Here is a 72089-nt window from a genome sequence, read left to right on the forward strand (position 1 = left end):
TTCTGATTCTAAACGTGGGAGGTCTGGCCGATGGAAATTAAATGCTTGGTTCTGTTAAGGGGTTATGGATGAGCTGGTGTTTTTATGGACCTGGTGTGCTGAGCACAGAGGAGCTTTCTGAGGAGGTTAAAGCAGTTGCCCTAATGGTCATAAATACTGTGCTGAGGGAATTCACATTTTTTTAACGTTTCCCTCTCCAGCACTACCGTGTGCTGTAGTTGAACAGCGAACTCGTGGGTGATGAGCAGCTCTGTGAAAAGGCTGCAGTCTCCAGAAATAAGGGTTTCTTGATTTGTCCTTTGAAAGCAGCTATAGTGTTGTAGCAATAATCTCAGAAGAGTTTGTCATCTTCTGCCATTGCCGCTGCCTCCTTGTGATGTCAAAATCAGGGAGGCAGAATCAACAGGAGCAGGAGCTGTGGGTACTGGCTCTGCTCTCTGTGCTGTGATAGCCAGTTGGAGAGTCCACTGAACTTTAGTCAACTGTTAATTGTCCAGAGGCTCCTTTTCTGGATTAAATTGAACTGTGCCATTGATAAAGAGACACCTGAATGTCTCTAAGCCTCTAAGGCCTTGTTAGCGGCTTAATAAGTGATTTGAAAATACATCTGTTCTGGGCAAAACTTGGCCCAAAAGGTGGATTTCAGCTGCTTTAGAGTATTAGGAGGAATGAATTAGTGAGTGCTGTGCACTTGAACTAGCTGTGGAAGGTAGCTGCTACACTCTGCAGTGACAAATCCAGCAGAGAGCATTCCCTCCCACTCCGAGCTGGCTCTGCCACATTCAGCCTGGCTCTTGGAAATCACACCTCTGCCCAGGCCTGGAGCCTCAGGACTTTCTGCATGGGTTGTGTCCTCTCTTTCTTTAATTTGTAAGCCATTACCTAAGTTTAACTTTAAAATTTGTAAGGTGATATGTTTCCTGAAGTAATGCTGGAATATTATGTTTTCAATGTTGATAGAGAGCTGACAAGAACCATCAGAGGTTTTTGATCTTGTGCTGGAAAAAATCACATTTTGTGTTTATGTATTTCAGGCCATAAGATACACTTAATAATATTCTAGGCAGTCAAACTGGGTTCTTCACAGTTAATCTTTATAGGGATCAGATATACCCCCAAAAGAAAGAAAATACCAAGTTAGATATTACTTGCTGCTTTTGCTTTGCATACTCATTGTCTGCACTTGCTTTCCAGCTCTTTCTTGTTCCTTGTAAGTGACATTTATACTTACTGAAGTGAGAATGATGTACATGAAATCAGTACCCAGGGCCTTTCCTGCAGAGACAGGACCTGGTGAAGAGGAGTTCTCAGAACAGGCACATTCATCCTGTCTTGCCATTTACAAAGAAACTCAGGTTTGGGGTTCTCCAATGCTTTTCGTGCCCAGGTTTTTTAATTTCAGAAGAAATATGCTCCATGACTTGTAGAACGTGGCTGTAAAAGCAACTGAGCTCTGACATCTGAATGTCATTGACACACATCCCTGTGAGCAGACTAAGCAGGCATCAGATGTCTTTCCAAGTGTGAAGTTGAAGAAAGTTTAATCACCTGTCTAATTACCTGACAGTTCAGTTTTAAACTTGAAGCTGCAGTTTAATTAGAGTTTATTTTATGTGAAGATTTTTCTTCCCTTCCAGCTTGTATCTTATTGGAAGAGTTTAATTGATGTGGCACGATGGTTTCAGCAGGGAAAACTTCTTTTGTGGCCCTTTTTAGTGTTTTATGCTTATATTAATGGCAGCATCTAGTGGCAGGAACAAAAAAGCAGATTTAGATAGATGTTGTGTGCTGTCCTACATCTCAGTGAAGAAGGGGAAGACCAACAGCACATTTGTGTTCAGTGTGCTGCTGCAAGGTGACTTGGTGCAGATGACAGCAACCCAAAATATCTGATGAGCCTGAGGTTCATGTGGTTCACTTTTGCCAACAGTGAAACAGTAAAATTAGCTCTGATTTAATGGTTTGTTCTACAGACTGCTGCTGGATTTTTGGCTGGTGTTTTTTCTTTATTTTTCTTAATTTGGAGTGGGTTGATGCACTCAGAGCATTTCTTGTCTTCCTTCACGGACTACAATGTTGTTAATGTGAAAAGAGGCAGGAAAATGCAGTCAGGTAATCTGAGTTCATACAGCAGAATGAGCATGGCCTTCATTCCCTCCCAGCATCTTTAATATCTGACCTCTCCCAACCTGAGACATTGTCTGGAATGTCCAGCCTGATTTGTCACCTGGTGGGGATTTAGTTCAACTTTGCCTGCCAAGGAGAGAGGTTTGGGGTGAAACGATGTCAGAAATGTCCAGAACAAACCAAGGTGAGAGGTTTGGGGTGAAACGATGTCAGAAATGTCCAGAACAAACCAAGGTGAGAGGTTTGGGGTGAAACGATGTCAGAAATGTCCAGAACAAACCAAGGTGAGAGGTTTGGGGTGAAACGATGTCAGAAATGTCCAGAACAAACCAAGGTGAGAGGTTTGGGGTGAAACGATGTCAGAAATGTCCAGAACCAACCAAGGTGAGAGGTTTGGGGTGAAATGATGTCAGAAATGTCCAGAACCAACCAAGTTGAAAGGTTTGGGGTGAAATGATGTCAGAAATGTCCAGAACCAACCAAGGAGAGAGGTTTGGGGTGAAATGATGTCAGAAATGTCCAGAACCAACCAAGGAGAGAGGTTTGGGGTGAAATGATGTCAGAAATGTCCAGAACCAACCAAGTGCCCTCTGAAGGCTGATGGCAGCTGTGACATCATTGATGGCCATGTTCAAAAGGGTTTTCTTCCTCTTGCTTTTCCTGACTACAGTCCTTTGGTGTTATTTGTTTCTCTAGTACTGGAAATTGTTGCATTTTTTAAGCTTTGCACTTACTAGCAATAGCTAAGCATTTATTGCAAAACACTGAGAAAGATGAGCATAACAAAATAAAATAAACAAAAAAAAAAAATCTACCCTAAGAAATATTGGTGAATCTTTACAAATTCACATCTGATACGGGACTGAAACAAGGAGGGAAAAAAAAAATAACTGTAAGGTTATAGTAGTTAGAAAACTGTGAGAAATTTATATGTAAACCTTTAAAATTAATAGACTGTGCTAATTAAAATTAGAAATAGGCTATTGAAAATGATTTGTCTTCTCTTATTTTAGTTCCCTCAGAAAAACATAAAGTTCAGTGTGGTAGATGCATCATAAGGACGAGATGCCAATAAACTGTCACACTAAGTAAATAGTAATATAAAAATTCATGTAGGTTTGTAGAGAACCTCATCCTTAAGTAACAGCATTCTTCTACGTGGCACTCAGATATTTTCTCCTCGTGAGTTGCTCAAATAAGGATGCTCAAATAACTCCCTATACTGAGGATTTTAACCAAACCATCTTTTCCCCCTCTGTTTAAATACAAAACACACTTCAAACATAGACAAAGACCAACAAATTCTCTGTGTCTGGACTTCCCTGGCAAATTCTCTCTCAGTGGCTGTAAGCAGTGATGTTGATCAAAAGGGTTGAAAGGTACACGTAAAACTCAGTTCTGTTGGGTTGTTTAATACATGTGTAAGATATTAATGACAAATTTTCATGCTTCATCTGTTTTTATAGCCCTATCGAATCTGTTTTCTTTCCTCTAGACAATAAAACTGTTTTACTTTTGTTTGGAGGAAAAAATAGAAAATGACTAGTTCAGCCAAGAAATTGGGCAGAGCAAGAGGAATGATTGCAGCTTGGGGACAGGGAGTGTGGAGGGGAAGCCAGAAAACCTGAAAGTAATCTGCAATTAAATAATAGCAATCATTTTGTATAAAGAAAATGGAAGTATAAACAAAGCTAGCTGAAAATTAAAGTTAATGAGGCAAATCACACTGAGATTTCAGGGTTTCAAATAGGAGGAAACTGGTGTATTAAGGAAAGGGGGTCTCCATGAAGAATATTTAACATGAATTAGTGACTAATAAGCCAAGAAAGTTGCATTGAAAATCAGCAAGTGTAGAGCTAAAGGCGAACCAGTAGACACCAGGAGTTTGTGGCCATGTCAAGCTGGTGTTGCCAGAAGTGTCTGGCTGCTTATTTTTTCTCCCAGTCACACTTTCACAGGGTTGAAGAGCAGTTTGTGTGGGCCTGGATTGAGGAATTCCTGTGGGTGCAGCCCCTGGGGAGGGGGAAAGGTAAATTTTAAATAGATGGATTCCCCAGTTCCCTTTGTTCCACAAGGCACAACTTTTGCACAGCAAAGGAGTAAATGAGTGGCTGGGGCAAAGCTTTGCTGGCTTTAAGTGATCATCAGAGTGAGAGAATCAGTCTTAGGAAGAATTAAGGCTGCAATCTGTGGTATTTAACCACAGAAGAGGGAGGTTTGCAGCAAGGAAGACATCTGTTGATGATTAAAGACAACGTGTATTCCTTCCTCAAAATTAAAAGAACACTTTCACCTTGACTTAATTTTTGATAGGGATGATGTTGATGAGCACAAAGGCAGGCTGATGGAGAATGATGATAACAGCACTGAAAGTCAGAGCAGGTTCAGTGCATTCATGGGGAGGAGAGGAGATAATCTTCCTCCCAGGATATCAAAACTTATGGTGTTTGCCTTATTTTTCTGTAATTCTGACACACCAGGTGTCAAGAAAAAATAAAGCTCTGGTCAAGCTCCACCACTGGAAAGCATTTACAAAGAAGAAACAGAGATATGTATGAATATAATGTAATAAATGGTACCCTGGGTTTTGCAAGAGTAGGATGAGATTAGATCCATTATCTCACTTCTGTGATATGTATTTTTAACATTGGGAAACACATGTACAGTTAATCTATATATATATATTTAAGGACTAATAACTGTTATTATGACATTAGGGTGGAGCATAAGTAATTAAGAATGAAAAGACGTAAAATAATACAAGAATGGAAAAAAAAATCTCCATAATTATCTTCATTAATGAGTCTGGCATTAAAAAGCAGGAGCATGTCAATGAAATATTCTAGTAGCTCAAAGCCAAGCATCACTGACAATAGAGGAGGAGGTGTGCATGACACGAGAATTGGATTTTGCTAAGGATTTGAAGTAATAGCAGTGGGATGAAATCTAATAGTTGAGAGTCATTCTCATAGGAGCTGCTGCATGTAACTAGTATATAAATCACCAGCTGAAAATGACATAAAGAAAAAAAACCAACTGAGTATTACAAAGATAAACTATAAATCACCAATACCTAATGTGACTGTGAAAAAAATCATGAGTTACTCCTAGCAGAAGGGAAAAAGAAAAAGAAAAGAGAGAACCCCAGGGGGTTTCTGACACCATAACAGGCCTGTTATGAATAGTGTTGGCTTCCCACATTAAAGAAAGGTGAATTCGCATGAGAAACAGGCATAAAGAAATATCATTAATAAGAGGGGAATGGGATGGCCATGTATAGAGAAAGGAATTAATATTGGCTCATTTAAACTGCAAGGTAAAGGCTGGCTGGGGCCTGGGGCTGCTCTCAGGGAGTGGAAACCAAAATACAGGGAAATGGGCTGGTGCTGCCTTTAAAGCAGCCAGGGCTGGAGATTTGGGGGCTGCAGACGACATCAGTGAGGAAGGATAGGAGCAGGGCCTGAGAATGCAACCTGCCTTTCAAAAGGAGCTGGATAAATTCGTGAGAGGGCAAGGAAATTCTGTCTGTAAGAGCAGCAGATCCAGTGTGTCATGCAGGAGGTGGCTCTGCAGTTTTCTGGGAATGTGAAATTCCAGGCTGAACGTGTTTGCTGAGCCTCAGCTCTGATCTGCGCTCCAGCCCCAGCTGGACACAGGGCTGGTCATCTCCAGGGATGTCCACTGCTGTCCCCAGCCCTGCCAGCAGCTCGGTGACAGCCTGGCTGAGGGTTCTGAAGTGGGGAAGGAAGGGTCAGCACGGAGCAGCAGACAGGGAGCTCATTCTCCCTGGGAAAAACGCCTGCATTTGCTGCCATGCTGGCTTGTCTGATAATCAGAAACCCTGCAGTTGCTGAAATATACTCTTTAGACATCATCAATAAGATGCTCTGGCAGCTGGATTTCAGACCTCATGCTGGGTCACAAGAAAAAAATACATCTACAAAGTCTTAAGTTTCTTGTTCCCTGTCCAAATACTGGACTGCCGAGAGATGGATTTTTTTTTTTTTTTTTTTTAATGATGCTTTCAGTTGTTTGTTTTTTTTTTTCCTTCCCATCTTCTGTACTTTTTATTTTCACACAAAGGTTGAAATGTAACAGCAATATTTTAGTTTGGCTGCTGCTGAGTTATAAACACACTTAGGCCTAGTTTGGATAAAAAAGAAAGAAGCTGTCATTAGTTAAAGATAACAAATCTCAGGCTAAAACACGTCCCAGTCTCCCACATCTGCCCATTGGGCCCTTGAACTTCTGCTGTATTGGGCTTTTCTAACCCCATGGCTGAACACTAATAATTAAGTCAGAAAGTGCTGAGGTAATTAATCTTTCTGAGGCAATACAATTTGATTGATCTTCTCCCTTTAATCAAATTAGCTTGCACGTAGGTGGGGGAATGCAGTGGCTGCGCAGGGCTCTGTGGAGCTTTGAGATGTGATGACCCTGCCAGGGCACCCCTGAATCACAACCTGGGAGCTCTGCAGCGATCACAGTGGGTCTGAAAAATGGGGGATCTGGCAGGGATCAGCAGCAGGATGTGCTCAGCACTCCCATTTTCGGGTGTGTCTCTCTTTGGGGTGCAGTTTCTCTCTGCCTGGCACAGGTTTGGGGGCACTGAGTGTCACAGGGCTTCAAACTGCCTGGGATTTCCAGATGTTCTAGCTCTTTGTTTCTAAAATCCTATGAAGCAAAACGTGATGGTGTTCTGGATTTGTTCTTGACTGGAGAGGGGGGAAAAGGTCAATTTGCAATGATACAGATGAGTGGCTTTTGCAAGCAGATTTCCACCAGTACCTGAGAGGGTACAGATTGCATATTCAGAAATAATTCAGTGATTTGGTAATTTGATCCCTGGGTGCCTGATTTAAGAGTTATTAAAGCAGCTGACACAAGGAGGGGAAAGTGGACAAAGCAAATTAAATTAAAAAAATGCAAAAGCATAAAGACTGTCCCACTCAGCCTCTCAAACACGGCACTATAAGCACAGACACTGAATTTTAAAATGTTACACTTTCTGTGTATAAGGGGAACTCTCTATAAATTCTTTTTAAAGTAAATATTAGATATTTTATTGCTGATATCAGAATATAAAACCTTGATCTACCTTTTCTTCTCTCTGAAGAAAAGGAAGATAAAAGCAAGTTTTCTGAGATGCACCATATTCTTTCATGCAAAATCAATGGGGATTGATGAGTAAAATCAATGGGGAAAACATGCTGGATTCTCTAGACTGCATAGTGGGGAGAAGTAACTCAGGCAATACTAAAATGTTTGTGAATACAACTTAATGTAATTCTTGACTGAGGTTTATAATAGGAGTTACTCTGTCTAAAGTGATTAGAAAGAATAGCTCCACCTCACAGCCGAGCAATCAGTCACTTCTCCTGGAATAATAAGGGAGGCTTTAAAGCATTTGTTTTGGTGGGTTTTTTTTAATAATAAATGAGATCTGACATCTATAAACAGTGATTTAGTGGCAGATGTTCTGTGATATATATTTATGTTATCACTTAAGCTGACATGGTAATGGATAATCCTATTTGTTCTGTTTATGAAAGTTTCAGAATTCATTGCTATGGCGAGCAGGCTGCTGGGGCAGAGGTGGAGGGAGAACAAATTCCTTCCCTCTGCTTTTTCAAACTCCTTTTAGCTCTGACTGGCTGTCTCTCCACTTTCTCTCAAACTTTCTCTTCTTTCTTTTTCTGAGAGTAGAAAAACACAGATGATGCAATTTGTCTTTTTTTACCAAATCAAGCTAATCAGTCATTGCAAGAGGAGCTTTTAGCAAAATGAAATATTAAGGTATTTGTTACCGTTGAGTTCCTGTTTTAAAAATGGAAATATGGAGGGGGGGGAGAGGAAATTTATCTCTTTTATATAATTTAAACCATGTGAAAAAATTCATGATTATAATTTGATTTGAAGCATCATAATTTATTACTTGATTTCCACTCTGATTAATGAAAAATATATCACGAAATATATTTAAAGGCTGTCTGCAGCTACCAGTCTGTCTTAGAAATTAAATGGAAAAATTGTATTTATTGAACAAAGCAGATTCCCAACTGATGGTGCATTTCAAGTCACGCCATTTGCTGACTCAAATCTGATCAACTCAGTGAATCCAGTCACTGTTGTTCTTGTTTGTGTAGAGACGTGGTCATCCTTTAAAATGATGCTTTCCTTCTAACTGGATTTTGGTAGGGAAATAGGATTGATTCAGTCTTGAGGCATGCATTAGGAACCTCTAGAATTGTTCCAAAAAGTCATCTGTATCCATATATTCCTGAATAGGGGAGATATTTTTGCCTTTACTCTTCAAATGACTTTTATCCTTCTGGAAAAGCAGCATAGTGTTAATAAACCGCTGTTTCTGTCTTTTTTGGAGGTTGTAGGATTGACATTGTGATCTTTTTGTTTTCTGGGTACTGTTCAAACCTTGGCTTTGCTGTAGCTCAGGAAGGAGAGGCCCCAGACCCCTTGTGCAGGCTCCTCATCAGGGGAAGGCAGGGTTGGTGTCCCTGTGGGTGCTGCTGACCCAGGCACTGGAACTTTCCATCAGCCCTGCTGGGCACTGATGTGATGTGCTCATCCTAAAAAATAAAATATATCTGTCTGGGTTCAGCTGGAGAGACCTGGGCAAAATATTTATGATTATACTTTTGGATTTATATTACACCAGAGGTTGAGATTCTCACCTTTGTGTTTAATACCCATAAATAATGTTGCTGCCTCCTAGTTAGCAGCAGGATTTTGCAGGGATTCTGCTTTATTCGCAGTGCTGTGTGATTCAGTGGTGCTCTGATTAATTCAAGTGACATTCTAATTGTTGTTAAATTTTTTCAGAGTTAACTCTGCGTGCTGCTGAAGTCAGCAGTTCCAGAAGCTCCAGTCTCGTGTATCCATTTCAAAATTCTCAGCCTGGCCTGGTGCTGTCTCGGTTGTTTGTACACATCCATTCCCACGTTTCAGTTGGAATTAGACAGTAAAATCCCTGGATTACAGAAAGAAGTTTTGCTCTGTGTGTGTGGTGCTCTGAGCACGTTGTGCCTGTTACGCTGATTTTCTGCTCCCGGTGCAATTGCAGTAAAAACCATCACATTGTAGAGTAGAAGTGGAGCAGATTTGTACAGCAAACATATGCTGTGCTAGCAATGCTTCTCAGTGCAAATCAGGTCTTGTTTTCATTTCACCTGTACAAAACTGTTAGCTCAGGGGTTTTTGATTGCCCAGGTTCAACTCCACTGCTGATGCAGTGCATGGGGTGGGCAGCCAGGAGGAGGAGCTGGCAGTGCTGTGCTGGGCCAGCATCACCCTGGGGTCATTCAGAGTCACTTTCCTGCCAGACCAGCTGGGACAGGGAGGTTGCTGTGATCAGAGGTTTGTTTAAGCATCCTGTGTAAATGCAGATGTTCCCCTGCATCCCTGAGGCCAGTCACTGTGAGCACTGTGTGCTGCAAATGCTTGGGTGTCCCTCAGGTCTGTGTCACCTCAGCCATGGGGAGCAGCACTGGTGCATCTGGAATATCTTGGCTATTCCACAGGCTGGGACAGTGAGGTGGAGCAGGACTTCCCAGCACCTGCAGCTTTCCCTGCTCCGTGCTTTGGGGTCATCTCTGCTTCCTGCCATGCCCTGATCCCAAACAGCTCCCTTGTGGTACTTGTGGGCTCTGCTTAAAGCTCTGCTTAAACCCCTGGTGCATCAAATTAAAGTTCTCCCTCTAAAATAATAGCAAGAATAATAAAATAATAGAAGGAAGCAACAACTGATCCATCTAAAACTCTATTTGCAGGAAAAGGCCATGGTTGCATGCTCTGCTGAACTTCAGTTCCTGCCATTCAAGCTAACCCTGTGCCTGTGCAGCACCAGCAAGAGCAATCAGGCTATTTCAACAGCTGCTCTTTTATCTGGTTGTCCTGACTGATGTTCCAAACCCAGTGTCCCAGAAGATGTGCTCTCTATAGGGGGAGATATTATAAAGTCTGGCCCTCATCTAATGCTTTAAAAGAAAGCAAACCTTTCTCTACCAAGAAAGGCTTTATTCATGTCCCACAGTAATCATACACCAAAGAACTATTTAGAAATAGAAAGACAACCTTTGCCTCTCCTCCTTAGTTGTAGTACATATAAAGAAAAACAGTGGCAATAAAAGGAAATAGGAGTGGTGAGAGAAAGCACTTTGAAAACTATAAAAGCAAAAATTATTTTTATCTCATTAGAACTGATATTAAAGCTTTTCTTTATACACTTTCTCTTTTTTTTTTTTTACTGAGGGTCAAATATCACCGATTACAGATCCTATTGGGGTGGACCTCTCATCCCTCTGTCTCTAAAATTAGCTCCTTATTTCTCTTTTTTTGTGAAGATCACAAGGATCTTTCTCCATCAGCCCCCTGATTGCCCTGACCTGGAATGTATTCACAGTATTGTGAAAAAAGGGTGCATCTGTAAATGAAGCAGGTCCTTTACCTGTGAATGGAATAACATTTGTTGCATCTGTACAAAAGGTCAGATGAGAATTAGGAGTTTAGATTATTACAGTGTGATTTGCATGTTTTAAAGCATATAAACAGTTAAATAATCTGCTTGGATCTTGAATTATCCAGTTTTCCATTAAAATATTCATAATTAAAAGATGTTAACTTTTGGAAAAAGGATGAGGTACATCCCCCTACATTTTTTTTTTTTTTTTTTCTTTCACACCTGCTAAGCTACAGAAAGATTTAAGAAATGCAATACTGTGATTTACTCTGGAGTTAGACAAGGAGAATTTTCTTGTTTGCTGAAATCAGATTTTTGATACAGCTGGGGCTATTTCTGCGGGAGGAGTTCGTGCCTGGATCATTGCCTGACTCCTGGCTCTTAATCTGTGCCAGAAAGCAGCAGATTGCCAAATCCTTGTCCCAGCTCAGGGATGTTGTCCCTGTCCTGCTGGAGCTGGTGAGGGGCGAGGGGAGGTTTGTAGGGCTGATGACAGCAGGGCTCCAGCAGCAGCATCAGCAGCAGCATCAGCAGCAGCATCATCACTCCACTGCTGGATAAACCCAAGGAGAGCTCCCTGCGCTCAGCTGGAGCTGCTGTGCCTCTGACAAGAGCCTGCCTCGCTGTGCCTTAATGCAGGGGGAGGTTTTGTGTCTTTGAGCTGAGGCAAGGGCCATGGAGGGAGGCTTTGAGGAGCTTTTCCGTGGTGTTTGTCTCCAGCAGAGCCACAGCTCCTCACTCACCCCCCAAAGCAGGGGAGGTTTCACATTGCAGGACTGAAATTGCCAAGGAGGGCACTGTCCACACCCTGATAATCCAGTGAAATGACGGAAAAAATTAAAGATTGCCCATGCAGCCACAAAGTCCAAGAGAGTTAAGATATTTTGGAGCGTGGAAAAGAAGAAAATGCCCTGAGCTGATTCTAATGCCTGTGTTAGGAATGAATCACGATCAGGATTACAAAACTTAAGATAGAATAATTTAGCCACTAAAGATGTCTTAATAAAAAGCTCCCTCATAATTCTTTCTTTATGCCTTCTATAACACTGAATTTTAGGATTTGTTTTCCCTTTGGAACACAGATACAAAGAAACACGGTTCTGCTTTGTACATTCATCTCTAACCTCTGCTGTCAACTTTGTATCTCCAATCTAAAGAGTTCAAGAGAAATCATAATACAAGGAAGCAGATGTTTTCTGCTTTGTACAACACCTATTCTTGCTGAATAGGGATAAAATATGGCAAATGTGGGGGGACATTAATATTTCTTGTTAAAACGTGCTTCGCAGGCTGAAGAATCTCATATACATAATGATAGTCAAATGTCGGCGAGTAAAAATAGGGATTTGTGAAAAACAGCTGTGCTGCACAACTCTTTGACAGGAATAGAGGAATGCTTTACCCAGTAAAATTCACAGAATTTATTTAGAGGAAACTGTAGCTGTTCATTTTCATCAAGACAGAAGGTTAACAAGTCTGAAATGGAGGGGCTGGTTCAGCCTCGTTTCATGACCATGGAAAAAGAAATTTTTAACTCTGGCGGAGCCCTCACTTCCCTCACAGCAGATTTCTCTGTGCTGCAGTTTCAGTGCATTTTTTAGTGCATCCTGGTGTTCCCTGAGGATCTTTTGGGGCCAGCTCAGTGCTCAGTGCTCAGTGCTCCTGCTCCAGGGATTTGTTTAGGGTGTTTTCCAGGGGTGATGTTGCAGCCACTGCCCCGTTTGAGGTGCTGGGCTCAGAGCCTGTGTGCCTGGGCTGTCTCCGTGGGTGCTCCCTGCATCCCTGCTGGAATGGCACTGGAGAAACTCTCGTGAGCTTTGGGTGGGACAGACTCCTCTGCAGGAAAGATTTTGGCTTTTGAGGCAAAGGATGGGCAGCTTTGTGTCAGATCAGCCACCCTGGGAGCTCAGAACCAGCCCTGGGAGCTCAGAACCAACTCTGGGAGCTCAGAACCAGCCCTGGGAGCTCAGAACCAGCCCTGGGAGATCAGAACCAACCCTGGGAGCTCAGAACCAGCCCTGGGAGCTCAGAACCAACTCTGGGAGATCAGAACCAGCTTTGAGAGCTCAGAACCAGCCCTGAGAACTCAGAACCAGCCCTGGGAGCTCAGAACCAGCCCTGGGAGCTCAGAACCAGCCCTGGGAGCTCAGAACCAGCCCTGGGAGCTCAGAACCAACTCTGGGAGCTCAGAACCAGCCCTGGGAGCTCAGAACCAACTCTGGGAGCTCAGAACCAGCCCTGGGAGCTCAGAACCAACTCTGGGAGCTCAGAACCAGCCCTGGGAGATCAGAACCTGCCCTGGGAGCTCAGAACCAGTCCTGGGAGCTCAGAACCAACTCTGGGAGATCAGAACCAGCCCAGGACAGCTGTGGGTCAGATCAGCCACCCTGGGAGATCAGAACCAGCCCTGGGAGCTCAGAACCAGCCCTGGGAGCTCAGAACCAGCCCTGGGCAGCTGCCTGGGCTGGAGTGCAGGAGGTTTTCTCAGCTGCAACTTTGGAACACGCTCTGGAACATACAGAGCAGAATTGTGCTGCAGTTATGCTTTAAAATTGCTTACCCTTTAAACTGTGGCTGCACCCTTGTGTTTGCAGTCACTGGGAGAAGCTGGCTCTGATGTTCTGCACCCAGCAGTCTCTGACCTGTAATGCACAATTTGTGAATAAACACAGAGGAGTAAACAGGGGGGTCACAGAGATATTTTATTTCTGTGAGGCTGGCACAGCCAGGCAGCTGCATTTCTAATTCACAGTCACTCCATCCTCTACCCCCCCAGGAAATATTCTCTAATCCATAAGCACTTTGCATGCTGAGGTGAGATGTTAAATAGCAAGATTTGCTTCTAAATAATAAGATTATGACACAACCCAACAAGAACAGGCATCTCAAGGTTAAAGATAGCATTTCTCATTCAATCTGAGCCGGTAGAAAGGAAGAAAGAGATTAAAGGAAAAAGAAAGGAACCAAAAAAATGAAAACAAACCCTGCCAAACTGAAGCTGTGACTATATCAAGATATTCAAGATATACCATCAAAAGGTTTGTAAATCTGATGTCAGTGTATATATATATATATATAATTAAATTATATTTGTTTTCCATTAATAAAATATTTATGAGACAAGATCTTTCTCAGGTATTTGCTCCAAATGCACCTGATTCAAATCATCATGGTCTTTGTGGCATGTGTAGCTTCTTGCTAGAGGAGGGACATACTTTAAGGCAGATGGCAACTTTTTTTTTTTCCCCACAGCAGTAGAAGATGGTTCCAGTAAAAATATCCTATCTTTATTCAGCTGTCCATGGTAACAAATAGAGAAAAGTAAGCCAGTTTTTTCTCTCAGCAGAAACCCTATTGAAGACAAATGTGGTTTTTTCTTGTTTTTTTGGTTTTTTTTTTTTACTCAAGCACTGGTGATATTTCTGAAACATATTTGAATGTTAAGTGTTTTCTCTGAGCTTCTGTTAAGATTCTGCTCTGGAAGAGAAAACTGTAAAATCAGTAAGATAAACCCCAATGTTTAGTTCTACCCCAAAAATGTTCATTTTTCAGAAGAGAAGTTCAGCTGAAAAGTGAGATTCTGCTTTCTTTTTGTGTTTTGTAGGAATAATACATCTTTCTCTGGAGTCCCTGATGGATTTTGCCTTTTTCCTCCCATTATGTCAGTAATTCAGGTAACTTCTGCTCATGCCAGAAGTTATAAAATGTATTTGTAAATTACTGTTTGAGAACATTGAGCTAGAAGACCTGGTTTATTTGATGTGAAAATAATTCTGGCTTCATGTGTAAGATATATAAACTACACCAGTTATGTTGCATTGATTGTACTGCTTTGTTTGGAAAAAAATACAAGCAACCCTGAGTGAACAAGGCAATTTGCAGCCTTGATTAAATAGAGAGACAGAGGAATGGCTGAGGAGGAAAAAAAAAGAGCTCTGAAGTTATGGACAGAGCAGTTCACTCAGGCAGCACAGATTTTCTCCCAGTTTTCCTTTCATGTGTTTCAGCTTGGTCACATATTCAGCAGCAGAATGATGAGTTTGTCATATTCTTTTCCCAAAACAAATCAAACTTAGCTCTACCTTTGAGCAGGGCCCTTGTTGCCACCCAGGATCTCATCTAAAATTCTATATACCACTGAGTGGGCCCCTGGTGTTAGAGGGATTTTGGTTAGTCCTGCTCAGAGGTTTGGTTAGTCCTGCTCAGAGGATTTTGGTTAGTCCTGCTCAGAGGATTTTGGTTAGTCCTGCTCAGAGGGATTTTGGTTAGTCCTGCTCAGAGGTTTGGTTAGTCCTGCTCAGATGATTTTGGTTAGTCCTGCTCAGAGGATTTTGGTTAGTCCTGTTCAGAGGATTTTGGTTAGTCCTGCTCAGAGGATTGTGGTTAGTCCTGTTCAGAGGATTGTGGTTAGTCCTACTCAGAGGATTGGTTAGTCCTGCTCAGAGGGATTTTGGTTAGTCCTGCTCAGATGGAGGTTGGTTATTCCTGCTCAGAAGGATTTTGGTTAGTCCTGTTCAGAGGATTTTGGTTAGTCCTGCTCAGAGGGATTTTGGTTAGTCCTGCTCAGAGGATTTTGGTTAGTCCTGCTCAGAGGATTTTGGTTAGTCCTGCTCAGAGGATTTTGGTTAGTCCTGCTGATAGGGATTTTGGTTAGTCCTGCTCAGATGGAGGTTGGTTATTCCTGCTCAGAGGGATTTTGGTTAGTCCTGTTCAGAGGATTTTGGTTAGTCCTGCTCAGAGGTTTGCTTAGTCCTGCTCAGAGGGGATTTTGGTTAGTCCTGCTCAGAGGATTTTGGTTAGTCCTGCTCAGGGGATTTTGGTTAGTCCTGCTCAGAGGATTTTGGTTAGTCCTGCTCAGAGGTTTGGTTAGTCCTGCTCAGAGGATTTTGGTCAGTCCTGCTCAGAGGGGATTTTGGTTAGTCCTGTTCAGAGGATTTTGGTTAGTCCTGTTCAGTGGGATTTGGTTAGTCCTGTTCAGAGGGATTTTGGTTAGTCCTGCTCAGGGGATTTTGGTTAGTCCTGTTCAGAGGTTTGGTTAGTCCTGCTCAGAGGATTTTGGTTAGTCCTGCTCAGAGGTTTGGTTAGTCCTGCTCAGAGGGGATTTTGGTTAGTCCTGTTCAGAGGATTTTGGTTAGTCCTGCTCAGAGGATTTTGGTTAGTCCTGCTCAGAGGATTTTGGTTAGTCCTGCTCAGATGGAGGTTGGTTATTCCTGCTCAGAGGGATTTTGGTTAGTCCTGTTCAGAGGATTTTGGTTAGTCCTGCTCAGAGGGATTTTGGTTAGTCCTGCTCAGAGGATTTTGGTTAGTCCTGCTCAGAGGATTTTGGTTAGTCCTGCTCAGAGGATTTTGGTTAGTCCTGCTCAGAGGATTTTGGTTAGTCCTGCTCAGAGGTTTGGTTAGTCCTGCTCAGGGGATTTTGGTTAGTCCTGCTCAGAGGATTTTGGTTAGTCCTGCTCAGAGGATTTTGGTTAGTCCTGCTCAGAGGATTTTGGTTAGTCCTGCTCAGAGGTTTGGTTAGTCCTGTTCAGAGGTTTGGTTAGTCCTGCTCAGAGGTTTGGTTAGTCCTCTTTGCTCTGCCTATTGACAGATAGATTTTTTTAGTCTAACTTTGGTGGCACTGGGGTAGAAGTTACACGTGACACAGGCTCTGTCTCACCAAAGGGGGGATCATTCCCCAAAATGATATTTCACCAAATGTGGTGCAAGTGTGAAGGGGTTAATAGCAAGAATTATCAACCTATAAATCATTACAATTGCTGTTTGCAATTATAAATACCAAGGTATAAATTAGGAAACCCTGGGCATCACTGTAATAGGCACAGCCATGCCCAAATTTCACTATGAAGTGCAATAAATAAAGTGATAGATCTTTAGAAATTACATCCTCTCTGAATAAATGCAAATAAATTGGACATGAAGGCATTTTGGGTGGTTGAAGAGAGTACTTGGATCTTCAGCAGTGGCAGAACTAGATAAAAGTCCATTTTTAATGTACAACCATCCCCATAGCTTTAATGTGCAACAGAAAAGAAGTAATTTGTTTCAAATCTAAGTTTGAAATAATCTTTTACATTGAGATTCTGCCAGTGGCTGAGTACTACAGAGACTGATTTTCCCCAGTCAGCAGGAAAACAAACTACCTGTATGCAAATTCAGCACCTTGGATCAGGGGGAAAAAAAAAAAAAAAAAAGTTTTGAATTATATTATATTTCCATTTTACCATTGAAGCTTGCATGTGCTTGGAAAGCTGAACAGCACGTCTGGCTTTAGCCTGTGCTCATTTATAATGAGTAATTATCTAATGATGATGGTGTTCAGCATGCATGAGAGCTCCTGTAGCAAGATTTGGAATTTTAAGGAAATGCTGTAGATCAAATGATAATGTCTCATTTGTATTCTCTTAGTTCCCCAGTCACTGCTGCATTTTGTAAAGCAGCTACAGAAATGGACTGCAAATATGCATCATTTTTGTGTGAGATGAGAAAAGGCTCAATGGCCCTCAAATAGTGCAAACAATTCCTTTCCCACACCTCGCAGCATCAGGTGCTCCAAGGAAATCACACCTTGCATGAAATGAGTTTTCAATCCTGTCAGGAAGTGCAGCAATCCTGAGCTCTTTAGGGATAAATAAATGGATAAATGAAGGCAGAATTAGCTCTGAGTGATTCCTGCCACCCTTCTCTACCTGGAGGATCTGATGATGCCTGTGCTGTGCTGGGGTGTAGGGCCATGGGATTTGTGGGGTGTGTTTAGGAACAGTGACCTGAACAAAAACCTCTATTCCCACCTAGAAATGGGAAGTTTGGTGATCCAGTTAAAACTTTTTTTTTTTTCTAATTTAATTTAATTTAATTTAATTTAATTTTATTTTATTTTATTTTATTTTATTTTATTTTATTTTATTTTATTTTATTTTATTTTATTTTATTTTATTTTATTTTATTTTATTTTATTTTATTTCTGTTTGCAGCTGTTAATTAAACAGACAGGAATCTGTTTGACAAAATAAAAATGGTTTATAATGTTAAAGGCAAAGAATTAGAAATGTGAGTATTCTGTTTGAAAGAGATTTAGGAGTTTCCCATTGACAGGAACAGTAATTTGGCTTTTTTTCTAATGCCAGTATTTTCCACTGTGGAGATCTACTTGCTTAGATGCACATCTCTGCAGATTTATCTGCCTTCATAATGTGAACAAATTCCTTTTGCATCTCAACATATGTATCTGCAGATGCAGGCACCTCATCTCCCACTGGCTCCCTTTTGCTTCATCCAACATTTTCTCCAGGACTCCACCAGGGAGCTCTGCTGGGGCAGGACAGCTCTGCCCCTGGAATTTGTAATTGGCACCATCAGAGGGCAAAATGCTGGAAATCCCATCCTGCAAACCCTGCAAAGCTGGGTTCAGCTTTAAACCTGTGCATCCTCTGCTTAAACTGCCTCTCTGAGCACTTCCAGTGAATTCAGTGGGTCTACCCTGAATGAGCACAGTTAAGTAGGTGCATAAGTGTTTTCAGGCTTTAGGCTTTACAAGCTTTCCTAATTAGTGCTCTAGACAACATTAATTAAAGAGTACTTTAGAAAGAATATAGCTGTTTAAACCTCTCCAGTGGTTTGCATCTTATTCAGGGATCCCAATCAATGCAGCACATGGGGAATCCACTCAGAAAGGCAGGCATGATTATAGTTTAATATAATCTGTATATACATCTTTGAAATCGTATATGGCAAATAGAACCCTGCACAAAGTCACTTCAGTTCAAGGACAATTAAATAAAAGGCAGCAATAATGAAAGAAACATATGTTTTCATTTTCATTATAAATTCTTCAAGGATTGTGATCTGTGGTAATCAAATATGATGATGAGGGAGCTTTTCCTGAGGTTAGCAATATTTCTCTTATTTCCTTGGAAATAAGAGCTTTGGGACACGTAGAATTTGTATCTTACTCATCCTCCTGTTATTATACATTTGAGGAAGAATTAAAAGTAAAGCACTGACTGATAGCTTTTTATGGAAAAAAAACCAAAAAACTCATTGAAATGTTAAACATGATGTTTTATCTGATTTATTGTGCAAAGCTGGTTTGAATTTTGTTGTCCCACTGCACTTGGGATATGACGCAGTCATCTGTCTCCACAAAACCATCGGAGTGTCATGTGGCAAATCTTCTGATGTATGATTGAGGATTGTGTTTGGCAATATAGGATCCCCTGCAGCAGCTCTGCTTAAGGCTTAAAACCAGTTTTAATTCTTGACATTACTTGTCTTTTATGCTCTTTTCCTCCCATATTGAGATAATTTCCAAATGCTGATGAAGAAAATTACTGCATCTTGTACTGATACAGTTGTAAAGGCACAATAAAATTTGACATCTCCCATTTAGTGTGTCTTGATCAGAAATAGGTCCATCACTCAGAACAAATTATTTTGAAGCCTAAAGCAGGAAGGATATAATAGTTAAGCACAAAATTACCTGATGAGTTTTTAATCACCCTGACAATTATAAAATAAAAGATCTCTGTCCATTATTGAAAGAGGAACAAAGACCAAGAATAGAAAAAGAGACAATGACAAAGTAAATGATTGAGAGGGTGGGAGCCTCCTGTACTATCTGAAAGCTTTAAAGATGCTCAACAGTGGCTCAGATATTTCCTTGAGCACGCTGAGCTGCTTTTCATCTTGCTCTGAGTGTTAATTACTCCAGCAGAAAGAAAATACTGAAAAGCACCTGGACAATTTGCTTCTCTGCTTGTTTTCCTGTCATGTTTCCCTGGGAAAAAAGTGGTGGACCCAGAATGCCTGCAGGGTTTGAGGTGTGGAAACACATCCAAGGCACTGGCAAGGCTCCAGGCAGAGAGCAGGGCTGCAGCAATTCTTTAGGGATGGAGGAACCTGAACCCACAGAAACTCCCATCTTCACAGGAGAGACAGGGTTCCTTTTCAAAGGGGCCAAAGATGAAAAAATCTGCAGGTCTATAAAGAATATTTCTGTTTCCTTTGAATTTTTTGAATTTTTTTCTTTTGATTTTCTTTTTTTTTTTTTTTTGGATGTACTTTCCACTCCCTCTCAGCATTGCTCCCAAAAATTCCGTTTAGTGAAATTAGGTAATGATAATATAATGATTATTAACCAGCTAAGTTTGATTCCTCTTTTTCTCCTCTGCCAGTGACTGCTGATTATAAACACCATCAGTGAAACAGAAATCAGCACAGTCTACTCAAGTTTCTCTTTTTTCAAACAAGGGGATATTTTTCAGCATCCAGGTTCCCCATAGGCTTTTAATCAAGGTTATGGGAAAGTCCATAAACTTTCTGCTGAATATTTAACAAGCTGGAGGTCGTGGCAGACATGAGATGCCAAGGACAGGGGAAATGAGATTGCAATCAGAAGGGCAGAGGAGAGCTGGAGATAAGCAGAGCTTTGGCTGCAGATGATATCGAGCAAACACCAGAGTCACGTTTGCCACCTTCTTTGGTGAGGTTTCATTTTCCCACTATAAACAGCCACAAAAGGGGGTAAACACAAATGGGTGCTGTTTACAGCAATGTTAGTCACTGAACTACTTTGAAATGATGATTGAAATCCAGTCAGAAAAGCAGTTTAAAAATGGAAAATGTTTCAGTGTAGTTATATACTTCTCTTTTTTACTGACCTGAAATCCTAATTCCGTAACATTTTTTAATAAATTCTCTAAACAGCCTCTATTATACTGAAGTGTAATGCCTGTTTATATATTCAGCCAACAATTTTTCTTTGCTAGATCTTTTTAATTGAACAATTTTTAACAGTCTAGTTGTGACAATATTTTCCTGTGTACAAATGGAAAAGCAACCTTGCAGAAACTCTTACCCATGCCGATCCAGCAGCTATAAAAATATAATTATAACACTCTGCATAATGCATGGAGTGAATATTCAGAAAAGTTATCTGAAATGTCAGCCTGTAGAGGCTCCACTGGGTGTCCCCTGTGCTGTGGCTTTGCACATCTGTGTCCACAGCAGCTCCGTGGTGCCACAGGATGCTCTGGGTGTCTTTGGGATGGCATCACTCTGCAGCCTCTGCCTGTCTGGGCATCCTCAGAACTGCCTGCAAGTTCTCTCCCCACTAATTAGTGCACTTTGAGCTGTGTGTTTCCTGAAGCTGATGCGCTGCTTATCCCATATTTGTAGTGAAAAACTCCATGAAATATTTAATACTTGCTTTCATAGCCTGTTCTGATTAGTACAGATATAAATTCCTTTTGTAAAACTAAGTTGTCCTGTAAGTTTGTATCTGCTGATAAAAGGGTGGATCCCTGGAGGTGCCCAAGGCCAGGTTGGATGGGGCTTGGAGCAGCCTGGGACTGTGGAAGGTGTCCCTGATCATTGCAGGGGAGTGAAGTCAATGATCCCTAAGGTCCCTTCAAACCCAAACCATTCTATAATTCTGTTATTTATTTCCCTGCTTTGTGTAAGGACCATTAAAATATTTACTGTGAAAAATTCTGTTGAACTTGGAGGTGGAGATGTAGCTCCAAAGCTGAGCACATCTCATTTCTGTTAATAGAATAGCACACTGTTTTGCAGTAAATCTGGTTAAAATAGGTAGAATATACTCATAGTATTGTCTCTGCTTTAGTTATTGTGACAGGAAGAAACCATTTTAAAAGTTTTCCCTCCTTTTAATATACCAGATAATGTTAGGGATGCCAAGTGTTGGCAGCTCTGACCCTTCTAGATCATCTGGGATGATTTCCAACAGTCCTTATCAATCAAATTGCTGATTTGGGGGTTAATTTCTAAGAACTGGATTATTTTTTTCTACAGATTATTCCTTTTATACTTTCCATTCAATTTTGTTGAAAGAAAGGAGAGCCCAGAAGAGAGCTGTAAGCAAGCTGCTCTTTTTTCTATGACAAAACATTTGGGACTTCTCTGTTACAAAGGCTCTGGTTTCTACAGCACAGCCACAACCTCCATCACCTGGGGAATGGATTCTTTAGTTCTTGTCAAGCACTGCCAACAAGGAAGGCTAAAAGTGACCCATGACTCTTTCATGAGAAGGTTGGAATCCTTTTTCTGTCCCTGGTGCACGAGGACTGCTCTCTGTCCCACGGGGGGGCTGATCCTGGCACCCCTGCTCACACTCTGGAGTGATGAAACATTCATGCAGCTCAGGAGTTTTCTTTGCCTTCTTGCAGGAGAGGGAAGAAAACATCTGGCTGGATATTCTATCCCTTGCCAGACCTCAAACCCCAAATCTCACCTCATTGTGTGGGGTGAAGATAATTTTCCCTGTGTGGGGCTGACAGGGCAGGATCCATCACCCCTTGGTTTTGATCATGCTGTCAAACCACTTCTTCCACCATATAAATAATTTCATCTGGAAAGAACCTCGCTCTTGCTGCTGTATTTAAAAATACAAGACAAAAAAAAAAATCTGAATCGTGCCATTTTTAAGTCTGGCCATAAAATAACAATCAAGCATTGCAACAATGAAACTTGTCTGATAAAAGGATTGAAAAGCTGAAGCAGGGGTTGCTTAATAATAAATGGAATCTCAGTACTTCACTTTTAAGACGCTCGTGTTTCACTCGAGACTGTGCTGCTCTCGAGACAGAGGAGCTGAAAAGAAGGATATTGTAAACATCCATTATATATAGTTCATGCATATATCTTGTTCCTCTGCCCCTCTGATCATGCACAGTTACACTTTCAGCATAACACAAACAAGTTCAGCAGCTGATGAAAAAATTAGAAAGCTCGTGTTGAAGATAAATCTTTTAACCCCACTGTGTTTAATTTGTCCAGTGAACTTGCACAGAATGGAAACATCACAAAGCAGCAAGGGTAAAACCAAGGAAACCAAGTTTCTTTTGCTGGTTTAAATGGAGAATGTTGTTAAAAATGTAACAGCTCTCTAATATTGATACCAGGAACAAAATTAAGATTAAAATATCAAGTTAAAATTTAACTTTTGGCATTTTGTAAAATTTTTCTCTAATTTATAAACTCAGTTGCTGTCTTGCCAGCTCAGTGTAGGACACTTGAGAGTGGACCAATTGAGTTTAGTTTTTCCCTGTAAGAAATCTTAATACTCTTATTATTCTTGATGAAATATCCTTGATCAAGTATGCTTGTCTGCCAGAGAACAGCAGGCATATTACAGATAAGAAAACCAAAACCTTTTCCTTCTCTTCTAACTGACCTTTATTCAACTTACTAACATACAATAGCTTCTCAAAATGTGTCACAAATTTAAACTTAATGGATTAACCCAAAATCTTCTTCTCTAGACACACTTAAGTTTATGAATACATATTTTAAGGAGCATACAGAGGCTGAGTTGTCCTGAAAAATAATTATTTCGCAGAGCTGCATTATCTATCAGGACTTTTAAAATGTTTCATAGTAGATGTGTTTTCAGAGCCCTTTTCAGCAGCCAGGCTGGTTGCAGATGATGGATCAGCTCTTGCCCCTGGTCCAGCAGCACGGGGACAATCTCAGCTCTCTGCTGCTTTTGGCAAACACAAAAAGAGGGATAATTTCCCAAACCACCCCTCCTGCTTCTGGGAGAGCCACGGAATTAGAGGAAAAAGGGGAGATTAAATTAGAGACCCTCAATGGGAAAAAACTTCCACAGCACCTCTGCAGAATATTCTAAATTATGTGCCTATGAGCAGCCCATCATCATTGCAGATATTCCCTTTATTCCTCTGCATTGTGTAGCCAGTGAGTAGATCCCATATGGATGTCTCATATGTGCAGGTGAAAGGGTTTTTTTTCTATTCTTTGTGCTTTCTGCATTTTCATTTGTTACCTCTGAAAATATAAAAATTTTAGGAAATTTATTTTTTAGTTTTAGGAAACAAACTACTGGAGGGGTTTTTTTTTGTTTTTTTTTTTTCCTTAGAGATTAAGAAATAATTGTAAGCCAAATGAGGGAAGGGATTAAAAAGCAGAGATAAAACTATTTCAGGATGACACTGGTTGAATAACTATTGATCTTGAGAGAATTGGAAATTTAACCCTGTCTCTGCATGGACTACAAGATGGTTATTAGATGCAGAGAATAATCTATATTAAAGGGACTATTAAGGTGTCAATAGATATGAGAAGTATTGATAAAATGAGATATTTCTGTGTTCAAAATAGTAAAAGGAAACATATATTATCTGATAATTGACTGACCTAATAGAGAAACAGCAATATTGGTGCTAAGAAATGTTAAATGATAAATGGGCCACTCATGCTGATTGAAGAACAGTACCTGAAAAGCTGGCAAGACTGTGACAGGCCTTCCAAATAGGTAAAAAGCAGTAATGAAGGAATGTGTACTCTTGTCATATTGGAAATATTCATAAATCCTGCATAATTTGACAATGAAATGGTTTGCAGACAGATTAGGCAAGGAAGCACAAAATTATTTATTCTTTTCAGGAAATAAACCAGACTACAGAAATGAGCTTGGTGACATGGTGCCAGCATCTCTGAGGGCTTTATTTAGCCCATGTCCTTCATATCTGATCCATAGCTACAAAGAAGGATATGATGGGAATTTCCCCCATTTTGTGAAATTCAATACTGGTTTTTTTTTTATTTATTTTATCATAAATTTAATTTAATTTATTGTAATAATTCAGCCACGTGTCTTCCTGTAATACAGAGACATGTGTTGGCTTTCATACTGGAAAATTGTACTGGAAAATTGTACTGGAAAATGCTCTTTTTCAACATGGGTAAGGTGAGAAAAAATCATGTTGTTGCTCTGTCCTTGGTGCTGTTTGAGGAAGCTTCACTCAGGAAGTTGGAAAGAGTTTAATACGTTTTCATTTGGGTTTATGAGACACTCATAAAATATCATAAAATATAATCAGATCTGATAATGCCAAGTCCAAGTCTGATAAAACTAAAGTACAAACGTGCTGTGGCATCCAGGGAAAATTGTCAGGTAGTTATTTATTGGAGGGTTGTCAAGATGTGGGAATGACAGGGATTTTCAGAAATTAATTTGAGAGGTCAGGATGGATATTTTTCTCAAATCTTGTTTTCCTGTTCATGTTTTTAAGTGTTCATCATAAATGTTAATTTAAATAATATCATTTCCTTACTGGCCACCTTTGAATGATGCTTATATCAAGATAATATAAGAAAAAGTTATTGAATTTTAAGGAGCTTTATTAAATTTCTGTTGTTGACATATTTAAGAGGTGGAATTTTCATAGCAGCTATCAAAAGCAATTTTTTTTTTAAGGGAAATTTTATTTAGAAGAAAATATTAATTTATTAGTAAAAACTACTCCTTTCTGCCAGTGTGCACTCAATAACTGCATTTTCAAATGAAATGATGAAAAAGATAGAGATTTGAAATAAGATTGAACTTGAAGCTCTAAGAGTGGAACATAAGAAAAAGCGAAGAATAGTCCTAAAACCAGAAAAGAATGTAGAAATAATTCTCCACATGTATTTTTCAAAGCTATGCTGACATTTTTCATTTTGCCAATCTGTTGTTTGGCATCACTTATTGTCATTATTCTGAAACATTAATCCAGCAATGGCATCTCTGCCTTCATAAACTTCCTGGTGTGATTGCTATGTGCTGTCACCCACATCTGGGACTAAAATAATTGCAAGAAAAAGTTATATATGTAAGACTTATAGGTGGAAAAGATGCTTTTCATGAGAAGTCAGTAAAAGCAATCAAGCCCACTCAGCTGGAATTATTTGGAAAGGCTCTGGGAAAAGGCATGGAGAACATTTCCCTGGGGTTTGGCAGCAGTGATGGGCTGGAGCTCGTGTCCAACAGCAAACGTTGGATGGACACAGCCCCAGTTCCAGCAGGGTGGAATCATCTGGGAAATGTGAGCAGTGAAAGTGATGGTGGGAATTGGAGCTGAGATCTTGGCTTGCCAAGAACCCACAGCCACTGCTGTCCTGTAAATCTCAATTTGCTTTTGGTGAGGTTTTATGGCAGCATTGAGAGCTCTCCTGCTTGTGAAGGCTCCGTGAGGTTTTCTCCAGGAGTCTCAGAGATGGGCGCGTGATGCTGCACCCTCTCTCCTTCTCCTTGCATTAAAATGCTCCAGAAATTATGCAGGAATCACAGATATTTGTTCATGTCACTTGAGGAAATCCATTCTGTCATTCAGCATTGGTAATTTTAGCTGTGAGAAGTTCTAGGTAAGGCCCTGAATGAAAGTGAAGATGCAAACCTGTTCTCTCTTCTCATGGGTTTTGTGTCCATGCAACAGTTGATGTTCTGGGTACAAACATGAGGATTTAAATTAATCTGTGGTCATTACTTTGTGATTCAAGATGAAAAACATGTAACCTGTTCTTTTTAAGTCTGACTGCTGGAATTGATAAACTGCTATCTGTAATTTCAAGTCAGTCTTGCAAACTTTCTGTAATATTTGGGCTGCATGCCTGTTTTGTCAGAAAGAAAAAGGAATCTCTGCATGCACACCTTGAAAAGGAGGAGTTCCTGACTTGGTTAACAGTTTTTGGACAAGCCATTGTCTTTCTCCCACAATAATAATTTCTTACATAACTTCTGTTTTTCACCTGAATGCTGTGAAATCCACAGTGAGACGTGTGTCCTGTGCCTTTGCTAATGTCAGGAAATCATACCCTCACACTGCAATTCCCCACAAGAAATCTCTCTGTGAAAAACGGATAATTGGGGTGTTTGGTTATGTTTTAGCTCTCTGGACTTGTTAAGTGAGGCTTCCTTCAGAGTTCAGGGCTGGTCTGTGAGCGCAGCTTTCACAGCACAGACTATTATTTCATCAGCAGAACACAAACCTCGCTAATTTGTTTTATGATGACAGTGCCTGGTAACTGGCACTTAGACTTGTTTAAGCTGTTGTATTACCATTTTCTTTGGTGTAGCTTTCTGCAGTAAATGTCATCTGCAGACAAATTAATAATTTGTTATCATTTGCTGGAGCAAGAAATAGGAGAGGTGGAAATCAGCTAAACAGGCAGGGCTGCCGTGGTGGCAGAAACCAAGGAAGCAGCACTTGGAGTCTGCCCTCAAAATGTGCTGGAAGATTGAAGTAAAGCTGAAAGAGACTCTCAGTTGTTTTCCACATTCAGTGCATTATGAGGAGATAAACACTGAGAGGAGTTATCAAGTTCTGTCACATCGCTGTTCTGGGCTGGAGCACACTGCAGTGTGGGGAACCAAGCCTCATCCTGCAGCAGGACCTCCATCATCTCCTCGTGAGCAAGCCTCTGTAGCCAGCCAGGTAATTAAACACAGGCATAAATGATCTTTTACCACGTGCCTGGGAGCTTCAGAGGACTCTGCAAGCATGAGGTGACTCGTGCCCGTTGAATTCTGGAGTGGTTTCTCTCAGGGTTGTTGTGCAGTGCATCATCCCTGGGAGATGCCAGGCGTCTCTTGAGGATGCTGAGTCCCTCTGGAGAGCTCCAGCCCAGCCCTTTGTGCCTGCCCTCCACAGGACTCTGATCTGCCAGGCATTAGTGAGAGCTGCAGGCTGCACTCCTCAGGAAACCCTTTCTGTCTGGCAGCTTTGGACCTTGCCCTGCAGAAGGGTAGAGGACACGGGGAGTTTTTGAGCTGCTGCTTTTAATTAAATCCACCACCAGCCAAACAACTTGGCTGGATTCCATGGCCTCCTTTCTTACAGGATCCCCCAGTTTGTCCAAGGATAATCCGAATGCTACAGCTTATTTGTGATGTTGACTAAATAGCACATTGCTTTTCTCTTGGTAGTTTGATTAATCTTTATTAAGCTCACGGCCAACCTGGACATAGTCCCTTGATTTGGATTCTATTTTTAGTATAGTCCTTAATAAACAAAATCACCTTCATCATTCTCAAAGGAGTAATCTCCAAGTACCTCAAAGGGGTAAAAATTGCCTCACAGACAGGATCTTTCTACTAAACGGGTCTGTTTGTTATAAAGAGTTGAAACATATCTGGAAAAAAACATAATTTAACCTTTTTGAGTATGTGGTGATTTTCTGGTGCCTTGATGGAGCAGCTTATAAATCATGGCAGTCAGACATATCCTATTATTTATACAATGGCGTTTTTAAGAAAGTTCATTTTTAAGGTAAGCAATCAAGTAATTCCTTATATGGAGATGGGGGAATACTTAACCTTGAGTACAACAACATTAACTCCGGTGAGCTTAATGAATTATTCATGCTATTATCCACCTTGAGAGACATCAAATTGCTCTGCACTGTCTGCAAAGTGCAGTTAACAAAAAAATGATGGCTTGGTGAATTATATTTGTATATCTGAAGGTGGAAGTGAAGGCAGTGCTGTGGAAAGGTGGATGTACCTGTACAAGCCCTGCAGAGCATTTCCTGCATGGCATTTCCTGATCCACTGGCAGTCATAACTCATTAATAACCTGTTTGCAAGGAATGGCCCAACAGACAAAAATCACTGAATATTCAAAGGTGCCTATATCAGCACTAGGGGATGTAATCACTGCAGGCACTAACCTTTTTACAGAGGAGCTGTTCATTAGAGTCCCTGGAGGCTGCTACAACATCCTCAAGTACACGAAGTTGCCTTTTACTCTATTGTATTTTGGTTTTTACAGACAGAAACAAAACTGCTATTTGCCTTTCAGTATGCAGTGACAATTTTAAATGCTTGGCTGAGACTGGTGCTGGTGTTTTCCTCGAGCAAAGCAAAATTTTGTCTCTTCAGACTCTTTTTTCTGAGGTCTTCAGACACGTGCTCTCCACAAATATTTCCTGTTCCCCCCACCCCTCATTCTAAACTCCTGGTTTAGCAGCTTAGTTAGGTAAATATACATAATTAAGAAGTATACAGAGAATTATCAGTATTTGGGTTCTTCTACATGCTGTGCTTGCTGCTGCCCAGTAGTTTTGGAAAAGCTTCCCCCAGGGAAGTCATACAAGAGTTTGGGCCTTGTGGATTCATTTCCTGAATTTATTTCTTAATAGGAAGACACAGAGGATTCTTCAGGCTCTCGTTGTTTCATCACTTCCAGGGCAGTTTGAGAGACAAGACACACAAACCCACACGAGTTCTTCATATACAAGGGGTGGTGGACGGAGTTCCTGCTTTTTCTGGGGACTTGCATTTATTGAATTTTACTCCCCTCACCTTGTGATTTAATAAATCAATTACCTCCATATTTTAATAATAAATAGCCATCTTGCTGGAACTGCTGATTTCAGGAGGTTGGTTGTAACAACAGCTTTGCTGGCTCCCAAAATAGAAAAATAGCTCTAAACCCCTTTCCCTTGCTAATTTAATGTTTTAAGAGAAAGCAATTTTGAATGTAAAAATACATTCTGCACGCACACATTTATACATTTCTATTTTTAAAATACAATTAAGAATGTCTTCAATTTCCAGGGAATATGGGAAAGTACAAGGAGTGATATTACACTGTTTGTCTTCTGTTCAATAGAACTAACTGTTTTTTATAATCTAATCAGGCTACCTAAGCTTAACCTATGATGAGACAAGTTTTTAGCACAAAATTGCATTCCAAGACTTCTTCTCAATAGCTTAAATAGATCTCCATGGACAAATATTTACAGTTTTCTAAGGCTGGTCATTCTCTGGACTTTAATACAGTGTTAATTAATTTAATTTTCTGTCATATTTATTATTACCATTTTAAAAATGATCTTTCTTTTTGAGCATCTCTCCATAATGCTTAGCACCAAGGGGTGGGGGATGTTTGGAGAGGACAGGATTTTGCTGTCTGAGTACAGCGAGATGCAGAACTCCCACAGAAAGGGATTTATCATCAACTAAAATTCAGAACATCAAAAAGATTCAAATTGAACCCCCTGGCATCTTCAGCTCCATATCAAGATGGTATTACCAGTTCCTGAATTTAGTCACTAATTGCTTTTGTCTGTGAGATGTCTTTTAACCCATTAAAACCGCTCAGGGCAAAACCCATGTGTTTTATGGATTTAGTCCCTAATACTTTGTAACTCACAAGATCTGATAACTCTGATAAATCTCTAAAGACTCCCATCCTCTGAGTCTCATCTTTTCCTTGTGTACTATGCTGGTAGCATTAATTATGATTTTTGCAGATGGATAAGAACACATTCACCCATTTTTAAAAATTCAAGTTAATTTCGAAGCATGATGCTTGGGAAAACTGTTTTATCATCCAAACATCCACACACACAGAACCTTTCCTGGCTCTGGGAGTATCAAAATGAGTAGGACAGAGATCAGTTTGCAACTTTTGCCAAGAGATTTTTAATCAAAATATTTAGAAGTTCTCCAGTCATTGTTTAGACTAGAAAGAATGTTGGGACGAGTGAAAATCCTGATTTCTCAACTTAATAGGCATAATAATGAGTAATTCTGAGTGATTTCAGAGCTTAATTGAATTCAACATTCTATTTTCTGGACTATGGAAGGCTTGATGTGATATTATGGATTAAGGTCAAAAGCAGACTCAGCAGGTGGATGTACTCAGTCATGTTCTGATATTTGGTTGTCAGAGACCTTGGGCAGTGCTGGAAGCAGAGATATTTACCTCTCCCATTTACAGACAGGTCAGGACTCAGGTCACAAACAGCACAGGAGAGGAAATCTCAGAGTTTGCCTGCTAGAACTGGATCGTGGGATGCAGCTCTGTTCCACAGGAGTTCAATTTCTAATGCTCCCTGACCCTTGCTCTGCTATAAATAATCAGAAATATTCATTACAGAAATGGCAATAGCTTTGGAGAAGTGATGGAGTGTATATTACAAAAGGAAAAATACATCCAATTCTCATAACTCCTTGCAAATTGTATTGGAAAGCCTTCAGCTGAATATATTCATATCCTGCTTTAAGAAATGCTACAAATAATGTGATGAGTTGAATTATCCTCAAATAATTCAGCTCATGTAGATGTGTGTGTACCTATTTCACTGTGCAGAGGCTTATCATTTTCTGTTTTCAGCCTGATACAGCGCCCTGAAATATTGAAAAAAGTCCTTTAATTTAAGGTGGAGTGTCACTATTGAAGTCATAAAGTCCATAAATATGGATCGAGTAGGCCTAACATGGTACTGCTTTGGTTTTGGGTTTTTATTCCATTTCTGTGCATTTAATTTTGCTCTATAAGCTTGAATCCTTAACATTAACAGCCTGGAAAATTCTACTTTTCTAGGCATTAATGTAAAAATGATTCCTGGCTCTGATTCCACAACTTGGTCACTTGCAGTGGATGTAGAGGAGGAATGTGCTGTCAGCACTGTCATTCTTGTGTGCTCAAGTTTAGTGAAGGGCACTCTAGAAAGAATCATGAGGCTTTTTTTGTATTAATATTGTATTTTGAGGATGGATGTCTTTGGAAAAAATTCCATTTGGTCATGTGAATCTTGCTATCTTTTCTGGGGTTTTTTTTGTTTGTTTTTGTTGTTGTTGTTTTATTTTGTGGGGGTTTTTTTGTGTTTTTTTTCTCTCCAACCATAAATGACAGAAGTTTGTCCTGGTATTCTTGCTGCTCTTTGTTTGTTTTTTTTTTCCCCTCTTCAGAGAAAATGGAATTTCATAATGCATTTGCAAGCTGATGCTTTAATACAAGAAATTGTAGAAGAGCAAGGAATGCAAAATTCAAAAACTTATCCAGGCTGTTATGGTCTATAAAATGCCATACCTGAGGAAGTTCTGATAGGAACACTAAGAAAAAAATTAAATATTTTCTGTTCAGTGCAACAGAAGAAAAGCAGATATTAGTTTTTTGAGAATTGATTTTAATTTTTAACCAGTTTAATTAACTTTATTAAATGTCATCTTTGAGTTTGTAGCTTGAGCTTTTGCTTTTAGACAAGACCACGGAAGTCTTCTAAGGTGTAACATTTGCAAATGTCCAACTTGGAAATTGAAAAGAAATAAAATATTTTGCTGAAGGCTTCAAGCAGCACTGGAACTTCCGGAGTTTAGCAAAGGCAGCTGTGTGGTTGGCTTTGATTAGAGGAAAGGAAGATGTTTTTTATAGTGATGGTGGTAAATCACTGGCACAGATTGCCCAGAGAGGTGATGGATGCCCCAGCCCTGAAAATGTTCAAGGCCAGGCTGGATGGACTCTGGCAGCTCGGCCTGGTGGGAGATGTCCCTGGTGGGAGATGTCCCTGGTGGGAGATGTCCCTGCTGGGAGATGTCCCTGGTGGGAGATGAGATGTCCCTGGTGGGAGATGTCCCTGGTGGGAGATGTCCCTGGTGGGAGATGAGATGTCCCTGGTGGGAGATGAGATGTCCCTGGTGGGAGATGTCCCTGGTGGGAGATGTCCCTGGTGGGAGATGACCCTGGTGGGAGATGAGATGTCCCTGGTGGGAGATGAGATGTCCCTGGTGGGAGATGTCCCTGGTGGGAGATGAGATGTCCCTGGTGGGAGATGAGATGTCCCTGGTGGGAGATGTCCCTGGTGGGAGATGTCCCTGGCCATTGCAGGTGATCTTTGAAGGCCCCTTCCGACCCAAACCATTCTGTGATTCCATGACTTTGAAGTCACAGAACCTCGGAATCCTTAATGTGGGAAAAGACCTCCGAGATCTTGGAGTCTCAGCTGTGACCAATCCCCACCCTGCCAAATGAACGAGAGAATGAGATGCAAATCCAGGGAGTGCTTGAGCAGCTCCAGGGATGGGAACTCCACCAGCAGCTCCAGCCCCTTCAGTGCTGCCAACCCTTTCCATGAGGAGATTGCTCTTCACGTCCAAAGTGAAACTCCCTTGGCACACATGGGAGCAGTTTCCATGGGACGTTTTCCAGCAGAACTTTCCCTTCCATGCTTTGCCTCTTGGACCATCTGTGCATTTCTCAGTCTTGCTATCCATTCCCAGCTCAGATGCCGTGCAGGGTTACTGGGAGTGGTGCTGCAGTTGGTACCGAGCCTTTCTGAGCCAGGGAGAGCAGGGTTTAACACAGCTCTGAGGGCAGGGGTTTCTGTTTTGTGGCTGTTCCTGTGATTTATGGTTCCATTGGCTTCTTTTACTGGTTTGGTTCTCTAACAAGGAGGGAGAGCTGTGATGTCTGCAGGAAAGTGAGGGCTCACCATGGTGCTGAAGCGGTGCTGGAGGAGGATCCAGGCACAGGAGAGCTGGGAGTGGGTGAGCAGTGACTTCCCGGAGCTCAGGCACGCCGCGGTGCCGCTCTGCTCCTGCTGCTCCACACGTTTGTGTTTGCAGATGGGAAATTCCATTTCCTTCAGCGATCCATCCTGATTCCTCACGGGGCTCCTCTGTGCTCAGCCCCGTTCGCTTTTGAAAAAGGAGAGTGAACTTTGCAGAGGCTTCTTACGGCACATTAACAGTGTCCACAAGTGCAGCGAGTGCACAGGGCCCTGCAAATTTACAGCTTTATTTACTGCATAATAAGATCCCGAGGGAGACACGGGCTCAGGTGCACTGATCCGTAGAGGCTGAGAAGAAATTGGAGACAAGCAGAACTCACCGACATCCTTCAACTGATTACTCATAAACCTTGGAAAAATACCATTTGCAACTCTCAGGCAGCCTGGTTTTATCCACACAGTGCACTATTTTAACTTCATGTTAGCCTAGAAATCTTCCCATGTTGCCCTGGTAATTTATGGGATGTTCCTCTGCAGGAACAAAAATCTATCTTACACTTAACTCCTTTTGATAATTAATTCTCTCCCATCTGCTTACAGCTGGTATGGTAGGAATGTGCTGGAGTTTCCTTATTTGTTCATGCCTTAGAGTCATCTTTTAATATAAATAGCTGTGAATCTACCAATAATTTTGAAATGAGCCTTTCTCAGTTTCCACCAAATCCAAATCGTATTCCTTGATGCAGTTTTTAGTGTGTTTTTAGGGGAATGCCGACTGATCTTTTTTACACTATTTAATAGCAAGGTAGGAACTTCATATGGGATCCATCCTGCACTCGAAATAAATTTTTAAGAGCAGTGTGATCAGCTTCACACAAACAGAAGCTTCGTATCTTTGGCTGTTTTCTTCCTTCTGACAAACCTCACAACATTTAAAGTACATTCTTTTTGCAACCAGGCAATGTTTTTCACCTAATAAATAATTGCAGGGTTGCTGCTCTACCAGTTCTGTTTATTTAACACAAAATAAAGCACTCTGTGTTTCCCCTTGCCCCGGTTAACACATTGTGCTTTTATGTAGGGTCTTAACAATAAAAAAAGAAAAGAAAAATCTTAAGAGAATTATCTTTTGACCCAGTTTTTAGGGTAAACGTATCCAACTTTTGTCTTGCATATCTTATTTATTTTAAAAGCCTGCAAGAAGCCAGGAGAGAATTCCTCCAAAACAAAAATAATACAGGAACAAAGCAGCTGGCCACAAAGTAGAATATTCCTAAGACCTGGGCAAATGAGCTCTGTTTACTTTGGATTCCTTGCAGCTTTCCTGACGTGTGATAATCTGCAGTGTTGCTTTGCACTGAAATAAACACCGGATTTGCAGTGGCAGAAGAGCTCTAAATGTGGCTTTAAATGAACCAAATGTGTTCTTGCACCATGTGGGTGCACGTGGATGTCTGGAAAGATTCATTTGGCTTTTGCAATCAGAGCTTCCACTCACCAAGGTTTTACTTGGATTTTGTAGAAGACAAATAAGGCGATTTTTTGCAACTTGGCTGCGTTCAAGGAAGTTTAATTTACAAATTGGCTCTTGTTCTAAGGTATTTCATTGCTTTTTATTACTCTGAACTGATGGCAGACAAGTACTGAAGTGGTTTTTTTCTATTTTTTTACGTGTTTGATACCTTTTAATATATTAAGCATCCATTTAAAATTATCCTCACCAAACCCAGTAATGAAACCTCCTGGAAGTTCTACTTTTCAATTAAAAATACAAACTGAAACATGCATCACTCCTTATTCATGTGCTGTCAGCTACTTTGAGGAGCTGTTCATTTGCCAGATTAACTCTTATTTTTTTCTATTTCAGTTAAGACTTGCCAAAAAAAAAAAAAAATCTGAGGTGTTCAAATATCTAATAATGAATAAAAATTCAAAAAGATGCTTCAAAAAAGATGGGATTTTTTTTTTCTCTGTAAAGTTAAATCAAAACACTACTTTCTGATAAAATCACATATTTTGCTGTACCATTTTCAGATTAAAATTTTGAATCAAAAAACGTAATGAAGATAAATTCAGAAATTATTTGGGGTAAGAGTTTTTTTGTTTCTTTAAATGTCAAGTATTCAATCTTTTCAGGGTACTTTGGTTTTCACAAACAACTGTGTGCAATCAATGAAATGGCTGTCATTTTTCATAATTTGAGTAAATACAGTTCCAGCTAAAAAATACCAAAGTTCTTCTAAAACCAGTGGAAAAGACCAAGGATGATTTTTGTTTGGAACAAATTGTCTGTTTTCAGAGAGGCCACACAGCAGGGACCCAGCCCCGTGCTTGGCAGTGCCTGTGAGTGCAGGAGAAAGCAGAAATTAAAAAGCAGAAATTAAACTTTGTTTCTGGTTGTTTTGTCTGGTTCTGCTCACTCTTGAGGAAGGAGCTGGGCAATTCCTGCTGTGGCCATGTAAACGTGGACTAAAGCCATCGATGATTACTTTTAAAGTACAAAATTCTCTTGACTATTTCATATTTCGTTGTCCTCCATGCACAAACATCTCAACCAGTCCTTTTTCTGTCAATATGACAGATAAATCAATCATATTCTTTGAGAGTATTTTAAATTTCCTTTCTGCTGCAGAATAGAAGCCACATATGAATGAAAGAATCATTGTGAATTTTGGCATATTTTGCTGTTAATACATGGTATTTTAGCACTGGGTTCCCTCCCGTGTTCCTTGGGAAATCTCCTCACTCTCAGGGATTTGGATGAACAGGATTGACAGTCTGAGAGCAGCTCTTGAGATTTGGGGTCTGACTTCCAGCAGCTACGGGTCAGAACCCACTCTTTCTCTGGAAAAAACCTCAATTGCTTTGAGGATTTTCTGTGGTCACTGCTGTAGGCCAAGGAACAACAAGTGTTAAAATATCATCATCATCATCAACAACAAGTGTTAAAATATCATCATCATCATTTCCTGAATTTGCTGCTCCATGTCCTGTCCACTGGTAACAAGGGCTGGGAAATCCTCTGCTCTTTGTTAATACAATTTGAATTTTAGGTACACTTTTCCACTATTTCTAGACAGATATATTTAATTTCTACCTCTCTAAAGACAAATTTCAGGCCACAGAGCTGGTGAATTTTAGGAAGGCAGAAATATTTGTTATGTCATATTGGTGTGTTTTCCTCTAATAGTGCAGTGGTTTGATTGTTAAAAAATTCTTATCCAACAAAAGGCTTGGGGAGTTTTCTTCTCAGCCCATGTTACCCAAGTACTTCATCACCATTATTCAATTTATCTACACAAAGCTTTTTGTCTGGGTTGTGATCATATTCAGATTTAAAACAGGAAACATAAGCAGAAGAGAACTCAGCAGAGAAGTTTTGTCATGCAGCAGGAAATGTTGGACAGCACTTGTCTTTAACTGAATTCTCATTTTTTAATCAGCAGAGTGCTCACACTGCTGGGACTGAAACAACTGAAATGACTCTGGAGACTCCAGAGTCACACAAACAATTGAAATAATCTGATAATGGGCACTTTCCACCTCATTTAACATCCCTTCTTTTGCTTTGGATCATATTTCTTCTTTAAACAAAAGCTCTTTTATTTACTTATATCAGTTTCATTCTGTTTATTTCTTTTGCCAGCTCGTGTTTATTGCTGGTGCTCCAGCCACAGACCATTGCCACGAGTGGTGACTCTCAACATGAAATTGGGATGAACTGCAAATATTATTGTCTGGTTTCAGACTCTGATTTAATTGCTTTCTTTCCATATGAATTACTGATATGGTTTTAGAAATTATTACCTCTTTCTTTGGGATTTTTTTTTTTTTTTAAGGTAGACTGCAAAATCTAACAAACCAAGAATTTGGGGAAAAAAAAACCCTCTTCCTTTTTTTAGGCAATAAGTGAACATCAGAGTGATCATGTTTTAGGAGCACTTTACAGGACACAGAATAAATTCTAAAACAAAGCGCATGGACAAAAACTGGAAAAACACTTCTCTAACCCTTTATACTTTTTGTTTTGTGATCCATTATTGAATAATATTTTAGATAAACAAACTACAAAAATGTCAATATTCCATTTGTGACATTAAAATATTTATAGGACCTAAACTATTATTTTATAACTTTTGCTTGTTTACACACAAAATGCAGTAGCAAGAAACGGAGGTAAATTAGGAAAATACCTGATAGTAACGGATAAACAGAAAACTGTGATAAACTACCAAAAAATACAACGTTATTAATTAAGCTTTTTAATTAGCATTGTAGATTTCTTGGGAAAACACACCTGGTGAATTTGATCTTGTACTTCATTAATTTGTATTACCAGGTTCCACTTTCTTTTTGAAGTCAGTGCAGAGGTAGCCTAAGGAGGACTAGAGAGGACTTGGATTTTGCTGCTTGCTCAGTCAAAGGGCAGGGAAGGGGAAATTAAAGGTTTTATTTGCACAGCTCTCTGCTCTCTCTGTTAATTTTTCTGAGCTGTAAATTGTCCTGCAGTCCATAAATAATTTGTCTCCTGACGTTCCCACGTACGGAAATCTCTCCAAGTACAAGTTTTCCTCTGCTGCTGGTGGTGATCCTGTCCAATGCTTTGAGTCAACATCCCTCAGGTTTCAAGTGTCGTTCTAATTAAAACCTAGAATTTGGATAAATTGCCAATTAGTTCATAATTCCCACATAGCACGTGGAAAATCCAGTTCTCCTCCCTGTTTCTGATCCCTTTAGATGGCAGCATAGCAGATGTAAAGCTTTGTGCTGCTGAAGCACCAGCTGCAAAGAATTCCTTCAGTGGGACATAAACTACCAATAAATCTATGGGGTTTTTTGGGTTTTTTTGTGGTTTTTTTTTTAATAAACTTTCTTTCTAAAATGCTACAGAGAGGTTACACCATCTTTATCTGTGCAATAGTGTAGGCAGCCAACAGAATTTGTGTGTGTGGAAAGTCAGCTCCAAGTGTTCTCCTGGTCACAATTCTTTCTGGAACTAGCAAAGCAAAAGTTGTTGGTAATTATAATGAGGCTATTAAGCCTAGTCATGAGTTTAGTGCCATCAGGAAAAGTTTTAGATTATTTTCTCATCTCTTCTGTTCCTCTGGGAATAATTAGCAGCATAATAATCTGCTTACTTTAAAAGAGGAATAATAATTATTTTCTAATCCCAGAGCAGTGTGTGATATAAAACAAGGCCATTACACCTTTGAGTTTTTTGTTTCTTATTAAATTAGAATTAGGATAGCCATAAGTGTAGAATGTGTGACACGGTCAGTTAAGTTGTTTGGGGCTGCTTTTCATGAGCACAGTGCCACTGGGCTGGCTGGGCCCTCTCACATCTAATAAGGCTACAAAAAGTTCCAGAGGCTTCCAGATGTGACAGATTTGCAGCTGCAATTACAGAGATAAGTCCCCAGCAAGATGAGTATTCAGGTGTGTGCTTAACATGGCATTACATCGTAATTAGTGGTGGTGGCCTTGCCCTTCTGGCTGTCATTGGGGCTGAGCTGCAGAGAGGAAAGCATCAAGGACACCTCCAGGGTTCCAAAGTGAATAATCTGCTGCATTAACAGCACTCTTCTGGGCTTGCTGAAGGTACAGAGAAACCTTGGAATGTTTATGGCAAGGAATGGCTGCTGTCTAATTCTTCAGCTGCTTCATGCACAGTAAAATCAATAATGGTCTTAGACAGATTTATAGTTTTAAATATTTCAGCTTCCCGTGTTGGTGCAGGAGCTGATTTTTGTTCTATTTTCTTGAGGGAAGGAGGTGTGCATTTGGGGTCCTGAAAAGCTGCACACACCACAAGCTCTTATTTCCCTTAGAAGTAAAAAAAAATATATACATGCTGAAAAATGATATCACTGTGTTTCCATGACTAAAAAAGAGAAACCAAATGGCCAGTTCCTGAATTTGTCCTTACTGGTTTTTAAGGCAGGAACAGTGACAGCTCCTGGGGATTTGGAGGACAGTAATTTCTGCATTTCTGTGTCTCTCCAAAGGTGTTTGTGTTGGTTTGAATTACTCTTTGTGGCTGAGATAATTACAGGCAGCAAAAATACCACGATCACTTCAAGACAGGGAAGCTCTTATGGCAATTTCTACTGTTACTATTAAAACAAAGGTTTTGAGGCAGCTCTGGCTGCAGAGTTGGTGTGCACATGGAAGGTATCAGAAAAAAGGCAGCTCAGTCCCCAGACTCTGCCTGACATCCTTGTGCCATTTAAGTCCCACTTAATTCTGATGGAATCATGAGACAAGACTCTTATCTTTTCTGGGGCTCTAAGCAGTAGCTGTCTTAATTTTTTACATTCTCTGGCAGGAATTTGCTATTGATAATAACAAGTTGGAGTTTGAAGGGCACCAAGGGGGAAATTCTCAGTGTACTAAAATCAAGCTCCCCATTAGAACAAAGACTATGTTTTCATGTAGATCATCAAGCAGAGAACTGGCACCACCCTGGTGATGTCTAAAGGAAATGTCAATTTCTTGCTCTAAATGCACCAAAAATAAAAGAGCTATGACTGGGTGATGTAGATTAGGAAAATAAAGCAGAAATTTAAAATGGGTTATACATATAGCAATCAGCATTAATTGAGCACAAAGATGCTGACAAAATTCCATGTAATATTTAACACTTTATTTCTCCTGAAGAAGTAAATGCCAATGCTGTGAATAGCAAATATAATTTTTCTGATAATGTTAGAATGATGTTTCTTGTTCTGGTTTAATGCCTCGTTTCTGCCTGACTGGGGAAGCTACAAAATATGTGCAGAACAGCAGCAAAATTGTTAATAGAGGAGAAGCAGCTCCTAGTGTTCTGCTCAAACAAGTCCCATGGACAGAGCAAACAGCGACCTGCTCTTGTAAAGCACCAGCTCCTCACTGCAGCAGCTCGCTGGCTTCAGGTGAATCTTCACAGAGAAGCAGACCATGAAATAAGTTCTCTGTAGAATACTTGTGCAGAGGCTGGAGGATGTGTTTGCTGAGGAATGGATGTCTGAGGCTGCATTGGAGGGTCCTGGTGCAGTCCTTGGTAGAGAACTTTGAAAAAGAGCATTTTGTGTCACCCAGCTGACACCTCAGGCTGCTCTCCAAGTGCTGTGTGTGTAGCAGTTTTAGGTTTTAGTGTGTTGACAAGTCAGACAATAAAACCATTTCTTTAGTGTAGACTGTTGTTTTGTATTCACTAACTTGTGTATCATATTTATGTCCTTGTTATTTTAACATCCCTACATGACTCACGGAGATCAGGGGTTGTATTAAGGCAGTTTGTCTCCTGCAAAAGTTACAAAGCAAAAATGATTACATACTGAAAAAACAGTTGTATCTAATTGCAAGAATAGTGTACTCTCAAAATCAATACCCTTGAAAGAAAAAAGAATTAAAAGCAATAATAAAATCTATTTGAAGTTAAATTGCTATGATATATTAGGGTGTGTTGGTAAAATGGTTTCCTATCTTTTCAATGGTGCATTGAGAAGTAAGGCAGGACGGATGGATGAGTCATAATATCCATTATTAAGAAATGGTTGGGGCTCACCAATATCCCAGGGTCATTAGGCAGCTTAATGGGAAATAATTCTGGTTCCAGCAAAGGCCAGTGCTGCCCCACACCTTCTCAGAACTGGGTGGGGTCTCTGCAGCCATCCCTGCTCGGGGCCCCAAGGCTCAGGGTGTGCATCTCCCCTCTGAACAGACCCACTGCAATTCTTTCCTGAAGGGAGGAAAATAGAAATGAGGCTTTTGAGATATGAGCAGAATGTCTGCCACGCATGAGGACATGCAAAAGTGATGTGATGGGAAAGGCAAAACTGATAGAAAAAGCCTGGCATCTTTTGTGGTGAACCTAAATCTTGCTTGGCTGTAACCCTGCCCTTCCACACCTTTTCTTTTCAGAGCTCAAGTGGGGAAGACATTGTGCAAGGCAGATAACAGGAATGCACACTGATCACAATTGTCTTTTCCTTATTCTAATAATATTTGATTACCCATTCTGCACTTTTCTTTTTGCTTAGCAAAGCATTGGGTTTATTTACAGGTTTCTTGATTGCTGAGTTTCTATTTTAACAATGTGGAGATTTTTCTAATGGACAGACTTTGACTGCAGTGTTGTGTTAGCAACTGTGGAGCATCAGTGGAAGGAAGGTGAGACTGAACACTTCTCCAGTAGGATTTATAGCATTTGGGTATAAAGATGATTTAAGTCATCTTTTATAAGGGTGGATAGATAGCAGGTTGCAATTTTATTTTCCATTATTTCTTTAATTAAACATGACACCCAGACCAGGTCTAATTACATCAGTGAAATGGTGTATTTCACAGTATGTTCCAATTTCTGTTAAATCAATACCTTCCAAACTAGAACTTTCCTGCACAATTTTTCTGACAAGCTTTGTTGGCAAATGCTTTCAACTGCTCTGAACTGCTGGCTCCTAATTGCCCAGACTGCTCATCAGACATTTGTGAGAACCCTCAAGCTTAATTTCTCTCCACCTTAATTATTTTAGTTCTTGTCCATCACAAACTTCTCCTCAAAAGACTTGGTGAAAGCAGATTTGTTATTATCAGTGAAGAGTCAGATGTCCCAGTGAGGAATTTACAAAGTGGTGATAAAGAGATGAATAATTCTCCCATGAAGAGGTGAACAGGCCTGTCCTGATAGCTGAGCTGGAAACACACAGTAAAAATTAAACAACTCACACACTAATGAAGACCCACCAACCAAAATTCACTGTGTGTTAAATAAAAAACTCTGCATCCAAGCTTCTTTTTTAATGAAAAACTGTATCAAACTGCACACCTGCAGAGGCCTCAGGCTGCAAAATACTCGACTTTTTCAGTCTTAACAGTGTTTTGTCAGAAATCAGTGTGTGAGGGAATGGATTTATTCACAGGGGATTGCTCAGGCCTGGTCAAACTTGAATTTTTCTACCAGAACCTCTGCATGCCATAATTCATCATTTTAAAGTATTTTTCTTTTTTAAATTCACAATAAATAAGATAATAATCAAAGTGACTACAGTAGCAGTTAAAATCTGTTCTGCCAGCATCATACTCTGTTGCAGGGTGTATTAACAACTCCAGATCTTTGTTTCCTGGGTTCATGAGAGCGACTGATGTCTCTACAGCTGGCTAGAGCATGGTGTTAATAACACTAAAAAGTTGGGTTTTATAGTCCTTGTGGATCCCTTCCAACTCTGAATATTCTGTGGGAGCTTGAAAGCTGAATAAGAACCTGGAGAAAGCCCCAACAATGTCCCACTCTGGCAGTTTTAGGTACAAACAAGCAGAAAATGCCACTCTGGGCAGGGATGACAAAACCACCGAGCGCTTCTCCTCTCCCAGCAATCACCTTGGGCTGAGGCTGTTTTCTTTTTGCACCACAATAAATAAAACTGCATTTAAATAAGGAAGCAGAAATGAGATGAGAATGCATAAGAGAGTAAATTGTGTATGACCTGAGCAAGGAAGAGTGCAGACAGGACATGTTGTGAATAAAGCCTGGTGGAAGCTGCTGAGGCGCTCAGGGACAGCCCTGGAATGAGCAATGGCACACCCAGGGCTGCTTCTGACATTGCAGGTCAGGTTCTCAGCCTGCAGAAAAAGGAAGACAAATTGCATTCAGGATTTTTAAAAGCCTTGATGGAATTATCCTCATGTTTCCCTTACTTTTCCTTGAGGTAATCATCAAAATACTCATTTTTAAATAGGCAAAAATCTCTGCTCTTTTTAGAAAGAGTGTCAGTGCGAGATATAGAAACCAAATACTTGGAAGAACTATTCTTTCCTTTTCTTTCTCTACTGAATTAGAGCTGAGTGTATTTAAAATGTTCCTCTTCTTCTGCACACCATGGTATCAAAAAGTTTGGGTCTGGTGGGGTGTGAGGGCCATCAGAGTGATGTAATTTACAGGATCGATGTGGAGCTGTAATTTGCATTCCTGGACCAGCAGTTCAGAGCCAGGAACAACAAATAAGAAGTTCAACTCATGTCTGAGTATTCCACTAAGTGGAAAGGACTGAAAGAAAGAATTGAGATTTAGTTACCCTGGAAGAATTTTCTCTTCTTGTATTGCTCCAAACTCAGCTTGTTGAATTACAGAGCTGCAGCTCAGGTTTGGTTTTTGGTTCTTGCTCAGTGGAATCTGAGTTCCTTGCACTGCTCTGTGTGCATGCAGGACAGAACCAGCAGTGTGGAATTAGTGCTGAGTAATAGAATTCTCAGTGAGTTTTGGGCTAATCTTGCTGTGAATAAAGTTTGGAGAAAAATGAAAGGTAGGTTTCAGTCAGAATTCTCATCCAGCACGGAATTTATCTCCGTGCATGGTGACAGAGCTCTCTCAGCTCTGGAGTGAGCAGATTACACCAATAATTACAAACTGAATTTATAAATTGTAGATTACACCACCTCCTCAGTGGAGTCCCTGCTGGCTCACAATCAGTGAACAGTTTGTCCAGAACTGAAGTTACCTCTTAAATAAAGGAAATAATTGGAAATCCACGTGACTTTCAAGAAATACTTTCTACATTTCTAATAAATCTAAGGATATAAAATTTTATAACTTCTAGTAAATGCAATTCAAAATGTTTTCCTTTTTTTATTTATTATTTTTTCAGTGTTTGCATATATCTAGTGCATATGGAAAATACCTTTCTGGGGAAGTCAGGATCAGTCACTTCAGAAAGCTCTAAACTCAAAGAGGCTGTTTGTTGTCTATTGAAAATTTTCAGAGAGACTCTTGTTATTGCCTTCAGTGGAAGATAAAAGGTTCTTACTACAAATACGTTATTTAATGAGTTGACTTTTCCAGTTTTTAAATAAGTTCACTTTAAAATATTTTAAGAAGTGTCAAAGAATTCACATTGGATAGTGTGGAACAGGCAGGGTGAGGACATGAAAGGGAATTGTGTTTGCACACAAAGGATGAGTGTCAGTTCAAAGCTACCTGTGACCTTCCTGTTTAACCAGCACAAACCAGGCTCAGCTCTGGTTTATAATTGCAGTCAGGCCAGCAGCAAGCTGGACTAATGCTGGATTTTATTCTCTGATTATGGGGAAAAAGCAGAAAATGCTGGGCCAGAGCAGTGGGCTGAGAGGAGGAAGGAGAATGGTGGTTCAAAATCAGAGTACAAATCGTGTGTGGCTGAAACATTTGAGACACAGCAGAAAGAGCATCGAGTCTGAGGAAGGGCTAAAGGAAAACTTCATATTCTGAGTCTTTTTACAACTGTTTTAATCCAGGGTCAGCTACCTCCAGTGTTTTTTACAAGCTCATTCTTCAGAAAGAAAACTGCTTTTCAGGTATTCTTCCTTTTTTCTTTTTGAGAGCAAATGAGTGCTATGATAAGCAGAGAAGCTTTCAAAATATTTGTTCTAACTAGCCTAGTAATAATAAAATACTTATTTAGCTGAATTATATATTCTTGCATCTCCTTTAGGTTTATGTATCATAAAAATATAGAAGCAAGTTGAAATCTGGAGAAACTGAAACTGTTTAGACACCTGAGGTCACACAAAATACAAGTTTCAGATTCAGAAAGAGAAAATGCCTCTCCTGATTCCTGCTGTATGCCTCTTCTCTATCATTACAGTATTTTATATCCCTTCTTTATAATAAGATTCAGGAAATTTTGTCCTTGCATAGGATGATAAGAATAAGAATTCCATTCTGAAAGAACATATTTTAAAACACATTTGGCCTAACTTCTCCACAGGAAAAATTAGTACAGCAAAAGCTTTATATTTAAAAAATATGATTTTTTTCTTTTTTAAATCAGTCTAACAGTCCTACTAAATAAACAACTCATCTCTGTCAATTTATGTATCTGTAATTAGTAAGATTCAGCCACTAGGCAGATAAAATGCAATTTGTAATTATTTTGTTGGTGAAAAGCCTCCTAATTATTGCACAGTGGTTCTGGGCACTCAGGGCACTGCTCCTTTCCTGCTGTTATTCACTAAGCAAGATTTAATTTATCTATCGGATCATTAGGAACTCTTGTTGTTTTCACTGGAATATTTTGTCACACAACAAACATTCCAGGCATTTTCTCATGTGAAAACATTTTTGCTGCATTTCTCAGTTTTGGTGCAGAACAGTAACAAATTTTCACTGCAAACAATCTCTTTACAAGTATTACTTACAGCTCTCTTTATTGCAGCTCTTAGGCAATTGTGCTTTTTTGCCAATCATATGAAAGAAGCCAGCCATGACACGGGCTGCAGACTTGTTTATTTGTTTATTTTATTTAGAGTTACACCTTTGGGTTTCATTAGAACTCCTTTCTCATCATCCATTTGCTGAATAACCTCAATGAACAGCCTTCATCCAGGCTTTGGATGATGAAAATTCCTTTGATTTGTTTTGTGTTACAGGCTTGAAGGTTTTGGTGCTCGTTGGCCTTTACAGGAGCATCATAATCCCATCAAATATTGGGGCTGGTGAAGGATTTTGCAAATTTCTCCTGGTTTTTGGGTGCTGTTATTTCAAAGATGAAATATGTGTGAACCAGGATGTTTATGTAACTTTCCATTTACTCTGACCCGCTTCCTGATACAGTTGCATAAAGGGGTTTTCCTGCTGGAGGAAATTCTGTTTCTGAAGGATCTGAAAGCAAAGCTGGTAGATTTCTTCTCTCTGTGATTTTGGGTATTGTCATCACCCCAAGTGGTGTCATCATGAAGAGCCGTGTCTGGAATCCAGTCTTACAGCTCTGATGCATTATTGATAACCTTAATGAAACTCAATGAGGTTTTAAGTTTTAGGATCTCGGTGCTTGTTTACACACATGTACACAGGAAAATTAATGCAAATGAGTTCTGAAATTATCTTAATTCATTTTATCGTTCATTTAGGAGCGAAATAACATAAACTACATTAAGATAATTTTAATTTTAAATAAGAATAGCTACACAAGGACTCAGGATAATGTAATTAATCCACTTCAAAGTTCATACATTTTAGTTAATTCCAATTAACCTTCTTGAGTATCGTCATGCTGGTAAATTCCTGCGAGCAGCCTGTCTCTAATGCAGTCATGGAGAGGACCAGAAGTGCTTCTGGCATCTCTCTCCAGAACTGGAGCAGGGAACAACTTCCTTGAAGATGCTTCTTTCTCCTGGGAAATGTTCCTCTGCTTTGTCTGGCCAGACACGCTTTCTGAGGAGTATTACAGAATTCTCTTTACTTTCCTCAGGAAGAAGAAAATGCCCCAATCGTTCCTATTTTCACATGGGCAGTACAAAAAACTGTAAGCATTATCCCAGAGATCAACAATCTTACTTTTTTTAGACTTCTAAGCATTTTTTATTCATACAAATGTATTTTTTAATGTATATGTTATTACATATATTATATATGTATATATCCTTTATGCTGTCTATGTCACAGCATCATCCCTGGAGTCACACTCCTTATCACAGGTTCAGACATATCCCACTGGGGGCCTTGGGGGGTTCATTTTAAAAACAGTGAGTTTAAAAACTGTCTCTTCCTTTTCTAGATAGTTCTGTCCTTTGGGTGAGGCCTCCTGACTTTCAGCCCTCCTGACTCCCCTAATCCTCCCTGCGAGGGCAGTGGGTTCTGGTGGAAATGAGAGCCTGTGCTGTAAATTGTCCAGGATTTACATCCTTCCAGCTGGGGATGGGTGACTTGGGATGCAAATCCCAGGTCATTCCACAGTACTGGCATCATCTAAAAGAGTTCAGGAAAACGCAGGGAGAAGCCCTCACACACTCCTGGCTTCGGGCTCAGCTTCTGGATCAGAGTTGTTTGGGTTTTTCCCCAGCAGGTTTGCTCTCTTTGCAGTTTCCCTTCCCCAGAGTGGGACTGCAGACAGCTTCTCTGCCCCTTCTTGCTCCAACTTCCTGACATTTACTCCTCATTTTCCACATGGTTCTTTGTTTTCCTCCTTGCCATGTCCTGCACTCATTCTGGATACTGCAGCTCACAGGCTCATGACCAATTTCTTCTGAGATGTTTATTTCCTTGTCCTCATTTTCATTTAATCTACAGCCCTACTACAAAACTTCTCTGCACCAAAATAGCTTTTCTTTGCTATTTTATTGAGCACTTTCCTTCTTTTAAGACATGCTGTTGTTTCTTCTCTTCCACAGATCTCTTATTCAACGCTGCCATCAGCTCTTTCCTGCATGTAGCACCCAACATTTTTTGGATTTGTTTTAAAATTCTCTCAAATCTGTGCTTCCTTCTAATTCTTCCCTTGCTTCCATTTATTTTCATATCACTGCATAATATCTTGTCGCTTTCTTCTGGGAAAAACCCTGACAAAATGAGGTGTTTATCTGTGCCTTCCTGTTGGCTTGACGTTCTTTCTCCATCACAAAGATCCTTCACTACTAAAGTTTCTCATTTTCTTCCTCATCTGCCTGTTCTGCCTGTCCCATCACATTTCCTTACATGCCTTGCCCTGTTTTTATCTTTCATTTCCCTTGACAATAAAAACATGATTAAGCCTTAAGCCTCCCAACCTTTAAAATCACCAAACTCCTGAAAACTCTGCTTCTGTTCTTTGTTTTCTGTTGGTTTATGCAATATTCTAATTAAGGTTGTCTGGAGTTCTCTTTTTCTCAATCTTGGCATGCTCCAGCTTCTGAGCTCAGCTAAAACTATTGTTACCAAACTTTTAATCACACATTTTTAGTTTGAAGCCATTCTCACCTGAGCCATCAGAGGCTTTAAAATTCAGCCATGCTGGGTTTTTCTTTTGAGATCTTGTAATTTCTTGCATCTCATTTCATCCTACTATGGAATGAATCTGTCTTCCATTTGCTTTTTATTCCTTATGAGCATTTTTATTTCGTAATTAGGGCTCTTATTTTTGTAATCACACAAATAATAGAATGTTATTGCTTCATCCAAAGAAGCCAGTAAAATTCAGGTGAGAAAGGAAATTTGAGAACATCAACCAAATATTTTCTAGAACTGAAGTGGTTAAAATTAAGCATAGTATTAGCATCAATAACTTTAGGACATTATCTAAAAGCGTAAAGCTAAGTAACATTTCCAAGTAGTAAGGAACCTATGTAGTATTGTAAATTAGGGATAGGTGTAGGGTAATAATTACACCTACCTGGAAACCCTTGGAGTATTTTATCCAGTACTTACAGTGCTACCTTATATCTTCTTGTATTACCAATGGTGTTTCACAAGCAAAAATGGGAGAGAATTTTTTTTACATCTTTCACTGGAAGTGATTCCAAGTAATTATATTGCATTTTTCAGTGATTCTTAAAAAAACAAAAAACAAAACCAAACATTCACTTATGTCAAAGCCAATAAGAGGAAATCCAAGCTGTTTGAAACTGTGTGGGGTCTGTGGATATTTTCCAACAATACCTTTGGGAATTGTTCACTGAAATCCAGAGTACATCTTTACAAAGCCTCCTTGGAACACCAGACAATCCGTACACAGCAGCATCTCCCTGGGCAAGCAAAGTGTTCCTGCACCACTCCACGGCATGAGAGGGACAAAATTGCTCCTAAACCCTCATCTGTGGAGGAGTTTAATTTGTTTTAATGCGAGCAGCACGCTGCAATTCCGTGGATTCCAGTGGAACAGCCACAGGGCAGAGCTGCAGTGTGCAGAAACTGCTGGCACTGCAGCCCATGGAGGATCTGTCTCATCCTGCGAGCTGTCACATGGAGATTTGGGCTTCAAAATGTTCAGGTTCAGGAGTTTGAAAGCAGAATTTCCTGAACATCCAGCTGGAAGTTTGATCTAGTCTAAAATTTTAGTTAAAGCTACCACCGTGAGTAGAAGAAGCTGTTGCAAGGGAGTTTTGTAAGCAGAATGACCCAGAATAGAGATCAAGAAAGACTGACTAATTTTGCACCAGATATTAGTGTGAAAATATTATTAAAATTAATGTTGTTTACAGGAAAAACAGATACTGGATCGTTAAGCCATTGCATATTCTGAATACTCTGGGTTTTTGGGGACCTTTTCACATCATTTGGCCTTTGAGTACAGTAAACTTTGTTCCTGAACATTGAGAAAAAATGTTCTGATGTTAGTCTGTAATAAATGAGAATAAAACTTAGAAGTAAATTCAGGGCTCATCAGAGATTCTCTGCAGTGGGAATTAGCATATGAGACTTTTTATATAAAGAAAAAGAAAAACAGCCATGCAATGCATATTCATAAAGCTATACCCATAAAGCTCACTCTAAAGTGTAGGATTATTGCATTACAGTAGTCAACTTTTCAATGAACATGCCCTTAAACATAAAATAATAATGTCTGCAATCTTGATTATTGTTGTTCATGTATGATTCAATAATATCTTACTCGGAGTCTAAGATTAAACTCATGAATCTGCAGACTCAAATACTGCGTTTTCCATGGGATCTTAGAAAATAGTTAATAATTTACTTTTTGTTTAGCTTTTAATAGAAATGAACCAATTACCTTGTAGTACTCAATTAGAAGTGAAAACAGAAAAGCCCTTCCCCCAGAAAAAATAGAATAATTTGCAGTCATCTAGAAGAATAAGAACAATGAAGAGAAAAACTGTTCTATTACGATGCAGTCACACCAAGCAGACTTTTTTTTACATTTTGTTTCTTCAGAGCTATTCACTGAAGAAATGCTGAGTGGAACTGGTTTTGGGGCATTGCAGACAACATGTACAAGTGGCCAATAGATTTTATGTCTGTGTCACCATTTTCAGTGTCTCGTGGTGAGAAGGGTGTGTTGGAAAAACCACGTGCAGCCTTCATAAATCACAGAGAGATTTTCAGTGGTGGGGTGGGATTTGCTGCTCTGGAACTCAGGAATCACTTGTAAAGTGATTTGTAAAGTGATTTGTAAAGTGATTTGTAAAGTGATTTGTAAAGTGATTTGTAAAGTGATTTGTAAAGTGCCTTTCCCTCTGTGGCTCCTTTTGTGGAGATTTTCCCTTGAACCCAAGCCTGGCCCCAGGAATTCCAGATCTGGGGGGATCTCCCTGGGCTGGGTGAGCTGTAGGGGACCAGGGATCTCCACCCTGTGGTTCCAGAACTTTCCATCACTCAGGAGCTGGATGCTGTGCTGCTGTAAATTCCTCAGTCTGAAGGCTGTGTCAGTTCAGGATGTGCTGCCTGGATTTCTGCAGAGATTTACACACAGCCAGAAGGTTTGCACTGCAACAGCAGCTCAGGTTTAATTTCATGCTGCTGCTTGGGAGGATATGTAAATTGTAGAGGCTTTTTTCTTCTTGCCTCCAGATGTACTATTTCAATTTAGATATTGCCAGTTTGTCTAAGCAAGTTTGGATTAGGTCAATACTTCATGCTATTCCTGAAGCATCCTAGTTTTCCTTAGAGTCTTTTCATTGAATAAATTGCACTTTAAGTCAATACTGAGCAAATCACTGTGTTCAGAGGCACTATTGCAGACAATGTGTCAAACAAGTGTCTCTTTAATTTGAAACTTTTTATGGGCAAGAACCAGCCAAAAACAAACAACAACAAAAAAAAAGCACTGGAAAAATGTGACCAAAAGAAATTTGTTCTTGAGTTTATGTGAACATGCAAAAACCTGCTGTGCTTTGGCATATGTTCCAGATTCAGTACCTACCTACCTAAAAACCCTACACAAGTTAAAGCAGCAGTTTTGGAGTGTTTAATAATTGTCACAGAAAAAGAGAAAATGTTAAGTTTAAAAGAAGAAAAGAGACTTTTAACTTTTTTTTTTTTTTGTTACTATTCTGTTTTAGCAAACAATTTATTTTTATTCTGATATGTTTTCCCTATTATTCTGATACTGACATGAGAAAATTATCAAGTCCCACATTAAAAAATTATTGTAAGGTGGAAAATAGTTTCATATCTATTTTGTGAGTCCATATGATAGTGCTGTTCCTCATTAACTTTGCCTAGAACTCTGGTTGTTATAAAATTTTCTTACACATTTGTCATTTTGGCAGACTCGAAACTCTTGTAACTCAAATCCAGCAAGCAAGGCAGCTGCTGGAGCTGCTCCTAAAAATGTTCCTCAGGTCTTGTGTGATGTTGTGAGAAAGGCTGTGCTTGGAAACAGGAGAAATCTGGACAAGAGGATGCTCTGTTCTGCTCCCTGGCAGGGGAGGTCTGTGAGGTCGTTGCCAGGAGACAATTCTGATGTTCTTCATTCAGACAAATTCTTGGTGGTTGAATTAAATTTCAATTTGTTCAGTGTGGTTAAATTTACCATATCCAGTACAGAGCTGAGTCAGGGGCAGGTGCTGCAGGCTGAGGCAGGGGATGGAGCTGAAAGATGCCACAGAAAGAGTTAACACAGAGCGTGTGAGGGAGCAGGGGTAGGAGGAACTCCAGCCAAGGGATGAAAAGAGAACTCTTTGGAAGAGTCTACAAACCCCACTGCCATGTCGTGATTAGAGTAAACCCAGATTTAAAGCAAAGGTGGGTGTTAATCTCAATGAGCCAGGGGCACTGGGGATTGAAAGCTCAGCTGCTTTCCCTTGGGAAGAGCCAGGGCTGAGAGAAACGTGGGGAGCTGCTGGTGCAGAGCTGAGGTTGGCACTGGAATTGGTGCTGGGGGTGGCCAAGGAATGGCAAGAAGAGCCCTTGGCAGGGCCAGCAGGCACATCAGGGCACTCCTCAGAGCTGAGGGAGCAGCTATTTTAACACACTTTGGTTGGTTCCATCAGGGATGTTGTCACCCATGTCGTATTTTAGTACATCAAGCACTTGTGTTATATAAAATAGATTTCTAAAGCAGTAACAGGCCTTCAAGTCAACTGCTGTGCAAGGATTCATGCTTATGTCAAATCTTGTCTGTGCTGACAGATGTCTTTATAGCGTGGGTCTGTCAACCTGAAATAATCAGAATATACACAAGTTGTATGTACAAGAATATATACAAGTTATCTCTCAGCCTATGTGGTGCAGCGAAATCAGCGTACAGGGAAATGTGGTCCCACTCTATGTGGTGACAGGATTGTGAAGTTATGAGGTAAATAATTGTGAGCAAGTATTTTCCTCTAAGACAGAGGGGCCAAGGAGGGACACTTTAAAGAAAGCTCAGTATTTATTAAATATTTCCTCAGGTCTCAGGGGCTCAGGCAGAACTGGCTTCTGAAGTATTTCATGAAAGGTGTCTCAAGGAAACTCATCTGTCAGGAGTTTACTCACTTTGCACAGCTAAACACTGAAGGTTTTCCAAACTGCAGTGGTTCTTTCAAAGAGCGTCACCAGGTGCTTTATCCACAACCCCGTCAGGACCTGAGGGATTCTGTGAAATGATCAAAGCATTGTGCCACTCCTTTACTACCTAATCATTTCTGCTTCTATTTTTAACAGGCCCTTTGTACCTTCCTCCTAAAATAGCAACAGGACTCTTAATAAACGCAGTATTAAATCTCAGTAACAGCATAAGTGCTTTGCTCCGTGTGTACTCTGTGGCCTGTTATGCAAAAGAGGCTGAGCAGTAAATCAAAGGGTTCCCTGTGGGCTGCACCACTCTTTCCTCCCTGGGGAGAAAGCTCAAACACTGCTCAGGTGAAGGAGTCTCATTAAAAGCATTTACCCCCTAATGTTCTGCCAGGTAAAACTGCCTAAGTGTCAAGGAGAAAGGACTTATTTAGACTGCAGACAGTAAAGCACTGCCAAAATTGTATTCAGTTCAGGAAAAGAAACAAGAAACAAACAGAAAAGAGAGGATGAAAGGTGCAGTTTAGAGAAAATGTGATGACAAGTTGTTTCCTTTCAGTCTTTTTTTTTTTTTTTTTCTTTTTTTAAATTCAAGGGTTCTGCATAATCTCTCATATGAGGTCTTATGACTTAATGTGGAGAAATAGGGAATGCAGCTCAAGGGCTCTGTGACAGAGCTCAGGGGTGGATGGTTTAAGAGCAAATTCTGCCTTTCAGCACTCAATAGAAGCTGCCAGTACTTTTGGCACACTAAGGACAGAAAAATCTGGATTGTGCAGTTAGGAAATAATGCAAGTAAGAGTTTTCTTCTGTACCTCAGCAGGTAAAGCCAAGTTTCTGCTGTAGATCATAAAAGTTTATGGTGGTGGTGTGGTTCAAATCCATCAGCAGATGAAGAAATGAGGTATTTGTCATCCCCTCCTGCTGTTATTGCATTTAAAACAGTTCTAGACTACAGTGTGTTCTGTGAAAAGTGCATCATCTATTTCGTGATATCTGTATGAAACAGTTACACTTTGGTAATTACACTTCTATAAAAAGCAATTAATAAGGTAATGGATTAGCACAATGTGGTGAGGGAACAGAAGGAGAGGACTTACAGTTTTGGGGGAAAAAAAGGCGATTGAAAACCAAACCAAACCTCTCCCAGGGAATAAATTTACTGACGTTTTTGTGGGGAGCATCTTAAAATCTGTTCAGAGTTAATATATTCTGATTTAGAAGTTGCGGCAAATTTTGCAAGCAGTGGCCAATTGTTCTTGAAGTTTCTGTTGGTGAGCTTGAGGCACTACCAGAATAAAACAGAAGTCTGGTTTTACTTCTAGTTTTGGTTCTTCTGTTGTTTGTTTTTTTCCCAAAGAGAGAGGAAACAGAAACTGAAGTGTTCAAGTGGAGTTAGATTAAGCTCTTAAGATTCTAGGAAGGAACAATCTAAGTAAAATATGGGATGCCTTAAAAATATCTTTCTACTGTCATAGGTCCATTTAATATAATCAAATTGTATTAAAACCCATTCTTCCTATTCTAAAAACAAAACAAAAAAAAGAGTTAGAAAAACAATATGAAAAGAAGATTTATCAGGGAATACCAGCCTTGAACACAACAGGATGCCCTGTTAATAACATGTATTTCCATTCCAACAAACCAATGTGCAGAACAGGTAAAAATATACAAGAGTTGGTTTGTCACAATTTTGTATTTTGATAGGATAAATGCAGTGATAATATGGATAATTACTCTGCTACAGGTGTGAGAAACTGAGCCCCACCAAGGCAGGGAGGCTCCCCTGTCCCAGCGCTCTGTGCGCTGCCCGGATAATTTTACACCCCAGGAATGTTTCTTTGCACTTCTGTGGAATTCACTGGGAGCCAGAGCATCTGCTAAACCGTGTATAGAAAAGAAAACACCCATGGATGCATTCCACAGGAGCTTTGGCAATCAATTGGTAAAAATGAGTTCTTAATGGTAGGTTATCTTGTGGGATGGAAACTTGTGATATCATGACCTTGCTGCAGCAAGCACACCGTTCATGCCTGGATGGCGTTTCTGACAAAATCAGCATGTAATCACGAGCATTTGATCAAAAGTTCAGGGGGAGAAGATACAGTCACTCTGAGTTTGACAGGGTCACTTTGAAAATGCATTCAGCGTGCACTCTTGCATACCTGCTGTAGCAATGCAGTTCAATCAAAGGCATTTCGAAAAATGGCTCCATCACCAGATGCTTCATCTCTGGTAATATCTTTGGATCCCATTTCCTTGGAAAGTTAACAAGGCATATTCTGAGGATAGATGCCTTTGGCTAGGGTACATCCAATATTGTATATACAATTTTTCATGAATATGAATGAGTGACTTCAAAATTAACATGTAAGTTTGCATTTCTTCACTGGTGAGGACACTATTGCACACATTTCTGAATGCAGAATGTACTGAAAAGCAGTGGCTCTGAAGCTGAAGTTCATAAAAAATACTCCACATATTTTGGCTATTTTGGTAACTTGTCACGTTCTTCAGCTGATCAGATACTAATGAATGAACAGATGACTAAAAGCTGAAATGAAATTAGGTTCTAATCCTGTCAAATTGCCAGTCTGCCTCCTCATGAACTGAGTGAAGAAAGCATCAGGATCTTGCCAAAAGCATCCAGCCTGGGATCTGCTTGTTCCGGCATCCCCCATAAGGCATTCAGGAATGAGCTGTGGTTAGTGGTTAGTATTTACTGCTGAAGGTGCCTCTGCTTCCAAAAATAAGTGAATTGATAATTACCTTCTTTTTTCCTGAAAATGTTGTGTGCATTGGTAGCTAAACTATAATATCGAGCCAAAAGTTAGGGGTGCCTCAGGGTGGTCCCTTTCTTCCCCCACTTAATTCATGAACATGAAGGAATCCAAGATTAATAACGAAACCCCAGAGAAAATTTGATCTGCTGCTATTTATACTCTGGGTTCCTGTGGTCCCTGCTCAGGGCTTGAAGGAATCGCCAGGACCCTCCAGGCCAGCATCAGCTTTCCAGGGTGAGTCACATTTATTTCCCACATTATTTCCCACATTATTTCCCACATTATTTCCCACACCCTGTGCATGCAGAGCCAGGCTGGTGTTGGACACATCAGATTTGTGGTGTTTACAGGGAATGTTTGCATGTCACAGCCGCCCCAGCTGGAGCTGGGACATGCAGACACCCAAAGAGCTTTGTGCCAGGAGCGTGCTGCCAGCTGGGAATTGCTGTGCAGGAAATGTTTCGGAGCCGTGCCATGCTGGCAGAGCTGGAGACCAAGACGTGTTTTAAGAGACAGAGAAGACAATGTTGGGAAGTTCTCACTTAGCAAAGGTGGAATCTCGGGGTGAGCCAAGGAGAGGTGAGTTGTGGGCCCAAATTGTGGTTGCTGCTGACAGTGGCTCCCTGATGTGTTTAGCACATCGTCACTCCGTGATCCTAACAGCCAAAGGTATTGCAGAGTTGGAGAACCTTATTTTTTATGGCTTGATTTGGCTAAATAGTGACTTGCTGGACATTAATATATGATTATTTGGTTATTTCAGTTCTACTGCAATATAAATAAACCTAAGGCTCAAGTCAGCCTTTGATTTTAGGATGTGCCAGCAAAAGCAAGTGGTGGGGACTAATGGCTTCCTTGAACACCCTTCAGAATTTGAAAACTCATCTACATATCTGTCATTGGATATGTGATAATAGCTACAAATCTAACATTAAAATTTCATTTTCCCTCTTCTCTGAGATGACATGAATAAAAACCAGTCAGAGTTGTAGAAAATTCTTTTTATGATTTCATTTCTGCTTACACACTAACCAGCGAGCACCACTTTCCATAGCTCCTCTCTCACATCAGGGTATTACAGTTTATGACCAGCATGTTAAACTTCTCCCCTACTGGAGGAAATATTGCAAATAAAACACTGGAACCACAGAAACACAGAGGTTGGAGAGAGCCTCTGAAGGTCACCTCGCCTGAAAATTGAAATGCCACTGGAAAAGCAGCACAACACTCTTTGTAAGTAAATATTTTATTCTTGATCTTTATTTATATAGGAAAGCCAAGAGAAACCTTGTTCTTCTTCCCAGCAGAATGAGAAAAGTATTAAGTACTTTTGTGTGCCACTGACATCCCCACGAGCTGGAAAGGGCAGGGGATGGGAAATGCTTTGTGCAGGTGCCAGAGCAGGGGATGTCCAGCAAAATCCTGCTGAAGCCATCGTCTCGAGGACTGAAATAGGTCACTCCTTGCTCTTGGCTGCTCTCTTGTACCTGTAGCAAAGAGCCCTGGAAAGAATCCGGTTCTTAGATTAGAAATTGTGTTTTCCTGCAGAAAGGCTTTGAGAGCGGTGAAACTTTAATAAAATGTCATTCCCAGTAATGTTTTTTAATAAAAGGGTACTTGTGGTGAAGGTAGACCCATCTCAGGGGTGCCAGGGAATGCTGGAATTGTGTGCTTAAAGAAGCAGCAGAATAAACATGTTTATATTTCTACTCCTTCCCTGTATGTGGTCAAAATAATTTAAAAAGTGCTTTCATTCCTTCAGCAGAAATTGAATAAATATTTCATTCTAGTGATGCTCTCATGTTAATGATTTTGGCTGGTCACTTCTGAAGCAAAGATAATTTTTTAAGTGCTTCTATACTGGGCAGACACTGTGTTTTCCCAATCTTATTATTGAGTTTAATTAGTTTAGGTTAAAGGTCATAAAATGCCAAATTTAAAGTAAATATAATATATAATTGCTTTTAGAGTGGATTCTTCATAAGAATTGTACACTGCAGTTTCTACCCCCAGTCTTATTTACAAATTATTAATTCAATAGTAGCATTGCAGCATATACCATTCCCAATGCTTGAACTTAATTAAGAAGGCATCCCTGCTAATTGATTATGGTACTGCTTTCATAGGCATTTTTCCCTAATGGCAATCTCAGGAAATTTCCTGCTAATTAGGTAGAAAATTTATTTTCTTTCTTACATTGTCACTAAAAGAACAATCTGAACTTCACCTTCACTATAAGATCTATAAGTGTTTCCCTATAGTTTCAGGGAAATTGCATACTCTAATGTTTTCTACTCTTTTACAAAATCGGGTCAGACATATTTAATTTTGTTGGGTTTGTGTTGTTTATTTGTTGGTTTGTTTTCCCCACTAAATTAATGGAATTACCAATCTAGTTCACCCAGTGCATTTGTAAGAATGCTTTTCTGCTCTATGGATAAAAAGTGCTGGACCAAGGCATTTGATCTGCATTTGATTCTCAGCTACCACCAAGAAATAAAAAATGACTGCACTGAGTTTTGCAGTAGTTTTCTCTCAGGTGTGAAACATTGTCAGGACAGGAAGGAGTTGTGACTGCTCTGTGCAGAGGGGCAAATCAATAATGCACCAAAGAGTCAAATACTAGAATTCCATGCAGATTAAAGGATTGTGGGAAACAAAAAATTTAAATCTGGAATACAATGGCTGAATCACTCATTAATTCTCACCTGATGTAAGTAAGAGTGTTCAGGTATCACCCTCTGATGCTGCTGTGTGATAACATTCAATGACACTTTCACCTTGTTTAGACTTGCAGATTTGGGAAGGCATCATGAAAGTTATTACAGCAGCTCCGTTCATCCTGCCCCGACCTCGTGCATAATGAAATAAAGAGTGAGGGAGTAAACAATTGTTTAGGGCATAGGCATGGTTCCATAAACATTTATTTCTCATTACCTTGTGCTTGTGGGTCTCCACTTCTGACAGAAGAACTGACAAAAGTGGGCTTGACCTGGGATTAAGATCCCAAACTTGAATTTGATGTGAATTTCTTCAAGATTTTACAGCTTCAGATTAGAGACAAATGGGAAGAGACCTAACAACTGACAAAACTCCACCAAGCAGAGGTACCTGTGTGTGCTGTGCCACAGAAGGTGTTTGGGAGAGCTGATTTTAGGCACACTTCCATTTCTGACATCAGCTCCGTGAGGAAGGGATCTCAGGTCACCAAAGCACCGGCAGGTGATGCAAAATAATAAATAGTAGTAGTAATAATAATAAAATAATAATAAAATAATGATGGTGATGATAATGATGATAATGGTAATGAAATAATAATAGTAATAGTAATAGTAATAGTAATAGTAATAGTAATAGTAATAGTAATAGTAATAGTAATAGTAATAATAGTAATAATAATAATAATAATAATAATAATAATAATAATAATAATAATAATAATATTCTGATGAATTTCACTGCCAGAATGCTTTGAGTTCATCTTTTAGGCTTTGTACTGGAGCCCTGAAGATGCACACAGGCCCTTCCTTTAGTGGGTGTGTGAGTCCATGGAGCTGCCAGCTGTTCCAGCTGTTCCTCTGTGTGTGCCCCAACTCCCAGGAGCAGCAGCTGGGAACTCCTGGGGTTGTCAGGGCAGACCCTCAGAGCTGCTTTTTCAGCCTTCTCAGTGCTCAGGAGCTGCTGGTTGCTGAGGAGTTTGAATATCTCCACACAGATAATTCTGGATGTTGTCAATAGTGATGATGCAGATTTGCAAAAGTTTGAAGGAAGCCATTTGGATAAATTATCTATTGAGGAGCCCTTACTTTTCCTTGAAAGAAGCTGGAGTTATGGTTCTATCTAATCATTTCTCCAGATCTATTATCTGTGGACTTGCTAGTTTTTTCACATATAAATCTGGTAATTTGCTGCATTTCATAAAACCACAAAAAGTTTTGCATTTTTTAATGTGGCCCATTCAGTCAGTTATCTAATGACAGTCACTTCCAAGATGTGCATGGAGGGCAGAAATCCACTCAAGAAACAGAAGGAAAAGCACATATTCATGTACAGATATAATGATTAAGATTTTCCTTATCTATCAATATAGTGCAATCTGTAAGATGTAAATGGGATTTTTTCCTGAGTTGAAATCCCCAGAAAGATGACACAGATTTCTTTTTTTCTTTTTTTTTATTTTTTTTTTTTCTGGTGAGAGTTTACAAAAAGATTGTATTTTTATAGACACTTAGATGGTCATAATATGAAAAAAAAAAATCAGAGCAAGTGTTTGGTATTCAGCAAATATCTCATTTCTTTGGTAATTTTGTTCAGAACAGACTGTGTCTTCCTGAAAGCACACTGACTTTTTCTCATTTGATTTCTTCCCCTCTCTTGCATTTATCTTTGACATTTAATTTCCAGATGGGTGCTTAGTATGACTGATGCTTTTTTTTTTTTATTTTTTTTTTTTTTTGTATGTGTGTGTGTGCAATTCAATCCTGAATTCATTTTCAAGGCTGCAGAAACTTGGTGGATGCCAGCTTGGTCCCAGTATTTTTGTGTATCTATACATGAAATCCTAATGTGATTATTTAATTATTAAATGCCAATTAACATAGCAGGAGCCACACAGTCTCTGTACATTGCTGGGTCTATACCTTATCTGATACATTTTGATTTGTTCTTCATTGACATCACCATCACCATAGTTACCACCAAGACAAGTTAGAAAAACGTCTCTGTAAAAACAAAGGAGAAAATATCAGTGGTGTAGGGTCTGAGATGGCAAAAGGCTGTCAGACCAGTAGAAATGGCAGGCAGTATTCAGATTTTTTACATTGTGAGGCGTTAGATATGTCTGAATTAAAGTTGATGAGCAGAGAATTTGCAAAAGCGTTTGCAGGTTCGGTGTGAGAGCAGCCGTTACCGTGGGCTAGGAATTATTTTTATTTGGCTTCAAGAAGCCCAAAGGTGAACACCTGAGAGGAACAAAACCCAAAGAGAATCTCTCAAAGGAGCTGTAACAAGCGAGAGCTGTTTGCTTTTCAAAGAACAGTGACTGGAACAGTTGAAGATTGGGAAAGGAATTTGGCAACTGAGTCAGAAGAATAAAGTCCAGAGGAAGTGCTGCTGGCAGAAGTTCATTCCATTTGGTTGATAAGGTTTTTTTCATTGCAGAAAGGAATGATTTACTTTGCAGAGGCCCAAAATTTAGGCACAAAAATAGTTTTGCATGACTCGTGGAAGCATTACATAGATGGCCTGGCAGAGAGAGCCAGGCAGCATTTTGTACTTTGCTTCCACTGGGTACATTTTCCTCTCTATTTCCCCAAATTAACATTGTCCTGCAATGTTGTCATTTGGAAGGCTCAGTGATTCTGAATATATAAATAACTATATCTATACATTTACATCTATAAATCTATTTAAGTAGATATTGCATGTGAGTGAGTAAATAATGGAATAATGGGTGGCTCTACTCTTTTGGATAATGTTATGCAGCATTGATGTCAAAGTATCAAAGTTAGTTCACTTTCATAGATAATTCAGCAGTTTCTTTTCAGTCTAGATGAGTGAAAAATTAACTGTGACATTTTATATCTCTCAAAGTATCTGACCTGAACTTTTTTTTCCTATCCCTGCTGTATATTTTATATTGATTGGTCCCACTTAACCCTGTTTTTTGATGGAGAAGCACTTGCTTGGAAATGACTGAATGTGCTGATATATATTGAGTTCAGCAGGTAAAATGAAGAAAGCGAAGGGATTTTATTTTTTTTTTTTAACAATAAGATCCTCTTTTAGAAATACATGATTGCAGTGGGTGAGGTTCTGGACTTGATCAGATAAAGACTCTTCACACTCTAAGTGGATGTGGTTAGAATGGACACGGATACACACCCAAGGTCAGGCACTGAAATGTGGAAATAAGCATACAAGTGGATAATGCTGTAAATTCAATAAATCTGGCAACTGGAGATTTAAAGGAACAGCTCTGGTTGCTTTATTTTTGTCCTTCTGCCTTTCCCCTGTAATGGCAGTTCCATCTGTGTGATTAACAGTGTTTTATCATCTCCTTAGTGCACTCCAGTTATGTTCATTTACAGATCTCAGTGACAATCACTGTAAAGTTCTATCAACCAGCTGACCAGGAAAACCTTTCTAGCCCATATTCACTTTAAAAGAGAGGAATCAGGAGGGTCACACATAACTCTTGACATTACAAATGGGTTTTTTTCCCTATTGAAATCTGAGAACAAACACATTTTCTAGTTAAATAGAGAAGAACAATGCAAATTATAATTAAAAAAAAAATAAAATTAAGGTTAGCATTTCTAAGGTAGCAAGATAACCTTCAAGTACTCCAGATCTATCAAGAATTTTTATCTCAGTGAATTATATCTGCATGTTAATTGTATTAGATTTTCCTGCTATATATCACATGTCTAAAGCTTGTTGGCCAAGCAAAAGATTGCTGGAGACAGGAGACAAAGAAGATCTTAAAGCAGGAGATCTTCAGCACATAAAAAAATCTGCCTTCTGTTGTCACATGCACTTTCAGGAGTTCAGGATTATTTTAAAATTATTTCTAAGTCTCATTATCCTCTAAATTTTAAACTTTAAAGAATTTTTAATGTAAAATTCTCTAATGGGTCTACCTATAATCTGAGGGTTTTTTTAATCAAATTGTATTAACCTCATTAAAAAGTGACAATTCCACTCATTGATATTAAAAACACCTTGCAACTCTTAGCATTAATTCATTTAGTTTAACGAGACATGGAGTTGATAACACAGCATAGAAAATATAAAATATTTTTTGATAATGTACATTATCACCATTCCTTTCCTCATGTTTGCTGTTTATTAAGCCACTATATATATATATATAGTGTGTGTATATATATATGGTATATATATGGTATATTTATATATTAAACCATTCTATACATATATGTTATATATATATGGTGTATATATATAGTATATGTATATTAAGTCATTATATAAATATATATATATGGTGTATAAATGGTATATATATGGTGTATATATATGTATATATATGGTATATTTATGGTATATATGATGTATATATATGTATATATACCATATATATATATACATATATGCTATAAAGCAATATTACTCTTTTTACAGTCATTTTGAGAATCCAGCCCTTGAGTAGCAAAGTTCAAAGCTCTGTGTTTGTATTTAAATTGTCTGGTTTTCGATTTCTTTAATGGTGGTGTGTAATGCAAGGACAGCCAAAGCCTCGTTGTGCTGGGAGGTGTGTGTGAGAGTAAAAGGTTTTAAAATCTTAGAAAATTTGGGGATTTAGAAAGAAAGTTAGGTTTGGCAATCCTGGGAAGAGTAGGCCCTGGAAATGTTTGGCCTTGTGCTTGCTAAAGATCAGGTGAAACTGCACCTGTGTAATCAATATATGATAAATGATAGAATTGTTAGATGTGATCAGATATAATTATTGTTTAAAGAACATGAGGAACAATGTTAGGGGGTTGAGGGGGATCACGAGAAATCCATGCTTGGGTAAAATCAATGCATACAATAGAACAATGTAAGTTTAATAATTAATGATAGAGTATAAAAACATGTTCAACTCAAAACCAAGATGGGTCAGATTTGGGTCTGTGTACCCCTGACACCCAGAGCTCTTCAATAAAGCACCTTCATGTAATCATTCTGTGATTACTGACATAGGTAAGGTAAGGAGCCAACAATGCCACATTAATTTCACCTTGTCAAAATCCCTCTTTGGCAGCAGCTCTGGCAGGACGAGGTGTGATGATGATGATGATGATGACGGATTCCACGCTGGTTGTTTCTTTATCCTCCACCCCCGATGTGAGAAATGCTTTCCTCACTCACAACCCAGCATTAGAGGGAGTTGGAGCTCTCCTGTCAGGGCTCAGCACTGCCTGATTGTTTTTATGACCAAGTTACAGAGCCCACGGTGATGGAGTTAAAAATGCTGGTAATTGTGTAAATCTGCTGTCATTACAGGGATTTGGAGATCAGGGAGGTTTGCTGTGACTGTAAAACCATCACTGTCTGTGACCTACAGTGGAGCTGAGAGTGCAGGAGTCAGAAACTCCCTCAATTAGGAGGCTGAGGAAGGCAATCCACGCTGTACTTCCAGGGCAGGGAAAAATATAGACACATTTAGTGAAAATATGATTATTCTCCTACTTTGAAAACTCCACGATAGCTTTACAAATTGTTAGTGGGCAAAAAGGAGCCAGCACCGGGCAATTTGCTGTTAACACAATTACAACTCGAATGGCTGGCTGGAGTTTTGGTGTGTGACAGGAATCTGATATCCTGCCACAGTACATCAGGCATGGGAATTTCCAACCACAACCCATTAGAAAAAGCCACGGTGCTGCTCTTTTGAGTTCCCAGCTGCAATTAGGCAGCAGTGGGACACTGATGTGAAGCCTCCATGAATAGAAACCAGCATGGCCCTGGGCAAAAGTGTGTGAAGTAAAGGGATGGCTCAGCAGCAGCAGCAGGGGACAAACTCGCATTTTGAGCAACTCTGTGTTGCATGAGAAATGTGTTTTAATGTGAACAGGCACCTCCATTCACCTGGGTATTAGAGGAGACAAACTCCCTGACAGCTTCAGCTCCATCAGCCCTGACGTGAGCAAGAAGCAGGGTGGCTCTTAAACAGCCAAGTGTCAAATTATTCTGTTTATGGAAGCTTTTCCACAGGTTAACCTCATAAATAGAGCTAGTAACACGGCTGAATTTTATTATACAGCAAATTTGTTCAAGGGGCTCTTCAGGTCGCTTCCAAAACTCGGCAAGAAGCAAGGAAAACTTTAAAAAGGCAAAGTAAAAGTGAATCAGCTTTTGCTCACTAAGTGTTGGGGTTTGTTAGCTGAGGGCTTTGATTTGTGGTAGTTCCTTTCTTGGAAGATTGAGAGAGATTGGGTTGTACAGCCATGGCTGGGCAGATAAGACTAAATGATTAAGAACTGTCAATGTATGAATGTACTAAACTGAGATAAATCAATTGAGGACCTTAGTAAGTGTCAAAAAATGCAGAGCTTGAAACAACTAAATTATCAGGTTACAGAGACAAGGTCTCTGCCAGCAGGGAGAGGAAAAAATCAAGAATGAGAGAGGAGGCTCTAGATTCTTACTCTCTCAATTTCCATTGGAGTTTTATAGTCCCTAACTCTTCTCTATTTTTTGTTTAGTCTTTTTTTTCCCCTAATAAATGCTGTTCTGTGCAGTTCCAGCCATCAACTGGTTGCAGAAATGTCAGAAAGGTAAAGCCTCTGAAATGATGTTTCATCAAAAAAAAACTATATATGACAATATCTAGTAGGTGTTAAGTGTCCAGAGTCAGAGGGGAGGCAAGCCACCATCCCTGTGAGCAGAAGAGCTGAAATCTGCAGAGTTTGGAGGAGCTGGATCTCCAAATATTCCCTGGGGATACCAGCGAGACCTGGAGCTGCTCTGATGTTCAGGCAGCGTGTTAAAAACACTGCCTGCTGGAAAAGCACTAAAACACCAAAAGGTGGTGTTGCTGAGACAGTATTACCTGCTAATGGGTATTTCTGATTAAGTTAGAGCAGCTAATTAAGCAAATCCCAGTAACATGGCTTATTTGTCCATTATTTGAGTAAATTCTGTATTTCTGTGTCATATAACCCTAGCAGGGCTTGGCTGCAGCATTCAGGACAAAATGTAAATACTGGCGTATTTGCACTCATTTAAGGGACAGATCCAACAAAATCTACAGTTCTGTAATAGCCCCTAAACTACTGATTAAGGCCAGGCTTGAAAGGTTCTTGATTTTAAATATTAAATGTTAATGAGCCTTAAATCAGAACTATTTTGGTCGCTACCAGTATTTTTTAAAGCTGAAATGCTTCAGAGCATTCAAATGCTTCAAAATTCCCAATCAAGATCCAAACATAACTAAGTGTGCACTGAAAAAGAAGTGAACAGAACTCCATAAATGAGGGAAAAAAAATAGATGGAACAGTACTAAAACTTCCAAAGAAACTAGAGAAGCCTGAGAGTACCTTCAGGGTGTGAAGAAAAAAAAAAAAAAAGCTTACTTAAAAGTATAAAATTGGAGCAATTATTTTCCCTAATCATAAATATAATCTTGTCATTATCAGATCAATGTGAATTTTGACCTTGATCCTTTGAGTTTGGGCATTTGGGCAAAGATATATATATAGAAAAAATAATAATTTGACCAGATCTACTTACTTAATCAAACTACACTGCCAGCTTTAACAAGGAGCTGCATGCAGGCAGCTGGGAGACAAATTCTTTTGGGCAGTGGTGTGTTTAACCAGATCAGCACTAAACCATCTTTCAGATGTACAAACCTGCAGCTAAATATACAGTAAGTATGCTTTTACAGTATTAAAATGTAATTGGAACTGCCAAAAAGTAGTAGTATTGTCCTAGAGATGTGGAAGTCATATAAAATGGAAGAAAATGAGACACAAGAAGCCTGTTAGAAATCTTGGATTTGTCTTCACCCTGAACTGCTGATGCTTTAAGGCTTCTCCTCTGTCAAAAATGGCCAGTGAAGATACAAAAAGGAGGCACATCCCAAGTCCACATTTCCTGAGGATACACTAAATAGTTTGAAAGTTCAAACAGTTGGTCCTATCAGAATGCAGGAAGCATTTATTCTGAAAATTTTTTTTTAAAATCCATCGTTCTCAAAGATGCTTTTTTTTTTTTTTTTTTTTTTTTTTTTTCTGTCAACATGGCAAAAACTGGAACTGTGTAAAAAGCCTCATTATCCCATAAACGCAGCTCTGAAAGCCTTGTCTGGCTGCCTATTGAATTAGCAAATACAAAAGTCGAGCTCTGCAATTGATGCTGCCCTGTCAAAGCAGCAGCCAAGAGGATTTAGGTGGCTTTATTAAAGCTGGGTTGTACGGCAAGACTAAGTATTAATTCTTAATATGGTCGAACACAAGGTTGGAGCATGTCTGCTGAGACTGCTTTTTGCCTCTGTTAGATTACCAGATTCAAGCTTACTGTCAAAATGCAGAGCAGAGGTTTAGATGTAAAGTACTCACTGTATTCCACCAGAAAAAAAGGGAAAGAAAAAAAAAAAAAAAGCTTTAAAGTTTTAACCTTATGACAGTCTAAAGAAAAGGACCCTAAGCCTGCCCTCAAAACCTAAAGCAATGGAATGTGTGTAATGTAATGGATGTCTGTAGTCAACTTTTTCAAGAGGGGTGTTTGAATCTTGAAGAGTGTGAAGAGTGCAGTTAATTTCCTAAAAATGACTGGCAGAGCAATGGCAGGAGCTGAGGTGGCTGCACTGTCCTGGCCATGGCAGAGCTGTGTCTCCATCAGCAGGGTGGGATCAGGGTTAGGCAGAAAGGTCCCATCCCACACACTCCCAGAGCCAGGAAAAGCAGCCCAGGGCTGGATACAGGTATTCTGCTCAGAGGGCAGGAAGGTTGAGTTGCTTTGGCACTCAGAAAGATTGAGAAGTACTCACACAGCTTCATTTGTCTACTGCACATTCTGATTAAAGGAGAGCCAGCTCATTTCTACAGAAAAAAAAAACATCTGTAACAAAAAGAGCACAAGAGTTAACTGGCTCATCATTAACTGGTGGAGATGGAGTAAAACTTGAACAGGGTAGAAACTGGGTTTTGACTTCTGAAAAGATTTCTCAGGCTTCTCTTTTCATGTCTTTAACATGAGTCAAATAGGAAATTCTTGCAACTAGAAGAGTCATACTTTTTCATCAACTGCTAGTTTTACTGCCTACATATTTTTGTGTATGTGGAAAGTGGCAGAAAACAAAAATGCCATTCAAGTACAAGCTTGCTGCTCATCCCCACCAATGCTGGGAAGTATTAAAGTGTCTGTCAAGATTTATCTCTATGAAATGTATCAGATTGTGCAGGCTGTCTTGTTCCTATCCAGAGATGAAGATATTGTGTTTGTGTTCTGTGATACCAAGTGTACAATGCTGGAATGCCACAGATTGTGAATGGTGCTGAAGAATTCAGGACAATGTTTTAAAATAATTAAATGCCCCTGTCAGTTTCTGAGAGTTTCATGGAACTTTTGTGTAAGCTTACATCTGAATTGTTATCAAAAGAGGTCACAAAATATGGGGACAGCAGGGACAGAGAATAGCTCACTCCAACATTTAAATGTCATTCCATTTGTGCAAAACAAAATGAATGTTGTACTGTTCCAGAGGTGTAACTTGCTATATAGTGTATATATAACTATATATAGTTAGAACCCATGTCCTGCTCCAGAGCCTGGAAGTTCCTTCAAGTAACTTTGACAGCAGCAAGGATGCAGAGTTCAGGTCCAAATTCAGGTGGAGTTACCAAACCTGAGAACATCTTACTCCCCAAGGCCAAGCAGTGACCCAGGAGCTGCTCTCAGAGCAGAAAGCAGAAACATTGCATTCTCTCACATCCCAGAAACCATCCAGCATGCACAGAACACAGCTCCAGAGCAGCTCCTATCCTTCACAGATAATTTTTGCCTGGCAAACAAGGATACAAATTTGATGAGCTTTAACATACAAGATAATAAGAGCAGTCCCATGGTAGGGAACACTGCACAAAAAGAAACAGAGAGAAAACATGAAAAGCTAATTGCTTTAAATTCTCAGCAGCTGTAATGAAATACAGTAAGAAACATCCCCAAGCATAGTGCATCCGATTCACTTGCTCAGAAATCAAGAACTGGTTAAACAAGCAAAACTGAGATTGAACACTCCCGAGCTCAATGGCTCCAATTTCAACACAATTTTTACAGGAAAATTCATGCTGTTTGCCCAGCATGCACAAATTAAAATTAAGCTAAAAATGTTTTTTCTTTGTTCTTTCCTACTTTACTTTTCAATGAGCAATTTTTTCCTTGCATAAACACTGAGCAGAGCAAATAACAAGCTCATTGAAAATATGAGTGAAGAACAAGCAGTTGATTTCTTATCTGTGCACTGCAAATTAGGCATACAACTCAAGTACAGTGTTGTCCTCCTTAAAATGCATCTTTAAGTGTCTGCAAGAACGTCTTCATTTCCAAAAAATAGGGTTACTCTGCCAGCTGAAAGATCTGTTATTCTAGTGAGCTTTCCACTGCTGTGTTATCCTGGGTGTCCTTAAATTGAGGGATATCACTCAAACCATGGGATGATGAGCAGAAATTCCTGGCTGCACTCACAGTTGAAATGAAGTCACTGCAAGTCAGTCCAGTGTTCTTGTACCTGTAAAATAACAGTAGAATTAAGGACACAGCATTTCTCAGAGAGAACAGAAATTAAACATTCCAATGCTGGCTTAACTGGAGTAGGAAATGGACCAAGTCATGGACAATGAAAGATTTCAGCGTTAGATTTCTCCATCTAATTTATATTCCTGCTCTGTACATTGCCATAGCCAGCTGACATCAGGGCTGCTGCCTGGACAAGCTCCAGTCCATCCTGATGATATGACATGATCTGAACTTTAGCTTATTTCAGTCATTCAGGACAATAAAAGTCTCGTGTTTTCCACTCCAGGCTTTTAACCATACCAAGCAATATCTGTTTCTGGCCCATCTGACGTGGCTGTGTGGCCAGAACCTGGGAAATCTGACAGGTTCTGTAACTCTCCCCAGCATGAGCAACTGCAACTAAAATTAAATCTGTGTTTGGGGCTACTCTTTACTCCAGATGATAGATAGAAAAACCAGTATTTTGTAACCTGGCACTGATGCAAATCAGGTGTACTGGAGATCAGGTCTAATTTAGCTCTCTTGAGTTGGCTGATAACTCCCAGAGAGTGAAACTGCTCTGATTTAATCATATTCCTCTGTTAAGTATCTTTCACTTTTACCACTTTACTTGCAGAAGTCTTTGCTAGCAAACCAAAAGTCTGATTAAAGTCGCTTTTCCTTAGGAACTCAATGTAGTGAAAATTTCTCTTAAGAGTTTCTAATTAATCTGTTTCCTCTTTTTCACTTGGCAGCTGGAAGTGTAGAGATTTATTTAAACAAAAAGCTTGTGGGTGTTAATTCTCATACTTCACGTCCTTACGGCTGTTGACTAACATGCTGAACAAAAAAATTATGGTATTTCCTTTCCCAAAAACATGGAATTACTCATTTTTCACTTGAATATCAGGTGTCAATCAAATGTGGGTCTCACAATTACGGTTGTGCAGTCACTTCCATTAATTAAGATCACATGCATAACAACATATTGTTTCTAAATTCCTGCACAGAAAAACAGGATTCCACTTTTTCATTCTGCAGTTTATTTAAAGGTTAAATTTTGATTTTAAAGTGAGAATTATATTGTGCCAAATATAAAGCTCTGTTTGTTATGACTTACACTAAAAGGAAACCTTGCTAATTTTATTCTGACATTTCTCATTCTGTACATGATTTTTGATAAGTTGAATATATTTAGTGCGGAAATACTTCAAATGTTCTTAGTTTGACAGAACAATAAATAAATCAGTAAGTAGAAAACATATTTATTGCTGCCAGCAACTGCTTCCCTTGTAAGGAAAAAAGAAGTGGTTTAACTTTTTTTTTTTTCCCAATATATTAAAAAAAACCCAATAGTTGTGCTGGTTTACAGTAGCACAAAACTATTATATCTCACAATATTTACCCAAAGTATATTGCATATTGACAAGAACATATTAACCTTTAATAACCAGACAAGTTCAATTTTTATGTAATTATCCAGAAATGCCAAGAGGTTTTGGGTTGGTCGTGGGGTTTTGATACTGCTTTTTTTGTTTTTAACTGTTCTGATGTCTACATTAACAGCAAGGTTTAGGTTGGACAGTTTTAATAGTTTTTTTTTCAGTAGCTGAAGTGCTGCATTTGCTACCCTCAACTTCCCTTTCACCAATTCATTATCCCCATTGCGAAGGATAAATAAGAAATAAAATTTGGATTTTCATCCAAGATGGATCCAAGGAGCCATCCAAGTCATTCTGTGCTGGTGCTGAGAGGGATGTGCAAGTGCAGCTGCTTCACCTCCTGCTCAGTGACACAGGATCAGCACTCTGACAAATCCAGCTGCTTTTAGGATGGTTTTTTCCATGGCACACAGGCAGGAGCTGATGGGGAGCTGCAGTTCTCCACCTGCTCACCATAAGGTGAACTTTGCAGACTTTAATCTCATTAAGCCATCTTTAGGGAAAATAGTAAGGAATTCTGAGCAGCAGGCCCAAGTGTTAGTCTTGCTGCAGGAATATCCTCCAGCTATTGCACATCTGGCATTGAGAAGCTTTCAGCAGGGACAAAACCTCCTCAAACCGGGAAAATGTGATTTGTCCACTAATATGTGAAATAAGTGCAGTAATTTCTTTGGTATTCCTTGACCTTGGTGGACAGGTTGTGTTGATTTGTGCACATTACCTGCCCAGCCAGCCTGACAGCCTCAGCAATCCCCCAGCTCGGGGGGAATATTGGGAGTATCCAGCTGGGATGGATGGATGGATGGATGGATGGATGGATGGATGGATGGATGGATGGATGGATGGATGGATGGGTACTCACTTCCAAGCAAAGTGCAAACCTACATCTCTGGGTTTGGCTGTCCTGCAGCAGAGCTTTTCAGGAAAGGAATGCCACAATCCTTTAATTGTCACACAGTGGGAAAGCCACTATATCACACAATCCATAGGGCAATTCCTTCGGTGATTTACATCCTTTCTGCAGATTTCCCTCACATGAAAATGCTTTGGCCTGAACACCAGCTAAGGCCTGGTCTTTCTCAAGACAAATGGCTCACAGAAAGCTCCTAACAAAGTCTAGATGGTGTTTTTGTGGTTCTAACACTAGGAATCAAAGACTGGAAAAAAAAAAGCCTTGGAATTAGCAGTTTGTGGAGATGAGTTTTGCATTTTTCAGTGCAGGGCTGTAGTGCACACGAGCTGTAGCCAGGAAGGGTGGGCTGGAGGGCTGGTCATGGATTGAAATCAGAGCACAGCACATCGACTTCATAGTTTCCTTGGGACTGAGACAAAGGCTTCTAACATTTTAAACAAATGATTCTGGTGTTTAATCCTCTCGCAGCTCAGATTTTGCAGATTTAAACAGCTCGTGGCTTGTTTTCATCCTGGCTGCATTGTTTTCCTTTCTACAGTCAGCTAGAAAAGTGATAAAAAACAACCTGAAACCGCAAGGTTCAAGAGTAACCACTTAAAAACATATTTTAGCAATCCTTCCTAAATGATTCCTGGGCTCTCTGGTACCCTTTGCCTGTGCCCAGGGGGATGCTGCCCCGTTAGCCACAGGTACAAGCTGGGTGGAGCAGGAGCAGTTTTTTTTCCAGAACCTCTCTGCCTCAGGAATTCTCATCCCTGGGATTGGATTCCTGACAGGCAGGAGGGTTTCACTCTCTCCATGGCCCCTTCAGTCACCGCTGCTTTGCTTTTCCTGAGGCTGCCAGCAAAACTGCCAATTAGTAGCAATTGTGATGGTGATTTCTGAAGTGCAGTTTAAAGGATTTCTAACTGGGTTGGAGCTGTTGTCAGTTGACTGACTGGAATAATAATAATAATAAAAAAAAAAAAAGCTCAGTGCTTCACCAGAAGCTTGTTAGACTTTCCTGTGTGATCTGCTATGGATAGCGGAACTGCAACAGCTTTTGCATTCAAAAGAGGGATTTTCCTAAAAGCATCAGTGAGCACTTGGCTGTTTTATCTAAGAAACCTTAATTTTAAATTCTGTTAAAAACAAAAATAAATGAGGATCTGGAAAAAAGAGGGGAAAAAAAGAAATAAGTAACCTGCGGGGCATGCATAACTGTTTCAATCCACCAGGATCCCTTAAGTGTAGACTTATCAAGTGGAAAAAATATTATGCATTTTTTTTATGAACAGAGTTACTGAGATAGAACCATAAGCACTAAATGGGTTAAAACACAAGGGGCCTGATATACTGAAGCTTTGTGTTGACATTTTATCATAAACATTGCAAACTGACACATACTGACAAGCCATCCAAAGAAATAAACATTTTTTTATTTTTCCATAATAAGGGAAGGCTTGAACTATATGTGAACAGCATGAAGCCATTTTCTTGAAAACTAATCTTTGTTTGAAATATTTTCTTTCTGGGATCATACATATTTAGCTTAAATGTTTTGTCCCTTGCTAGTTTGTTCTTGCAGCACTGTGAGACCCGTTCTCAGAATTAATGCACTCACAGGAGAAGCCTCTTTGCAAAACAAATAGCCTTCCTAAATCTCAGGGCCATGTGTATTGGTTTCATCACACACCACATCTTCTTTTAGCATTCCCAAGAGCATTTTTATATTTATTTTTTTTTAACTTGGAGACAAAATAAACCCCACATTCAAGGTCCTGAGTGAGTTGAGGAGCACAGGGGGGTCTGGCTGTGTGGGACATGGATGGCAGCCCTGTGTCCTCCTCCCTGCTCCTCCCTGCACAATTTCCCTCTGCCCCTGGAGCCCTGACTGATGTTGCCTCGCTCCCAAGGACTCTTCCTGAGCTGGGGGAAAGGGGGACGTGGC

This window comes from Poecile atricapillus, chromosome 12 (genome assembly GCF_030490865.1).
Source record: "Poecile atricapillus isolate bPoeAtr1 chromosome 12, bPoeAtr1.hap1, whole genome shotgun sequence".
Taxonomy (NCBI): Eukaryota; Metazoa; Chordata; class Aves; order Passeriformes; family Paridae; genus Poecile; species Poecile atricapillus.